We start from the raw sequence: 72,089 nt of genomic DNA on the forward strand, positions 1-72,089 counted from the left end.
AGGGTGAGTTCAGGGCCAACAAGGGTTTAGGCACGTGATGGCACACGGGGGGCAAGGACTTGTCTAGGGACAGTAGGGAGTGTAGGGATCATACTTAGGTGTTAGGTGGTGACCCCACTCCCCTCTCCATAGGGTCTTCTGTTGTATTGCTTCCCTGGTTTTCCCTTTTTGTGTTCCGTTGCTTGCCAGGAGTACTCTCACTCCCAGCATCACATTAGTCATCTATATTCATGAGCTCTGTATAACCCCACTTCCACTACTGATTAGCAGTTTTTGCCTATGCAAACTGTACAAATAAAACTGCCAATCAGTGGTGTGGGTGGAGTTATAAAGAAATCAGCATTAAGAGAACAGGTACTTCTGCCTCAGATGAAACAGGGATTTTATCACAACTACAGTAAGCAGCTCAGTAAATGATACATAACTGGAATCAGGGTCACTGTCCCTACATTATGCTGCTTTCAGATGTCATGCTGTACAAAGGGCTGGTGAGACGTAGTACAGCGTATTCCCCAAAGTGTCAAAGTAACACTGTAAAGAAAAGAGGCTGAAGCACAGCAGAGTAACTTCAGCAGGCAGTTCACAGGTGATCCACCAGGGGGCAATAGAGTACTCAAGCAGTCAGGGTCTAGCCGGGAAGTAAAGTCAGTGCAGAGGGAGGATCAAGATCAGTTCAGAAAACAGAACCGAGGTCGGATGCTGGGAGATCAGGTATGGAGAGGGGAACACAAAGGGTAAAGGGAACAGGAAACAAGACTGGAGGGTGAGGAGACACAAACATGGGAAGAGGATGAACCAGGATGGGTAAACAACTGACAGGAGCGGGAAGTGAGGGATTGGGACAGACGGACGAATGGAGGAGGGTACAGGTCAGGGCATGGTAACAATGAGTCAGATCAGATAGGAAATCTCACCAGAGCCAGTCATAGGCTGCAGAGCAAAACTATAACCAGCACTGGAATGCCCAGATATAGTGTCTCCTGAAACCAGAACAAGGCCTATGGGAGTTAACCCCTGACATGACCAGGCTGGGTTTGGGAAACTCTGAAGTGAGGAATACCGGTCCTGGACCATGACAAAAATCCTTTTTTTTTCCAAGTAAATCATATATTCATTCAAGGAATACATCACATTCCTCAGTTAGCCATATTGACATTCCATTAAAAAAAATTACATTACACTTCAGATTAACAGCAATAGCCGGGATCAGATGGCGAATATGGAAAGAAATGACGCAAGATGAAATTCTGAGCGTACAAGACAGATCCCATGTCATATTCATTAGCGACATATGAACACCAGAGAGAGAAATATATCAGTTTCCAATACCTAGGCATTCATCTTACAGACCGCAATCATTCATTACATGAGGCAGAAAACCATTTTGCCAATCTTTTCCTCTGCAAATGTATGAGGGTATTCCAAGACGTGGAAATAATGAACCTGCGAATGTTCTCCATTGTACATTTGTAGTAAAATGTGTATTAAATTACATGCATGTTCGTGCTGCGGAGAAAAGCTCTCCATATATCTAATATATAAAGCTGAATGTGTGTGTATGTGTGTATGTCCGGCATTGGCATCCACACCGTCGCAGCTACAGCCACAAAATTTTGCACACTCACACTTCTGGACCCCGAGAGCGTCATAGGCTATGTTTTGAGGGGAAATTTTAACCCCGCTCTTTACAGTTATTCAACAAAAAACCTGCGTCCATTAAAGCGAATGGAGCTGGGAGCCACAGTGCAGCCAGAACTTCAGAAGAATGCGCGGCCACGCCCTTATATGGAATGTTGGCGTGTCACAATGCAGCCAGGGAAAGAGGCAGACACAGAGCCACGCCCTTATATGTAATGTTGGCGTTTCACAATGCAGCCAGGGAAAGAGACAGACACAGACAGGGAAAGAATAAAAAAGAGCTGTGGAAATAAAAGCGCAGATAGGGTATTACCCCAATAACGTGGGGTGAGGAGGGGGGAGTAAATACTCACCAGATGCAGTTGTGCAAGTCACAACTCCTTTACTCGCGTGTAAATTTTGATCCAGGCTGCAGCCACCCGATGGCAGATAACAGAGAAGAATAGAGAGGGGTGATAATGCCGCGCCAAATGATCACTTGTTAAATGTCAGATTAACGTGTCTTTATTATTGGCATAGGTCAAATCATTTGATGTTTCTTTGGTGCTTGACGGTCCTGAGGAAGGGAGCAGAGCTCATGAAACGCGTAGACCTATGCCAATAATAAAGACACGTTAATCTGACATTTAACAAGTGATCATTTGGCACGGCATTATCACCCCTCTCTATTCTTCTCTGTTAACAGACAGGGAAAGAGGCAGACACAGACAGGGTAAGAAACAGACATAGACAGGGTAAGAGACAGACACAAAGAGACAGACACAGACAAAGAAACAGACTGACAGGGAAAGAGACAGACAGGGAAAGAGAGGGAAAGAGACAGACAGGGAAAGTGACAGAGATAGACAGACAGGGAAAGAGATAGATAAACAGACAGGGAAAGAGATTGAGACAAAAGGAGAAAGAGACAGACAGTCAGGGAAAGAGACAGACAAAGAGAGAGACAGAGAGATATATACAGAGGGGGAGACAGACAGAGAATGGGAGAGAATCAGACTGTTACTATCCCGGGCAGCGCCGGGTGCTATGTTGTGAGGCGAAATTTTAACCCCGCGCGTTCCAATTTACCAATCAATTTTGCCCCTATCTACATAATGGGGAAAAAGTGAAACGAAAAGTATTGGGGGCAAATTGACAGCTGCCAGATGTGAACAAGGAGGACTTAAAGAATGAGAGCGATGGCGCCAAAGAGTATATACCGTACAGTTGCTAAGGTGGGGCCCCGACATGGGATACTCGCGACACTCGGGGATATGAACACACACACAAAATGCGCCACACACTACCACGTGCTTGAACACATATACCGCCCTCAGCACACATCTCACCACACATACACCAACCTCACCACATAATCACGCTAAAACACACACAAGTCTGGGATTATCCTTCAAAAATAAAAATCTGATTAATAAGCAGCCAAACTACAAGAGCAACAAATGTACCACATAGGAAATACGGCAGCTGTCAGACACATGACCTGTCTATATGTGTATGTGTGAGCTAATATATACTGTCAGGGGGAGGGCTTTCTGTTGCCTGGAGATTTATCAGGCTGCCAATAGCAACCAATCACAGCTTAGCTTCTATTTTGCTACAGTTGATTAACCTGAGCTCTGATTGGTTAATATAGGCAACAATTTAATAATTACATTTCTATCTATTTGTTTTGTGGTTTTTGTGTGCAGAATACATTTTTGTTAATACATTCTATTTTGTTAACAGCAGTTATTAACCCGGGCGAAGCCGGGTAGTACAGCTAATATATATATATATATATATATATATATATATATATATATATATATTTATATATATATATATCATCAATGGTGCACATGTGTTCTTATGACATTGCACCATGCAGCGTCTCGGGGGAATTGTGGTCTTCTAACATAGCTATAATGAAATCATATGGGGAACAGGTGCAAATTTTATGAGTTTAACAAAATTTTTTCCAGGAATTATTCTCTTCATCCATCTTCATAGAAATGCAAGCATCTCGCTGATGGTGATAAATGCAGTACGGAATTTGCAATTAATAAAACCAGCAATCTTTCTCAGATAGAGTAAGAGTAATTGCATGAGATCAAAAACTGCGCATGATGGAAAGCGTGGAGAATGTTAATATTGTATTAGGTGAACACATCCAGACATGAGCACTCAACTATCCGATACTGTCCTTTCTTGTCTCCATCAAAAACGTTCCTCGAGAGTTCAAGTCAACAACCTCGGCCGGCATAGTGGAGACTTCACTGGCCTTGGCGGTCGCTACCGGTGACTATCTACCCTGCCATGTTTTGGAGGTAGTTCAACATAAGTGTCATCAGCATTTTATTTCCAATCTCTAGATTCAAATGATGAGGCTGAAGGCGCAAAACTGGCATCTTATCCTGGTTGGATCGATCCAGTATAAAGGGGGTGCAGGGAATCACTCACATGGGAGAGTTGTGCAAGTCCCAACTCCTACGAGAGGTAAGTCTTTGGCTTTACCCAGAAAGAAACGAGATAGGATGAAACATTACATTTATTTCACATACTCTCCACTGATGTCAACACACTTCTTACATTGGTATTCCAAGTTCTGTAAGCCTAACAAAAAGAAGGATTTCGGTTGTGCCTCAAACCAGGCATCCGTAGCAGCCATGGCATCAGAAATGGTGTGAAATTTGGTACCTTTGAGGTGTTAATTCAGGTTTGGAAACAGATGATAGTCGGAGGGAGCTAGATCTGGTGAATAAAGTGGGTGGTCAACCAGCTTTAAGCCCAGCTCTGCCAGTTTTGCCGTGGTCACTTGTGCAGTGTGAGCTGAGGCATTGTCTTGCAGGAACAAGATTCCTTTGGACAGCTTGCCGCGCCTTTTGACCTTCAGAGTGGCCTTCAATTGGTCCAAAAGTTCAATGTAATACCTTGCATTGATGTTAGAACCCTTTTGAAGGTAGTCCACTAGCAGCACGCCCTCCTTATCCCATAACAGAGACGCCATCACCTAAGTGGCTGATTTTTGATCCCTGAACTTCTTTGGACGAGGAGAACCACTGCGCCTCCACTGTTTTGACTGCTTCTTGTTTTCAGGGCCATACAAATAAATCCAGGTCTCATCCATAGTGACCAGTCAATCCAGAAAGTTATTATCAGTCCGGAAACGCTGACAAATGGGCCGGGAAGTTTTCACTTGCATGCTTGTCTGATCTATTGTCAAACATTTGGGGCCCACTTTTCAGATCACTTCCTCATGTCCAAATGTTCATGGATAATGACACAAATACGTTCACGGGAAATCTCCATGATGTGTGCTATTGCTTTCGCTGAAATTCGTCTACTCTCCAGTATGAGGTAGTGCACAGCGATCTCCGGAACAACAACCACTCTCGGTCGTCCAGGACATTCCTCAACATTGGTGGTGAATTGGCCCGTCCTAAATTTGGCAACCCAGTTCTTAACTGGAGAATATAAAGGGCATTGATCCACCAATGTCTGCGATATATCGCCATAGCATCAAAATTGAGGAGAAAGAATTGCTGTACAAACGGGATCAACCAGTGGACAGAATAATATATAAATACATTTTATTGGTACAAAAAGTTCATGTGTGCCACCCCCGTGCCAGCAGCTGGGCTGCTGCTCGGATCCGGATCAGCGGTGGCTGGAGGGGTCTCCGGACCCGGGGGTCGTGCGGCCCCTCAATGAAAGTGGGGGATATTTACAGGGGGAAATGGAAAGTTAGTGACGCCACCTACGGTGTGTGGTAATGTGAGAGACCACTGATGCCGTCGGGGAGCCTGGTGACGATGGTGTGGCAGCCTGATGTTTAACCCCTCTGTGGGTAGGGGGTTTGTGTCCCGGGGCCCGTTGGATGGTGTGGTGCTTGGGTGCTGTAAGGAGTAGGAACAGGGGTTTTCAGTGTACTCACTCAGTCCAGGAAATAACAACAACGATAGCTTGTAAACCAGAGTTCTGAGTGTGGCGCCCTGGACAAGCCAGGGGCCACAGAGAACAACACCAACACACCCCGCACTCCCGGTCAGGCACACCAAAGTCAGATACAAAACCCTTGTTGCCTTCCTCCAGGGGCTGATGATCACACCAGGGGGTGGGCCAGGTGGTTGGCCTCGCCCACCGAGGAGTTCACAGTCCTGGAGGCGGGAAAAGCAGTCAGAGGAGTTGAGGAGTGGAGTTGAGAGAGGAGTGAAGTGGCAGCTAAGCAGCCTGAAGTTGGTCCGGGTGTGTGGCCCGGACGGATCAGCAAGGTTGGCAGATGGTGGTGACCGTCTGCAGGAGTGGCCTATCTGAGTTGACCGTAAGGACCGTGGATGGGCGGTGGCCCGGCGGTACCGGACCGGTACGCAAAGAGAAGTCAGCACCATCTGGCAGGGGCTTGCGGACCCCGGCAAGGCTAGGAGTCGCCGTGAATTTGCCAAATCCGTTAGCGAAGGGAACCTCCTGGGTTTCCCAGCAGCCAAGTCCCGAAAGAAGGCAACCGTCCAACCGAGAGAGGGAAATACAGTCACCGCCAAGGCTAAAGTTCCCAGGGCCAGAGCCTGCAGGCAAAAGGGGCTCCTCCAGCCCATATCCAAGCTGGGGAGCGGGTTACCGGTGGGAACCCATCGGAACCGTTTAAACTACAAAGGTGCAGGGAAAGGCAGTCACCATCAACCTGCCGGGAGAATCAACACCGCAGCCGTCTGTGGGACCCGTCCATCCAGCCGTGTGTTTTACCGAGAACTGTGTCCTCATCATTGGCTGAGTGAGCACCACCGTGCCGTGCAGCACAGCGCTGCCCCCGCGACCCTGCACCTCACCAGGCCCCGTAACCCGCCTGCCATCCATCCCTACCCCATCACCGGGCCCCGGGACAACCAACCCCCTACCCACGGAGGGGAGAACTAACATCAAAGCTGCTCCCTGTCACCGCTCCCGGGATCCCCGTCCAGAGCAGCGGTGGTGTCACCAATATCACCACAACCGTGGGTGGCATCACGGACAATAACCAAATCCCCACAATCAATCCCCACCCTTTTCACTCACGGGCGAGGAGCGCCGCTCGAGTCCCCGGGATCCGGCCCACCGCTCGAGCCACCACCGAGCAGCAGCAGCCGGACCCGAGCAGTGGGAGAGCGCAGCATCCCCTCCTCCGCCCGCGACACTGAGCACCACTCAGCTTGTAGGGAGAATGCTTGGGTGCGTGCCCTTGGTGTTGCTGTTAGCCTATGGCCCTGTCCTTGGCACCTCTGTCTCTGTTGGACCCGTGGGTATAAAACTCTTCAGGTCCCGCTCACCCATATGGCTAATGGAGTGAGCTTGCTCTCAGGGTTCACGCTTAGGATTTCTTTGGACTGTATTTGGGAAAGTCCTATCGCATCGGTGCACTAGTACCCCGATTTTGGAGCGGGTTGGGGATGAATCTTTAATTCTTCACCACCGTCGGCTAAATTACCAGAACGCGTGAATCTACTTTCCACGTCGTGCCCTGGCCCCTGCCCAGTGATAGCTCAAGGCCGCCGGCTGCCTTCCTCGGCTGTCCATGCCCCCTGACACAATCCCCTGCGACCGGGGTTCTAGCTCCTACCAGGCCCAGACCAACATCTGCCACCTAGTACACAGGAGCTCTCCTCCGTGACCTCTCCCTCTCAGAGAGTCACTTCTCCTCCACCTCTCCTTTCAACTTCCCAAGCTCAACTTCAGCTCAACTTCAGCTCAACTGTCACTTTCTTCACTTTCCCCTCACCAACTCCCCATGTGGGTGGCCATATTCCCTTCAGGCCCCCCCAATGGTGTGTCTGGTGGGTAAAGTGTGAAGTGCTCCTAGGATTTTGATTGGCTAAGCTGTTAGCAACATCAAAGAACCAGGACCCGTAATCAAGGAGAGCGGATACTGTGCAGAAGGGAAGATTACACAATACCCTGTGATGACCTGATAGGCCATGGCGTCACATTTGCATACACAAAATTAACACACAAGAAAGTGATTAAAAACAATTAAAAAGTCAAATGGAGTATCACAAAACACCCCATGTCTGAACCCATGATGGAGTACTACTAGTACACAGATCCTTATTCACAATACAAAGAAATGCACCAAAAGTAATATGTTGTAAAACATAGCTATTGATGTAAAAGCTGTGCACAATGGATCCTTCAAATAGAAGCTACAGTTAGGTCCAGAAATATTTGGACAGTGACACAAGTTTTGTTATTTTAGCTGTTTACAAAAACATGTTCAGAAATACAATTATATATATATAATATGGGCTGAAAGTGCACACTCCCAGCTGCAATATGAGAGTTTTCACATCCAAATCGGAGAAAGGGTTTAGGAATCATAGCTCTGTAATGCATAGCCTCCTCTTTTTCAAGGGACCAAAAGTAATTGGACAAGGGACTCTAAGGGCTGCAATTAACTCTGAAGGCGTCTCCCTCGTTAACCTGTAATCAATGAAGTAGTTAAAAGGTCTGGGGTTGATTACAGGTGTGTGGTTTTGCATTTGGAAGCTGTTGCTGTGACCAGACAACATGCGGTCTAAGGAACTCTCAATTGAGGTGAAGCAGACCATCCTGAGGCTGAAAAAAAAGAAAAAATCCATCAGAGAGATAGCAGACATGCTTGGAGTAGCAAAATCAACAGTCGGGTACATTCTGAGAAAAAAGGAATTGACTGGTGAGCTTGGGAACTCAAAAAGGCCTGGGCGTCCACGGATGACAACAGTGGTGGATGATCTCCGCATACTTTCTTTGGTGAAGAAGAACCCATTCACAACATCAACTGAAGTCCAGAACACTCTCAGTGAAGTAGGTGTATCTGTCTCTAAGTCAACAGTAAAGATAAGACTCTTAGATAAGAATTCTGAAGTGTACCGGGATATACTTTCAGCCCAGATTCAGCCAAATGCCGCAAAGTTGATTGGACGGCGCTTCATTGTACAGATGCACAATGACCCCAAGCATACAGCCAAAGCTACCCAGGAGTTCATGAGTGCAAAAAAGTGGAACATTCTGCAATGGCCAAGTCAATCACCAGATCTTAACCCAATTGAGCATGCATTTCACTTGCTCAAATCCAGACTTAAGACGGAAAGACCCACAAACAAGCAAGACCTGAAGGCTGCGGCTGTAAAGGCCTGGCAAAGCATTAAGAAGGAGGAAACCCAGCGTATGGTGATGTCCATGGGTTCCAGACTTAAGGCAGTGATTGCCTCCAAAGGATTCGCAACAAAATATTGAAAATAAAAATATTTTGTTTGGGTTTGGTTTATTTGTCCAATTACTTTTGACCTCCTAAAATGTGGAGTGTTTGTAAAGAAATGTGACAATTCCTACAATTTCTATCAGATATTTTTGTTCAAACCTTCAAATTAAACGTTACAATCTGCACTTGAATTCTGTTGTAGAGATTTCATTTCAAATCCAATGTGGTGGCATGCAGAGCCCAACTCGCGAAAATTGTGTCACTGTCCAAATATTTCTGGACCTAACTGTATATGGTGCTAATAAAATAACATTGCCATATCTGGCACCACCATCTAGACCCCAATTCCTAAGCTCAGCTAAATGATAGCAAAAAAGACCCTATAATAAGGGAAAATATAGCAAAACCAGTACTGTTGTACAACATGCGGTCTAAGGAACTCTCAATTGAGGTGAAGCAGAACATCCTGAGGCTGAAAAAAAAGAAAAAATCCATCAGAGAGATAGCAGACATGCTTGGAGTAGCAAAATCAACAGTCGGGTACATTCTGAGAAAAAAGGAATTGACTGGTGAGCTTGGGAACTCAAAAATACATATGGATCACATCCAAATCAGAGATATCCAAAAAAGGTATATAAACATGCTACCTAAGATCGTATAATACAACCTGCTGGGAGACAAAGAGGGCTAGAATGTGTAAAAGCCAAGGATCAATACATACATGGGGTGTTTCCCCACGCGTATCGTCACTGGATGGGGCTTCCTCAAGGGCCAGAAGAAGAATGAGCTCATTCTTCCACCACATAGAGCCATTGATAGACTATATGTTATGCTGATACCGGTTCTCTACCCCCTGTTTCCACTCTCCGTTCCCCTCTTCTCCGGGTAATAATAATATATGTATATATCTATTTTGCAAAAAATTTGCCATATTTTGGTGATTAATACTAATATTTCATTTGTCATCCCTTGACATGATGTACCTATTGTTAGAATTATCTGCTATTTTTTCTTGACAACACTTATTTCTGTATTCACCATTATTCCTTCATTATTGTGATAAAACTTTGTGAAAACAAACTTTGTAACACTTCGTTTTATGTTCTGTACTTTATTTTTGTAGTAAACTCTGTGAACAAGGCCGTTGGCCGAAACGTCAGAGAATACATATCTGTCTAAATGAGTTCACTTCCTTTGCTTGGCTTTTTTGAATAAATCAAAGTTATATATGTTACTTTAAGTGTGCAGTGTAACTACTATTTATATTGGTGGGCTATTCCCAACCACTAGCACCTCACCCCCAATTCAGTGTGCACGCCATTTCTTTTACTAGTTTCTGGAAGACAACTTCGTCAAGCAGTGGTACAGGAAGATGTCAGTATCGTTCAGGAAAAACATGATTTTCATGCAGGACAATGCTCCATCACATGCATCCAACTACTCCACAGCGTGGCTGGCCAGTAAAGGTCTAAAAGATGAAAAAATAATGACATGGCCCCCTTGTTTACCTGATCTGAACCCCATAGAGAACCTGTGGCCCCTCATAAAATGTGAGATCTACAGGGAGGGAAAACAGTCACCTCACAGAGCAGTGTCTGGAGGCTGTGGTGGCTGCTGCACGCAACGTAAACAGATCAAGCAACTGACAGAATCTATGGATGGTCGGCTGCTGAGTGTCATCAGAAAGAAAGGTGGCTATATTGGTCACTCATTTTTGGGGGGTTTGTTTTTGCATGTCAGAAATGTTTTTTTCTAAATTTTGTGCAGTTATATTGGTTTACCCGGTGAAAATAAACAAGTGAGATGGGAATATATTTGGTTTGTATTAAGTTGCCTAATAATTCAGCACAGTAATAGTTACCTGCACAAACAGATATCCTCCTATTAGCCAAATCTAAAAAAAAAACCCACTCCAACTGCCAAAAATATTAAGCTTTGATATTTAGGAGTCTTTTGGGTTGATTGAGAACATAGTTGTTGATCAATAATAAAAAAAATTCCTCTAAAATACAACTTGCCTAATAATTCTGCACACGGTGTAGATTTTAACAGCTCATATACAAATTAGGAAAACCGTGGATTTCTCTGGAAATACATTGGATCTCAGATATCAAGGTATCATTTTATTCAACTCTCTATGACCTACATTCCCATATAGACGGCTTAAGAGGATTGATTTTACTATAAGTGTCTCATTTAAATTACGCAAAAGTATTTTTAATAGGTTCCCTATGGCCTTAAAAAACAAATTAGTTGTGCTCCTTTCTTGCAAACATCTCTACTACTATTTATTTCTATCACAACTGTTTTTTTAACTACCGTATTTTTTGTTTTATAAGACGCACTGGATTATAAGACTAAGGGGTGCTTTACACGCTGCGACATCGCTGCCGATATATCATTGGGGTCACGTCGTTAGTGACGCACATCCGGCGCCGGTAGCACCATCGCAGCGTGTGACACAAATGAGCGACGATCAACGAGCGCAAAAACGTGCAAAATCGTTGCTCGTTGACATGTCGTTCATTTCCATAATATCGGTGCTGCTGCAGGTACGATGTTGTTTGTCGTTCCTGCGGCAGGACACATCGCTATGTGTGACACTGCTGGAGCGACAAACATCTCCTTACCTACATCCACCGGAAAAGGAGTAAGGAAGGAGGTGGGCGGCATGTTCCGGCCGCTCATCTCCTCCCCTCCTTTTCTATTGGGCGGCAGTTCAGTGACGCTGCTGTGATGTCGCTTAGAAAGGAGGCGGTTCGCCGGCCAGAGTGACGTCGCAGAGCAGATATGTGCGTGTGACGCTGTCGTAGCGATAATGTTTGCTACGGCAGCGATCACACAAAATCAGCCGTACGACGGGGGCGGGTGCTATCGCGCTCGACATCGCTAGCCGATGCTAGCGATGTCGCAGAGTGTGAAGCCCACTTTACCCCAAATTTGAAGGAGGAAATTTGGAAAAAAATATTTTTTACAGGAAAATGAGGGGTCCGTCTTCTAATCCTAGTGCCTCCAGGGGGGAGCGGCAGTGGTGGACCGGCTCAGGAAGGTCACCGGAGGCAGGGTCAGTGATGCTGTGGGCTCAGAGGAATGGGTATCGCGGCTCAAGAGGGTCAGTGTGCGGAAGGTCCGTGATTCTGTGGGCTCATGGCATGTAAAGGTGGCAGGCACCATTGATCTGTTGATGGGCTTGGAGGAGGGGGTGTTGAGGCTCAAGAGGGTCAGTGTGCGCAGGGTCATCAATACTGCAGGCTCGTGGGATGTAAAGGCGACAGGCACCATTGATCTGTTGGTGGGTTCGGAGGAGGTGGTGTCACGGCTCAAGAGGGTCAGTGTGCAGCAGCGTAGGGTCGGCGATACTGCAGGCTCATGGGGTGTCGCGGCTAGCGCCATTATCTGCCGGCGGACTGCGGGCTTCATTGAATCGAATCATCAGCCGTTGACGCGATGGACTTCAAGAAAATGGCTGCTGAGGCAGCGTGTGCGCAGATTGACCTCTGTGGCCATTTTCTTGAAGTCCATCACGTCAACCACCGGCGATTCAAAGCAGCTTGCAGATCAATGGCGCCTGCCGCTGCAACACTTCACAAGCCCGCAGTATCACTGACTCTTCACTGCCGCACACTGACCCTCTTTAGCCGCAACCCCCATCCTCCAAGTCCACCGGCAGATCATTGGCGCCCCCTGCCATGACATCCCACGAACCCGCAGTATCGCCAACCCTCCACTGCTGCACACTGACCCTTCTCAGCTGCTCCACTGCAGTGACACCCCCTCCGAGCCTCCCGTATCGCCGACCCTGCACCACCACTGCCGCCCCGGTAAGCCACATGCGGTTTGCAAGATGCACCCACATTTTTCTTCAGTTTTTGGGGGAAAAAAAGTGCATGTTACAAACCGGAAAATACAATATTTCCGGTGTCTGTTATGTGGTTGTTTATCTTCCTATACAGTATGGGTTATTTATCCTAGTATTTCTCTGCAACTGGCATCCTATGGATAATCATATACATTTCTTATCTTTTTACTTAATGAAGAAAAACTAATGACTAAGAGAACAAAATGCAGGGAATGAGAAATAAATATAAAATGTAAAATGTAATAAATATATATTAAAAAAGGCATTTAATGAAGACTGATGAAATGATGCACTTTCCTGATTTTAATACATTGTTTATTCTCTGCATATGTCTCTTAATATTATTTCTATGATGTAATTATCTTATTTATCCTCTTCCTTAATCTTTTCATCACAATCTTGTTTCTCTCTTTAATGTTATTAATATAATCACAATCTATTTCCATCCCATCAGCATTCATTGTTTATTGTTCCCGTTCTCGGCAGTTGGTGAACGGGTTCGCTCTGCTCCCACGCTTCCCTTTCTTTTACACGGTGTTCAGCTCTAAATTCACCAACTGTCATGGTGACTTCTGACCCTGTTCACACTGCAGATTCGGACATCACACTATGATTTCCCTGGTGCTTTGAAGTTCCCCCATCAGACTCTGGCGTCGACCAGTTCTGTGCTTGTTAGTGATCAGTCTAGCAGGAGTTAATTTCTGCTAGCCTGTGGTTTGCTGCTGGGGTCACATGTTATAGGAGACCTATCACAGTCACCTCTGCCCTTTAAAAGATGGTGGAGTCTGTTCCCCCATGCCGATTATAGCTTGATGTGCTGTTGTGATCTTGTTCTGGTGATCTCCTGTGCGTTTTTTGGTGTGCTGTGGAAACATTCTCATTGACTGTTTATTTCATCCCTGTTCTTTATTTCCTCTTGCGCACATATTTTCTTACCTCTGTGTGTGTGCAGTGAGTTTGAGTTTTGGTTTTTCCCTGTCTGTCTATTTGTGTGGTATAAACCACTCCTATCCCGACCCCCCCCCCCCCGGGGGTGGGGGAGAGGGAATATAGACCAGGGCTACTCAGGAGCTAGGATTAGGAAGGCGGCCCAAACATTGTCACCATTAGACGTATCTTTGGGAGCAGGGACACCTACGGCCACCCTAGCCCTATTGTCAATGTAGGTGCTAGGGTGGTGGTGAGTAGTTCTGGATAGAAGAAGTAGTGATGGTGGTCTGAGCTGGATGGGAAAGAAAAGGGAAAGTGAACGAGAATATAATCAGTGAGTCACTGGGTTTATCTGTGCAGTATATATAAATACACAGAGTGGTCCAAAAGTAGGTGGACCGTATGTGTAATAGGGTTATGACTTATCAACCATGGTGTAAAGTGAAACTGACTCAGTTGCCCTTAGCAACCAATCAGATTCCACCTTTCATTTTCCAAAGAGTCTGTGAGGAATGAAAAGTGGAATCTGATTGGTTGCTAAGGGCAAGTGAGTCAGTTTCACTTTACACCATGGTTGATAAGTCATAACCCTATTACACATACGGTCCACCTACTTTTGGACCACCCTGTATATATATATATATATATATATATATATATATATATATATATATACTGCTCAAAAATATAAAGGGAACACTTAAACAACAATTACTGTTTCCTTTATTTTTTTGAGCAGTATATATATATATATATATATATATATATATATATATATATATATATATATATGATATGCAGATCACTGATATATACTTTTCTTTGTTCACTGTATGGTGGATCATTCTGAAGAACAGAAATTGTGGATGATGATGAGTATTGCGGTATAATCGCCGCTTTACACTTGTAATATGTTGTTATCTGGCGGTATTATTTGTCTCTCTTATTGCAGTATTAATGGTAATAACGGTCTTGGTACTTTCGTGTAATTATGGCATTATTTTGTTACTAAGTGGTGATATTACGTGGTCATAGCGTAGCAGTATTATTTACCCTTACATGGCGGAATTATTGGTAAAATTGGTCTTGTAGTACATCCTGATTTCCTGTAATGTCAGTCAAGGTCATATAATATTTATAATGGAAACCTCATTTGGGGAAGTGGATGTGTGGTGGGGTAGGGCAGCATGGGCTTTTGTTCTTTTATATACTAGGTCTGTGTAATGGTTGTCTTCCTTTGATAGGCTCAGAGTCTCATAATACCATCTGAGACTAAAGGCCGCTTTACACGCTGCGACATCGGTAGCAATTGGTAACGATGTCGAGCGCGATAGCACCCGCCCCCGTCGTTGGTGTGATATGTGGTGATCGCTGCCATAGCGAACATTATCGCTACAGCAGCGTCACACGCACATACCTTGTCAGCGACGTCGCTGGAGACACCGAACAATCCCTCCCTCAGGCGGGAGGTGGGTTGGGCGTCATAGCGACGTCACCCGCGGCGTCACTAAGTGGCCGCCCAATAGAAGCGGAGGGGCGGAGATGAGCGGGACGTAACATGCCGCCCACCTCCTTCCTTCCGCATTGCGGGCGGTCGCAGGTAAGGAGATGTTCGTCGTTCCTGCGGTCTCACACATAGTGATGTGCGATGCTGCAGGAGGATGCCGGTTATTCAGAATTAATTTTGGAGCTTGGTCTTGAGCTGGAAGGAGGTGTTTGCTGCAACTGCTGCTGTCATCATCACCTTCAGTTCTTTTAGTGTGGATGTACGCTGTTGTTTAGTTACCTTCCCCTTATCTTTTTTATCCCCTTTACACCTCCCTGTAGTTTCCCTGGTGTTTGTTTTTGGGGTGTGTGAGTTTTGTTGCTCCCCCTACCTGTGTTTTGTCAGTGGGATTTGTGACTGCTGTCCTGGCCCGACCCTTGGATGGTGGGTGTGCAGGGTGTTTCATCAGGAGATAGGAACACGCTGGTGGCTCAGACCTCACTACAATCTACTGTACCTCTGGGTTGAAGGTCAGCTCAGGGTCCTATCTAGTCTGAGGGCCAGCTCAGGCATCCCTATTTCGTCACATCATAGTCACCACCCTGCTTGTACTACATATTAGAAACACTGCAAAATGGGGATCCAATTACTATTTTACATGTCTAATCATCACATTATATTTTATTATTATTTTTGCCATCATGATGATTATAATTAGAAATTAGTTTTCAGTCTCTTATTATAATAAACCCTTTTCACAAATAATTAGCTCAGCGCTCACACGTTTATGCCACTCACATCAGAGTCACTGCTAACACTGCCAGTAGCATTTCTGTCCATTATAATTAGTATTATTTTTTTTTTCGGGAGCTTTGACAGACAATGGCCATTTATTTAACATGTGTTTTACTTTATCACTAAACCTTCTCATCATAGAAAATTAGTGGGAAAAACATGTCATTGCAGATGTCTTGCTAATATTGTGCTGCTTGTACTTTGTGCTTTACATTTTTTTTTAATCATTTAGACAAGATTCCCAAGAAAAGGCTTAACACAATTTACATTTTTTTTTTAGTTTTTAACACCAAAGGCTCTGACTCATTAAGAATGGTGTCACTCTTCATTGCAAGTCTATGAGAGCCTCCCTCAGACCTCATTCTGGCTCTCATAGACTTTTATTGAAAGCTTGTGATGTAACTTCTGACTCATTAAGAAAGGCATTTTGTATGTTAGTAAAAAGCGAGTTGGAGTGAGATGCACTACGTTCATTAAGGCACCACTGCAGGATTTTAGGATTTTTTTTCAGCACTGGAGTGGTGCTTTTAATATAAGTTCCCTGCCCCAGGTCTCATACTCCCTCTTCGATATTTTCACCTTTTATTGCCACCGCTCCGGTCGGTCTTATGCGGGCGTCACACGGTACGATCTATCGTGCGATCGCACGAGCGATCGTACCCGCCACCGTCGTTTGTGCGTCACGGGCAAATCGCTGCCCGTGTTGCACAAAGTCGTTAAACCGCCGTCACACGTACTTACCTGCTGAGCGACCTCGCTGTGGGCGGCGAACATCCACTTCCTGAAGGGGGAGGGGCGTTCGGTGTCACAGCGACGTCACACAGCGGCCGGCCAATAGAAGCGGAGGGGCGGAGATGAGCGGGACATAACATCCCGCCCACCTCCTTCCTTCCGCATAGCCGGCGGAAGCTGCGGGACGCAGGTAAGCTGTGTTCATCGTTCCCGGAGTGTCACACTGAGCGATGTGTGCTGCCCCGGGTACGATGAACAACCGGCGCCATGAAAAATAAACGATTTTTTAAAAATAAGCGACGTGTACACGACTCACGATTTGTGACCGATTCAGCATCGCTCGGAGGTGTCACACAAAACGACGTCGCAAACGATGCCGGATGTGCGTCACCAAAACCGTGACCCTGACGATGCATTGCACAATAGATCGTCTAGCGTGACGCCTGCATTAGACATTGTTTGTGACCTACCGACAGCTTCGGTGTTTCATGAAGTCTATGAGAGCCTCGCTCAGGCCTCATTCAGGCTCTCATAGACTTGCAGTGAGAGCTTGTGATAAAACTTCTGACTCATTAAGAAAGGCGTTTTGTATTTCAATAACAAACTTGCTAGAGTGAGCTGCCCTGCGTACATTAAGGCACCACTCCAGCATTTTGGGATTTTTTGTCAGCACTGGAGTGGTGCTTTTAATCTAAGTTCCCGGCCCCAGGTCCTATTCTCACCTTTCTACGTTTTGACCTTTTATTGCTGGTGCACTGATTGGTCTTAGGCAGTTTGTGACTTTGGTGTTTCATGGAGCGTGCCGGAGGGTCACTCTTCAATGCAAGTCTATGAGAGTCTTTGTCACGCTCCCTGGGTCCCCTGCCTCGCTCCCCGGCTCACCTGCCACGCTCCCCGGCTCCTCTGTTAGGCGTCCCCCGCTCCACAGCCTCCAGCCCCCATCACCTGCGGTCCCCAGGCGGCCCGGTCCCCGCTCCCGGCGCCCGTTGGCAGCTCTGCTCCAGGCCGGCTCCCCTGCTTCCTATTCACCGCTCCCTGCCCTGGCTTCTGGCACCCGGGCCTCGCGCATGCGCATTAGGGCGCGCGCGCGGTCATTGACCCTCTCTTAAAGGGCCAGCGTCCACTGACAGGATATTGAACACACAGGTACAGGGTATAAAGGGGTTTAGTGTCCAAGTGGGCAGGGCCTGTTCTTCGTGTTTTCCTAAGCTAGGAGTCAGGTCTCCTTGCGTCTGCTGGTATACTTACCTATCTCTCTTCTAGAGCCGCTCCTGCCTCGCCATCCGGTCCTGACGATTCTCGAACCCCGAACGCTGACTGTCTGCCGTCAGTCCGTACCATCTCTGATCCCTGTGGTGACCCGTCCTCTCGCTCCATCGGTTCCGGAATCTGCCTGACAACATCTCGGCCTCCGAACCTGAGCTCCGTCACCCGGACTACCATCAGTGACTCCGTGGTCCCAGGGACTTCTCCACTCCACTCTTTTGAACGGACTGTCCTGCTACCTGTAGTGCTCCGGCTACCGGACCCCTTGCCTTCAGTAAGGTGTTCGGCCCAGTGGATCCACCTCCTGGGTCTGCCCGTCCACCTGGCCCTAACAGTCTTGTTCAGGCCTCATTGTGGCTTTCATAGACTTGTATTGAAAGCTTTTGATGTAACTTCTGAGTCATTAAGAAAGGTGTTTTGTATTTTAATAACAAGATCGCTGGAGTGAAATGCATTGCATTCATTAAGGCTCCACTCCAGCATTTGGGATTTTTTTCTGCACTGAAGTGGTACATTTAATCTACGTTCACTGCTCCTGGTCTTATATTCACCCTCCAACGTTTTCACCTTTTATTGCCCCTTCTCTGATTAGTCTTAGGCAGTTTTTGAACTGCTGGCAGCTTCAGTGTTTCATGGAGGTCACTCTTCAATGCAAGTTACTTGGGCCACTTATGGCTCTCATAGACTTGTAATGAAAGCTTGTGACGTACCGTCTGACTGACTTCCGGCCAGTGAAAAGCTGCAGCATAAGACCAAAGCAGCAATGATATAAGGTGAAAAGGCTGTAGGGTGAGTATGAGACTCGAGGCAGGAAAGTTAGAGTAAAGCACCACTCCGCGTGGATCAGTGCTTTAAGTGGCATGCACCTCTTAATGAAATTGGCACATCTTTTAACTGCTACCAGAAATACACACCGGCTTGTCGTAATTTACTGCACTTTGTGAAGCCAATTATGATGAATTTATCTGGTGCTCTTACCCATGCCCGTCTGAGCCACAGTCACTCCCCAAAACGTTAGCAGAACTGGCTGGGACTTTAAAAAAAAAGTTGTTTACAGTACAATTCTGGCAAAAACTGACTGATTAATTGAGTCTTAAGTCCTTATATTGTCCACCAATATGGATATATATATATATATATATATATACAGTACAGAGCAAAAGTTTGGACACACCTTCTCATCTCTAGAACAACTGTTAAGAGGAGACTTTGTGCAGCAGCCTTCATGGTAAAATAGCTGCTAGGAAGCCACTGCTAAGGACAGGCAACAAGCAGAAGAGACTTGTTTGGGCTAAAGAACACAAGGAGTGGACATTAGACCAGTGGAAATCTGTGCTTTGGTCTGATGAGTCCGAATTTGAGATCTTTGGCTCCAACCACCGTGTCTTTGTAGAAAAGGTGAACGGATGGACTCTACATGGCTGGTTCCCACCGTGAAGCATGGAGGAGGAGGTGTGATGGTGTGGGGGGGCTTTGCTGGTGACACTGTTGGGGATTTATTCAAAATTGAAGGCATACAGAACCAGCATGGCTACCACAGCATCTTGCAGCGGCATGCTATTCCATCCGGTTTGCGATTAGTTGGACCATCATTTATTTTTCATCAGGACAATGACCCCAAACACACCTCCAGGATGTGTAAGGGCTATTTGACTAAGAAGGAGAGTGATGGGGTGCTACGCCAGATGACCTGGCCTCCACAGTCACCAGACCTGAACCCAATCGAGATGGTTTGGGGTGAGCTGGACCGCAGAGTGAAGGCAAAAGGGCCAACAAGTGCTAAGCATCTCTGGGAACTCCTTCAAGACTGTTGGAAGACCATTTCCGGTGACTACCTCTTGAAGCTCATCAAGAGAATGTCAAGAGTGTGCAAAGCAGTAATCAAAGCAAAAGGGGGCTACTTTGAAGAACCTAGAATATAAGACATATTTTCAGTTGTTTCACACTTTTTTGTTAAGTATTTCATTCCACATGTGTTAATTCATAGTTTTGATGCCTTCAATGTGAATCTACAATTTTCAGAGTCATGAAAATAAAGAAAACTCTTTGAATGAGAAGGTGTGTCCAAACTTTAGGTCTGTACTGTATATATATATATATATATATATATATATATATATACAGTTAGGTCCAGAAATATTTGGACAGTGACACAAGTTTTGTTATTTTAACTGTTTACAAAAACATGTTCAGAAATACAATTATATATATAATATGGGCTGAAAGTGCACACTCCCATCTGCAATATGAGAGTTTTCACATCCAAATCGGAGAAAGGGTTTAGGAATCATGGCTCTGTAATGCATAGCCTCCTCTTTTTAAAGGGACCAAATGTAATTGGTCAAGGGACTCTAAGGGCTGCAATTAACTCTGAAGGCGTCTCCCTCGTTAACCTGTAATCAATGAAGTAGTTAAAAGGTCTGGGGTTGATTACAGGTGTGTGGTTTTGCATTTGGAAGCTGTTGCTGTGACCAGACAACATGCGGTCTAAGGAACTCTCAATTGAGGTGAAGCAGAACATCCTGAGGCTGAAAAAAAAGAAAAAATCCATCAGAGAGATAGCAGACATGCTTGGAGTAGCAAAATCAACAGTCGGGTACATTCTGAGAAAAAAGGAATTGACTGGTGAGCTTGGGAACTCAAAAAGGCCTGGGCGTCCACGGATGACAACAGTGGTGGATGACCGCCGCATACTTTCTTTGGTGAAGAAGAACCCGTTCACAACATCAACTGAAGTCCAGAACACTCTCAGTGAAGTAGGTGTATCTGTCTCTAAGTCAACAGTAAAGAGAAGACTCCATGAAAGTAAATACAAAGGGTTCACATCTAGATGCAAACCATTCATCAATTCCAAAAATAGACAGGCCAGAGTTAAATTTGCTGAAAAACACCTCATGAAGCCAGCTCAGTTCTGGAAAAGTATTCTATGGACAGATGAGACAAAGATCAACCTGTACCAGAATGATGGGAAGAAAAAAGTTTGGAGAAGAAAGGGAACGGCACATGATCCAAGGCACACCACATCCTCTGTAAAACATGGTGGAGGCAACGTGATGGCATGGGCATGCATGGCTTTCAATGGCACTGGGTCACTTGTGTTTATTGATGACATAACAGCAGACAAGAGTAGCCGGATGAATTCTGAAGTGTACCGGGATATACTTTCAGCCCAGATTCAGCCAAATGCCGCAAAGTTGATCGGACGGCGCTTCATAGTACAGATGGACAATGACCCCAAGCATACAGCCAAAGCTACCCAGGAGTTCATGAGTGCAAAAAAGTGGAACATTCTGCAATGGCCAAGTCAATCACCAGATCTTAACCCAATTGAGCATGCATTTCACTTGCTCAAATCCAGACTTAAGATGGAAAGACCCACAAACAAGCAAGATCTGAAGGCTGCGGCTGTAAAGGCCTGGCAAAGCATTAAGAAGGAGGAAACCCAGCGTTTGGTGATGTCCATGGGTTCCAGACTTAAGGCAGTGATTGCCTCCAAAGGATTCGCAACAAAATATTGAACATAAAAATATTTTGTTTGGGTTTGGTTTATTTGTCCAATTACTTTTGACCTCCTAAAATGTGGAGTGTTTGTAAAGAAATGTGACAATTCCTACAATTTCTATCAGATATTTTTGTTCAAAGCTTCAAATTAAACGCTACAATCTGCACTTGAATTCTGTTGTAGAGATTTCATTTCAAATCCAATGTAGTGGCATGCAGAGCCCAACTCGCGAAAATTGTGTCACTGTCCAAATATTTCTGGACCTAACTGTATATATTATAGAGGCCGCTTTTTCCATTTTATTTCTTTTGCTTTTCAACATAAATATTGGAACTCAATCATGAAAAAGAAGATCTTAAGATCTTTCCAATATGAATGTTTTATCTATTCTCTGTTACAATCTTATTTCTCCTTAAAAAGTAACTTTAAGCAATATACCCACAATGCAAAACTGTATAAACAAATTGGCACACACAGCATGGGGCTCGCCAACTAGCACAGTAAGCTCTTTATTGCAGACAGCCCTTATGGAAAATTGACATATGCATACTCAAGGATTTGCACTTTGTTGGGGGGGGGGGGGGTTGCCTTGGCCCCCAGATAAAGGTGCCAGTTATGTTTTCATTGTTATTTTACTCAGTCAGTAACTATACATTTTCTTTTCACTCTGTTATCCTCCAGGCAGTGGAAAATGATGATTTTTTTTCTCTTCCAAACACTGTCACAGCGCTATTTTACTGCCCATTTCTTGCTCTTTTAGAAGTTATTTTTAACTGCTTCTCAGCAAGATAACTACAATATATTTGAACAGTCTGTGTATGGGACATTCCCTATCTGAACCTCTTTGCTCTCTATGATCTACCCAGACAGGAGAATTTAAGTACCATTTGTTTGAATATAGTGTATAGCTATTGCCAAGCAGCAGTTGAAAGGAGCTTCTAAAAGAGCATGAACTGGACACTGAAACAGAACAGCATAAAGTTTGGGTGATAAGGAAGCAAAATAGGGTATTGGAGTATATTCTAAAAATTTCCAACTTTGCACTGCTGGGATGATGATACATATATAGCAGGTGAAATATATTTTTTTTTCATGCTACATGTAGCATTAACCAATATCTGAGCTCTCCCACACCATGACACAGCCTTTTAACAAACTTTATTAACATATGAACAGTACATGAATACTGAAATCGGACACAGACTTATTTTCTGGCCTGAGTTAGGAAGTGTTGTGTGTGATTGTACCTGACATGAAGATTTCCCCGCTGCTTCCAGGCATAGCATTGCCCCCCAGTGAGGAAAACAACACCACTGTGGCTCCCATGACCACTGGGGTGCCACAGAATGTTGTCGTGTCACAATACAGCCAGGGAAAGAGACAGACAACAGAAACAGAGAGACAGGGAAAGAGACAGACAGGGAAAGAGACAGACAGACACAGGGAAAGAGACAGACAAAGAGACAGACAGAAAGAGACAGACAGGGAAAGAGACAGACAGACACAGGGAAAGAAACAGAAATGGAAAGAGACAGACAGACACAGGGAAAGAGTCAGACACACACAAAGAGACAGACAGGCAATGAGACAGACAGGCAAAGAGACAGACAGGGAAAGAGACTGACAGGGAAATACTTAGAGACAAATACAGAGAAAAATATAGAAACAGACGGGGAAAGAGACAGAGAGACAGACAGGGAAAGAAACAGAGAGGCAGACAGGAAAAGAAACAGAGATGCAGACAGGGAAAAAGACAGACAGACAAGGAAAGAGACAGAGACAGACAGGGAAAGATATAGACAGACAGGGAAAAGACAGAGAGACAGACAAGGAAAAAGACAGACAGAGAGACAGACAGAGACTGGGAGAGAAACAGAGGGACAGTTACTATCCCGGGCAACGCCGGGTGCTACAGCTAGTTATATATATTATTAAAAAACACAATATGTGGATGTATAGAAAAACACTCCAATATTCATGGGCACCAAAGAGGTGAGATGAGCAAGGATATAGGTAAACCTGAAGGGCACTACTGTTGCCCCTAAGGTCTCACCCTGCCTTTTGAGCGGTGGTTTGCACCCTAATAATGCTCAAATGGCGCCCCCGCTCACCGATGAGTCACCCTTGAAGACCCTAATGAGTCCCTAAGTTGGATCCTATCAACAAAATTATTCACACATGAAAAGTCTGACCAAATTAGGTTAAATAACCAAGCTCAAAAGTGATAACAGATATATCCACTAACAACATACCACGCTGAATCCTGATAGATCCAGCATGAAAAAAAACCATCAAACCGCTAGCGTTACTGGTGTGCACCACAGCACCCAGCAGGAATGAAATAGGGAATCCACAAATAAAGGGTTGCAACACAAGAGCTATAGCTCAGACAATAGAAGAAGAGAAAGACATAAAAAACTTGCCTTATTGATGTCCTCATCCAAAAAATGGCCTCAACGCGTTTCTCCTGTGTTTCAGGTTCATCAGGGTATAGATGTCCCTAGATGGTGTGGATACACCCAGTGTCTGGTTCGAACCCCAAACTTTACCATTGGTGTTCACTCATCCCTATTAAAGATCGAGTAAAAGACATGTAGTTTGAAAGGAATGTAATGCTAATATAGGAACTACATGACTTTTAATCGATCTTTAATAAAGAACCTTGGATTTTAATGTTTCATACAAAAACCTTTGTTGTTGCTGACAGCTTCAAGACGCCTCCTGTATGGAGAAACTAGTTACCTGCATTGCTCAGGTGGATTTTGGCCCACTCTTCCACACAATCTCTCGTCACATCCTGCAGGTCCCGGCTCCTTCTATGAAATCTGATCTTTATTCCCTTCCATACATTTTCTATTGGATTCAGCTCTGGTGATCGGCTCGGCCATTCTAGCAGCTTTATTTTCTTTCTTGCTGTGTGTCTGGAATCATTGTCTTGCTGAAATGTCCACCCCCGTTTCATCTTCATCATCCTGGTAGATGGCAGCAGATTTTTATCAAGAATGTCTCGGTACATATGTCCATTCATTTTTCCTTCAATTACATAAAGTTTGCCAGTGCCGTATGCTGAAAACAGCCCCACACCATGATGTTGCTACTTCTAATCTTCACTGTTGGTGTTTTGGGGGATTTGCCTTTTGGCCTCCAAAGATGGTGTTTATTATGGCATCCAATGAGTTCAATGTTGGTTTCATCTGACCAGACTTTATTCTCCGGTATTTCACAGGCTTGTCTAAATATTGTTGAGCAAACATTATGGGCGGCTTTGCACGTTGCGACATCGCAAGCCGATGCTGCGATGTCGCACGCGATAGTCCCCGCCCCCGTCACAGGTACAATGTCGTGTGATAGCTGGCGTACCGAAAATTATCGCTACGCCAGCTTCACATGCACTCACCTGTCCTGCGACCGTCGCTCTGGCCGGCGACCCGCCTCCTTCCTAAGGGGGCGGGTTGTGCGGCGTCATAGCGACGTCACACGGCAGGCGGCCAATAGCGGCGGAGGGGCGGAGATGAGCAGGATGTAAACATCCCTCCCACCTCCTTCCTTCCGCATATCCTACGGAAGCTGCGGTGACGCCGGTAGGAGATGTTCCTCGCTCCTGCGACTTCACACACAGCGATGTGCGCTGCCGCAGGAGCGAGGAACAACATCGGACCGTCGCATCAGCGTAATTATGGATTACGCCGACGCTGCACCGATGATATGATTACGACGATTTTGCGCTCGTTAATCGTATCATCTAGGCTTAACACACTACGATGTCGCATGCGATGCCGGATGTGCGTCACTTTCAATTTGACCCCACCGACATCGCACCTGCGATGTCGTAGTGTGCAAAGCCCACCTAAGTGCACTTTAACATGGTTTTTTATCAACAATGGAACCTTGTGTGGTGAGCGTGCCTAGAGGCCATTGAAAGGGAGTGCATTACTTATTGTTTTCTTTCAAAATAATTTTTCTGATTCCAGGTCTTTCTGTCACTCTCCACAGGTGGTCCTTGGCTCTTGGACATCTCTTCTGAAAATTATTTTATCTCCTTTGTCTAAAAACTTGCGGGGAACACCTGTTCGTGGCCAGTTTATGGTGAAATTATGTTCTTTCCACTTCCGGATTATGACCCCAATTGTGCTCACTGGAACCCTTAGTAGTTTAGAAAATTTTCTGTAACCAATGCCATCAGTATGTTTTGCAACAATAAGGTTGTGAGAATATTGAGACAGCTCACTGGTTCTACCTATCATGAGATGTTTCTTGTGTGGAACATTGGTAATGACACTTTTTATATGATATGCCATCAATTGATCCAGCTGATATTATTTTTGACTAAGTGGCAAAATTGCTTTCTAATAACTGATAGATTTCAGCTGGTGCCATGGCCACTGAAGATGAATGAAAGTTTGGGTGTATGTGGTCATGCCCTTTGGAAGTCTCTTAAATAACCAATTATTTAGCTTTTGAGAAAATACCCAACACTTTAGTGACATTTTGTTCCCATAAGTGGCCCAACTTCTGTTCTGGAACCATTTCTCAATTCCCAAGTTGCACAAAATGTTGTGTATTGATCAATTCTCACATCTCTAACCTTAAGGGGTACTTTGCACGCTGCGACATCGCTAGCATCGGCTAGCGATGCCGAGCGCGATAGTACCCGCCCCCGTCGCATATGCGATATCTTGTGATAGCTGCCGTAGCAAACATTATCGCTACGTTAGTTTCACATGCACTTACCTGCCCTGCAACGTCGCTCTGGCCGGCAACCTGCCTCCTTCCTAAGGGGGCGGGTCATGCGGCGTCACAGCAACGTCACACGGCAGGCGGCCAATAGAAGCAGAGGGGCGGAGATGAGCGGGACGTAAACATCCCGCCCACCCACCTCCTTTCTTCCGCATAGCCAGTGGAGGCAGGTAAGGAGATGTTCCTCGCTCCTGAGGCTTCACACACATGATGTGTGCTGCCGCAGGAACAAGGACCAACATCGTATCTCCTATTGGTGCGACATTATGAAAATGACCGACGCTACACAGATCACCAATTTTCGACGCTTTTGCGATCGTTTATCGGCGCATCTAGGCTTTACACGTTGCAACGTCGTTACCGGCGCCGGATGTGCGTCACTTTCGACTTGACCCCGACGAGATTGCAGTAGCGATGTCGCAGCGTGCAAAGTACCCCTAAGAATTCTTTTTTAACAACCTCCTAAAAAACAAAACTTAGGAATTTTTCTAATTCAGCTTCTAGGATGTAGATTCATCATCCCAGATATCAGGTTGTTGACCATGCTGTAGCAAACTCCTCTTAGGTCTGCATCAAGGACTTGATGACAATCGCTGCTGAAGTCTCATAAATTTAAGAGAAATTTGTTGGGTCATCAAGATGGGTAATTTTTATACTTCAACTACGGGGGGTATCATCTGCTTTACAAGTGGCCTGTGCTGCCACCTTCTTCATCTTCTCTTGACCTTATAGCTTCCTTTTACTCTTCATCTTAAATATGCATCGATCCATATACAGAACATGTGACCATATTTCCTTTGGTCTGTGCTTGTTTTTGATAATCTCTGTGTTGGGTTTTTCTGAGGAAACGGGATGGTCTTTAGAAAAGGGGATGTATGAAGCCCTGAGTTCTGAGATTGACAAATGTATTCAAGTGTAATTGAATTCTACTCGAATTTTACAAAAAAAATCCATATTTTCCGGAAGTCCTCTTCTAGAGTGGAGACACCAAGCTTCAGAGATCACGGCATGTTGTAATGCCGAGATATTACGAGACGTTGTGACCTCCAAGACCTTGTCATGGTTGGAAGTCCTGTTGTAGAGCTAAGACATCTGCCTGAGATTGCCAAAAGAAGAGGCCCCGAGGACCAGACGGGCAGATAGCAGGCAAGAGGTGATTTGAGCAGTGAGGTGAGTTGTGTTTCCCAGCATGGTTTTTGATTAGCCGGGGTTGTGTCACGGCTGTCTCTCTGCATTATGAGACTAGTAACAGATTCAGGGCTAGAGAGTAATTTCCATGCAAGACTCTCAATATTAAATTGATTAAATGGATTTAATTTCTTTTGGCACTCCCAGACCCTATATATACCCTCCACTCCCCATAGAGGGTGCAGGTGATACTTAATCCTCAGTTTGAGACTTGGCCTGGAGGTGGAAGGAGCTGTTGGAATCCTTTCTGTCTGTTGTGGTGTAGGCTGCAGTCCTGCTGCCTGACTGTAGCAAAGAAGTTGGAGTTTATCCTTTGTTGATTCCCCTGTTTGTTTTCCTTCTCCGATGTGTTGTTTTAGTGCAGTAGTGTGACTAGTGATCCTTACCTTCCCATTCACTAGCCAGGACTATTGTAGGGTCTCTCAGGGATTTAGGTGAGGAACCTGTATATGGACTAGCTAGGAGTGCAGTGTACAGTTGCAGGTACTGTAAGTGGAGGAGGTGTCCATCTTCCCACTCACTAGCCAGGGACTATAGTAGGGTCTCTCAGGGCTTCAGGTTCCTGCTCGGTGACAGGTGAGGACCCTGTATAGGGACTGGGTAGGAATGCAGTGTACAATTGCAGGTAAGTGGAGGAGGTGTCCATCTTCCCTTTCACCAGCGCTAGGGCCCACCATTTTTAAAGTGCCCATGTTTTACCCCTTGTTTGTAGTGGTGAAGCCTCTATGTGTCTAGTGTTGTGCCCCACACTGGACCTTCCCGAAGTCCATGTATGACAGGCTGGAGCAATGTCATCTTTGAGTCATGTCGCACCAATGAAGTCAAACCAATCCGCAAAATTCAAATGCCTTGTTGGGAACACTGGAAGCTAAGAAATTCTCAGGCCTCTCGTGTAGCCACCAGGTGCCACCAAATTGGACGTTGGACCAGAGTTTCGCAAATCGGTTCCCTCATCTGTAACAGTAAGTAGACCATATAATGTATTACATCCTATACAATTCTGATGTGCTGTAGATATTCGAGCATAACCAAGGAGGAAAAAAACGCCTATCTTGCTCAATAATTATTTCCCTTCCCAATAATGGTATGGGCAGTATAACTTCTCAGCGTGAAGTTATTATTAGTGAAGGAGACAAAAGATTCCGGAGAATAACAAGACTCCATTGTTAGTGCTACAATAGTTCACTGCATGGATGGCATACATAATACTATAGTAAAAATAGCCGGAGATCGTAATTAAGACATCAAGGTCATCTCTATTGTACGATGGCAAGTTAACCGGTGCCCATGGAGGTAAAGCGCTAAAAATCACTTGTGAGAAAAGTGCCATCGAAATAGAGAAATAATAAAGAATATGTACTATATAATAAAACTTACTTGTCTAGATTCACTAACAAAAGTATGAACATTATCAGTGGTAGGTCAAGCTTTGTAAATGTTGTAATTGGCAGATATACCTTGGCTATAATGAAGGCATTCCCTGCGGTGGTGTTACCACTGACTTTGTGTCTCTGCTGTTTTATGTATCCCTTTCTGATAGCTTTAAGCTTCGGAGCTTGTATCACACCAGGGGCAGGAAAGGTCCACAGCAGCCGAAATCAAGGACACTTCGTTATTCTCATGTGTACCGCCGCAGTACCGATACATAATATAATGTGGCATGGACTGATTTCTAGTGTTCTTGATGTATTAATAAAATATCATCCATGTTGTTTATCTGTAAGACAGACTGACATATGCATTGCCGTATGTGACAAACACTAGAATTGGGGGGATGAGACATCAAAAACGAGGCACCGCTTCTCAAAACAACTCCTGGCATGTATTACATAAAAGCAGTCAGGCAGCGGGAGGCTCTGCCCTCTCCCGCTATGTCCCACTCATTTTTGAGCAAATCAGGAAGAAGAGTGTAAAAACTTTTTTTAAAAAAAAGTAAAATTTTGTAACTTATTTTCACCAATATTCAAGGCTAAAGTCAATAATACATTTTACATCCAATTTTTGTAAAAATTAAAAAGTACTTGTAACTAGTGATGAGCGGGCACTACTAGGCTCAGGGGCTCAGTGCTTGTAACTCAATGATGAACTCAGTGATGAGCGATCACTACCATGCTCGGGTGCACGGTACTCGTAACTAGTGATGAGCGGGCACTACCATGCTCAAGTGCTCGGTACTTGTAACCAGTGATGAACGGGCATTACCATGCTGCCGTGCTCGGTACTTGTAACCAGTGATGAGCGGGCACTACCATGCTCGGGTGCTCAGTACTCGTAACTAGTGATGAACGGGCACTACCATGCTCGGGTGCTCAGTACTTGTAACCAGTGATGAACGGGCACTACCATGCTCGGGTGCTCAGTACTCGTAACTAGTGATGAACGGGCACTACCATGCTTGGGTGCTCAGTACTCGTAACTAGTGATGAACGGGCACTACCATGCTCATGTGCTCGGTACTTGTAACCAGTGATGAGCGGGCACTACCATGCTCAGGTGCTCGGTACTTGTAACCAGTGATGAACGGGCACTACCGTGCTCGGGTGCTCAGTACTCGTAACTAGTGATGAGCGGGCACTACTATGCTCAGGTGCTCAGTACTTGTAACCAGTGATGAGCGGGCACTATCTTGCTCATGTGCTCAGTACTCGTAACTAGTGATGAGCGGGCACTACCATGCTCGGGTGCTCGGTACTTGTAACCAGTGATGAGCGGACACTACCGTGCTCGGGTGCTCGGTGCTCGTAACTAGTGATGAGCGGGCATTACCATGCTCAGGTGCTCAGTATTCGTAACTAGTGATGAGTGGGCACTACCATGCTCAGGTGCTCAATACTGGTGGTAGTTTTGGTTGATACATGAAAAATCTGGTAACAGGTTCCCTTAACATAGGTTTGTAGATCCTCACCCAATACCAATGCTGTTTTTGCCACTTCCATGTTGAGTGTGAGTGTAAGAGCTGGAGCGGTGTATTTGTAAGTGTAGTGCCCCTGAAGCCATCAGGAGCTACAGGGAACTGCATCCCAAACAGGATGCAGGGCCTACCCCCAGGGACCCAGAAGACCAGTGCCAGTAACAGCAAAACATTCAATTTAATACCTGTTTTTCCCCATTCCCAAAGACTGGTGACAGGCTAGGGTTGGACCCAATGGATGTCCACCTAGGGGTGGAGCCGATCCAGTCCACTAGACGACAACCAGGGGGGAGGGATCAGACAGTCAGTAAGTGGAAGTGAGAGGAGACGGACGTAATTGCACTGACAGGAGAGTGTAACGGTGACCTGAGGGCCCAGGCGTGTGGTTGCCGGTGGAGTACTCCTGGGACCATAGCACCAACGAGGTACAGAGCCCTAGGTCAGGCAAACGCTCCAGGCAGACCTGATAAAATCTGCACAGTGTGGGGACCATCCAGGACCTCACTGACCGTAAAGTTTGGGACACAGTAGCAACGGAGAACTGGGGAACAGGACCAGAGGAACCGACCCCACAGGGTTCAAGCTTCCTGTTATACAGACAGACTGAAAGACAACCAGGAGGGGACCCCCAGACGCTGCTAGCCACGGGGACCCACCAACTAGAGACAGGTGCAGGGGAAAGAAGCCACCAGGTCATCACACCGGCACTGGGACTAAGGGGACTAGTGGTGAGGACCAGCCTTCATCGGGATGCCAACCTTTACAACACCGTGAGTAAACAGACCAGTTGCACTGCAATCCCTTGTGTGGCCTACCCTTTTTCCGCGCCCAACAACATCATCTATCCCCTGGGGCCTGGCCCTACTTGCGGAGGGCCCAACATCCAGGCTGCCACTAAAGGCTGCTTTACACCAGGCAATCTATCGTGCGATAGATCGTCGGGGTCACGGTTTTTGTGACGCACATCCGGCATCGCTGGCGATGCCGGCCTGTGTGACACCTCCTAGCGACGCAGTATCGCTCACAAATCGTGAGTCGTGTACTGCTCGCTAGGTTCCATAATATCGTTTAATTTAGTTGTTCATCATTTCCGGGGTAGCACACGCCGCTCCGTGTGACACCCCGGGAACGATGAACAGCAGCTCACCTGCGTCACGCGGCCGCCGCCGGCTATGTGAAGGAAGGAGGTGGGCGGGATGTTTACGTCCCGCTCATCTCTGCCCCTCCGCTTCCATTGGCCGGCGGCCGTGTGACGTCGCTGTGACGCCGAACGTCCCTCCCACTCCAGGAAGTGGACGTTCGCCGCCCACAGCGAGGTCGCACGAGAGGTAAGTATGTGTGACGCGGGTTACTGACTTTGTGCGACACGGGCAGCGATTTGCCCGTGACGCAAAAAGGACAGGGGTGGGTACGATCGATTGTGAAATTGCACAATCGGTCGTACCGTGTTAAGCAGCCTTAACACCCGCCCCAGTGAGAAACTGCGCAGTGGCAGCTCCACCAAAATAGCCACAACCCGCAAGTGGCGTCACGACAAAAACTTTATCGATCCCCTGTAAACAACCCCATTTTAAAAGCGACCCCAGGGTCACGGAATGTGTCAACGGCCACCCAGTGAACTGTCCCAATAAGTACACCGCCCGGGACCAAGTACCCCATAGCCCACATAAGCACTAGGAAGAATTTGGTAATTCCCGGTACAGTATGTGCAGCAAATTCTCCGGCTTTCTGCTATCCGGCAGTTGATAGAAATTCAGTATTTGATACAACTATCTGATTTTCTAAATTCCCTTAATCTCAGGGTCAAAGACGGATCCTTGAGAGACCAAAAAACAGCTTTATTCAGCATTTGACAGCTCTATTACCGCAATACCGGGAAGCGTATGACCAGAACACCACCTTTTCTAATGATCCCAATGTTCTTATTGTTTTAAATTAATCGGCTAAAGAGAATGCATGGTACTTGTCTTTTATAATCTATCGGCCAATATTTCTCAATTAGTACTACCGAAGAAATTGATATGTTCTATTGTATAGAGGAAGAGTAAAAGATCATTTTAATTTCGGAGTTCTTCATTTTTTTTTTTGTTATTAAATCTAGCTATTACCGAAGCTCAAAGTGGATTTTCCTCCATAACATTTTACAACTCAACTGTCTGAGTCTGACTGATGATATCAAGATTAGGACGGTTTTCTTCCCATTAACCGGTTAAGGACCTTTCCTTCCCCCGTTACCAGGATGTCGCTTAGATGCATGGGCTCCAGGAGCATTAATAGGCTCCGTAAAAAAATACTGATAAAATATATAAATCTCGCAGAAAACAGTGTTTTCTAAGTAATGCATCTAAATAATATAGCCATAAAGTTACCAAATAACAAATATTATCGCCATTCAGTCACTATCTCAAGACCAATAATATCACAATATTATTGCCGTTACACTGTGGGCTTATGTAACACTCGTCGCCGGTGTAGGGGCAGTGAGCGGGGTTAGTGGATCAACTGGACCACAGGGGGGACCCGGGCTTTCCCTTTAGTGGAAGGGGCTAAACTAAGCACATACCGCGAGGTGGACGCCAGGTACCACTCTCAGGGCAATGACCGGGAATATGGCAGCTGACTCCCAGGACAGGAGACAGACTCAGGAGGGATGGCTGAGGCAGATAGGCAAGTGGGTATGGATAGGTATGGTGGGCACGGCAGGGACCCATTGGTATGGGAAGACAGGTACAAGTGATGAACACAGGGATAACGGGAAAGGCGCTCGGCACCTAACAAGTAGCTAGCAGAATGGTAGCCAAACTAAAGGGTACTTTACACACTGCGTTATCTGTACCGATATCGCTAGCGAGCGTATCCACCCTTGTCGGTTGTGCGACACAGGCAAATCGCTGCCCGTGGCGTACAACCTCGCTTAACCCCGTCACACGGACTTACCTGCCCTGTGACGTCGCTGTGGCCGGCGAACCGCCTCCTTTCTAAGGGTGCGGTTTGTGCGGCATCACAGCGACGTCACACGGCAGGCGTCCAATAGAAGCGGAGGGGCAGAGATGAGCAGGACCTAACATCCCGCCCACCTCCTTCCTTCCGCATTGCCGGCGGAGGCAGGTAAGGAGATGTTCGTCGCTCCTGCGGTGTCACACATAGAGATGTGTGATGCCGCAGGAACGACGAACAACATCGTACCTGCAGCAACAACGATATTAAGGAAATGAGCGACGTGTCAACAAGCAACGATTTTTCACGTTTTTGTGCTTGTTCATCGTCGCTCATTGGTGTCACACGCTGCGATGTCGGTAACGGCGCCGGATGTGCGTCACTACCGACGTGACCCCGACGATATATCGTTACCGATATCGCAGCGTGTAAAGTACCCTTAAGAATGTTGCCAAGGCACCTCCCCTAATTGGAGGGTGCCTTAAATACATAGTACCTTTGGCTGAGAGGCATTTCCTGGAAATAGCGTGCCTGCCCTAAGCACACTCCTGGGAGATCTGAGCTGCCTGCACAGGCCCCGAGAGAAGGAGGAAGCAGGAGCACACGTGGACGGCCGTAGGGCAGCGGGAGAGGAAGTAACCCGGCCGGAGCAGCGAATAAGTCAGCATCCGCCAGAGCTACAGCCTTTGTGACCAATACAAAGAATATAACCTTTATCCTATTACTGTACAAAACCCACAATACCAAAACCAATAATACATCATACAAGGATGCATCATGGCCACATATTACCCACATATACAGTCGTGACCAAATGCCACCATGCCAATCGTCGGCAAAGGCCATTGTACAATGCCGAAAACCTCCCAAATTTTTCCTCAAACTCTACACTATGCTGGAAGGAAAGTGTCACCTTTGTGTCCTACACAGTCAGCTCTCTTTTGTTTCTCCCACACTAACAGTATGCCAAAAAATAAAATATACTCTTAAAAATTGAAGAGCAACACCAATTAGGTAACTATTGAAAACATCTGGATTTATTCATTATGGAATATGTTTCACATGAGCAGAAAGCCCGGCACTTACAGCCTTGTTGGCTTCTAATGAGGTTATTAATGGTTTTCTGAGGAATGTTCTCCAGCACTGAATGCACTTTGACTAATCATCAAGTTCCACTGCTGGCAGCATCCATGTAATCATCGGCCAATGACTTTCCAGATGTGGAGGATGGGAGGCAGTTTCAGAAATGTTGCTAGGTATGGTAGCACGTTTAGGCCAAGTAGGCTTGTGGTGGAGGGCACGGGGCAGGCAGTGATTGTGGTTGTGCGTGCGAGGTGGAACAACAGGTCACAGCACAGCTTGTCATTAACCCCTCGCCTCACCGTCGCCAGACCACACACAGGAGGACTCCGTAACAGTTTCAGGAGACACCACATTTACATTCTCAGGAAATAAAGTCCTGTCAAAGTTCTTCTCGCTCTGCGCTTCGCCGGCACCGGTATTCCTCCCAAAGGGATTCCTCACATCTTTTCCTCTCATACATAATTTAGCAGCAGTCCGTATCTCTGGCACCTGGGTACTTTATGTCACCTCTAGGCCTCTCCTTCCTTCACTACACTTCACACTGGCACAAACTGGGTCATGGAGTCCATTGGGCCACTTCACCCCACCCACAAGGGACACTAACATGTGAGAAGGACCGCAACCGACAGCGCTCTCCACACGTGCCCAGGCCATCCAGCCATATCCTTCTACCTGAGGGTGCACTGACCTTTCAGTGAGTGAGGAACTCATTGAGTATAAGCAGCCAAATTAAATGGTTGCCAGACTCCCGACCGTAGGACTAAACCCCTCTCCTTGGGGGACGTGGTTGACAGTTGGACCGGATCCCAAGTGTCACAGCCGCAGGGGCGACCCATAGGATCAGAATATTCATGGTGGGGTTATTACTTGAACATCTTTCCAGGGACTCTCCTGCTGTCTACTTCCTATCTCGCCCTTTTATACATGCTGCTCTCCTCCTCTTCCTTAACTCTTTCTCTGCTCCCCCAGGAGCCAGGACAACTGTGTTCCTACAGTGCCAACTGGTGGCGATTCTATACAATGCATTTACATTTTACAATTGTTACACAAACCATCAGTGTGCCGGCTACAAATGCAGGGGTGGGCCTAAACCTAACCCCCTACAGGCTGCCCTTTGGATCCATTAATAAGGGGTTATCCACTAGTGGTAGTAGCCTGGAACCTGTTACTCAGTTCATGATGGCCAAAACATGGGCAGCCTGAATCAAAGCCTGTCTTCTCCTTTTCAGCCAGGTATGTATTTCTCTGAAATTCACCAGTGTTTCAAAGCAAATATAAATTGAAGAGCCAGGAACAATGGGTAAAGACCGACAGATGCATGCAAAAGTTTTGGCACCCTGATCAAAATAACTTTTATTGTGAACAATTAAGCAAGTTGAAGATGAAATGATCTCTAAAAGGCATAACGTTAAAGATGGTAATGGAGGAGCACAAGGTCTCTAACATTCACCAGCTCCGTAATGTCGTCATGGAGGATGTAAGAGGATCCAGCAGCTCCTGGGAAGCTCTAGTGGCCAGCATGCCAAAGAGAGTTATGGCAGTGCTGGAAAATAATAGTGGCCACACAAAATATTCACAGGTTGGGCCCAATTTGGCCATTTGTCACTTAGGGGTGTACTCACTTTTGTTGCCAGTGGTTTAGACATGGATGGCCCTATGTTGAGTTAATTAGTGGACACCCCAAACCAAATTTACACTGTCATACAAGCTGCACACTGACTACTGTACATTGGGAGGGGTGTATTCACCTTTGTAATATACGGTGTGTGTGTGTGTGTGTGTGTATATATATATATATATATATATATATATATATATATATATATATATACACACACATACATACATGAAAAGATATAATAGAATATGTACAAAAAGTGAAGGGTCTACTCACTTTTGTGATATACTGAATATCTACAGTTAGGTCCAGAAATATTTGGACAGTGACACAAGTTTTGTTATTTTAGCTGTTTACAAAAACATGTTCAGAAATACAATTATATATATAATATGGGCTGAAAGTGCACACTCCCAGCTGCAATATGAGAGTTTTCACATCCAAATCGGAGAAAGGGTTTAGGAATCATAGCTCTGTAATGCATAGCCTCCTCTTTTTAAAGGGACCAAAAGTAATTGGACAAGGGACTCTAAGGGCTGCAATTAACTCTGAAGGCGTCTCCCTCGTTAACCTGTAATCAATGAAGTAGTTAAAAGGTCTGGGGTTGATTACAGGTGTGTGGTTTTGCATTTGGAAGCTGTTGCTGTGACCAGACAACATGCGGTCTAAGGAACTCTCAATTGAGGTGAAGCAGAACATCCTGAGGCTGAAAAAAAAGAAAAAATCCATCAGAGAGATAGCAGACATGCTTGGAGTAGCAAAATCAACAGTCGGGTACATTCTGAGAAAAAAGGAATTGACTGGTGAGCTTGGGAACTCAAAAAGGCCTGGGCGTCCACGGATGACAACAGTGGTGGATGATCGCCGCATACTTTCTTTGGTGAAGAAGAACCCGTTCACAACATCAACTGAAGTCCAGAACACTCTCAGTGAAGTAGGTGTATCTGTCTCTAAGTCAACAGTAAAGAGAAGACTCCATGAAAGTAAATACAAAGGGTTCACATCTAGATGCAAACCATTCATCAATTCCAAAAATAGACAGGCCAGAGTTAAATTTGCTGAAAAACACCTCATGAAGCCAGCTCAGTTCTGGAAAAGTATTCTATGGACAGATGAGACAAAGATCAACCTGTACCAGAATGATGGGAAGAAAAAAGTTTGGAAAAGAAAGGGAACGGCACATGATCCAAGGCACACCACATCCTCTGTAAAACATGGTGGAGGCAACGTGATGGCATGGGCATGCATGGCTTTCAATGGCACTGGGTCACTTGTGTTTATTGATGACATAACAGCAGACAAGAGAAGCCGGATGAATTCTGAAGTGTACCGGGATATACTTTCAGCCCAGATTCAGCCAAATGCCGCAAAGTTGATCGGACGGCGCTTCATAGTACAGATGGACAATGACCCCAAGCATACAGCCAAAGCTACCCAGGAGTTCATGAGTGCAAAAAAGTGGAACATTCTGCAATGGCCAAGTCAATCACCAGATCTTAACCCAATTGAGCATGCATTTCACTTGCTCAAATCCAGACTTAAGACGGAAAGACCCACAAACAAGCAAGACCTGAAGGCTGCGGCTGTAAAGGCCTGGAAAAGCATTAAGAAGGAGGAAACCCAGCGTTTGGTGATGTCCATGGGTTCCAGACTTAAGGCAGTGATTGCCTCCAAAGGATTCGCAACAAAATATTGAAAATAAAAATATTTTGTTTGGGTTTGGTTTATTTGTCCAATTACTTTTGACCTCCTAAAATGTGGAGTGTTTGTAAAGAAATGTGACAATTCCTACAATTTCTATCAGATATTTTTGTTCAAACCTTCAAATTAAACGTTACAATCTGCACTTGAATTCTGTTGTAGAGGTTTCATTTCAAATCCAATGTGGTGGCATGCAGAGCCCAACTCGCCAAAATTGTGTCACTGTCCAAATATTTCTGGACCTAACTGTATATATATATATATATATATATATATGCTGTGTGTGTGTGTGTGTGTGTATATATATCTAATATATAAAGCTCAGTGTATGTGTGTGTGTGTGTGTGTGTATGCTAAAGGAATCCGCACCGTCGCATTTACAATCACGAAATTTTGCACAGACACTCCATGTGACTCAGGGAATGTCATAGACTATGTTTTGGCTGAAAAATTTAACTCCGTGCTTTCCAGTTACTGTACAAAAATCCTGCAGCCATTAAACTGAATGGAGCTGGGAGCTGCAGGCTATAAATAGCAACTGTCACTGGTTGCTATAGGAACAAAATGAACTGTTAGTATAAGAAGCTTATGTGTGAGGTAAAAAGATGTCGGTGGTGAGACAGATAGAGAGAGACACAGACACAGACAGAGACAGCCGGGCAAAGAGACAGCCCTGGAAAGACACAGACGGGGAAAGAGACAGACCTGGAAAGAGACAGCCGGGCAAAGAGACAGCCGGGCAAAGAGACAGCCGGGCAAAGAGACAGCCGGGCAAAGAGACAGACCTGGAAAGAGACAGACTAGGAAAGAGACAGAGCGGGAAAAGAGACAGAGCGGGAAAAGAGACAGAGCGGGAAAGAGACAGAGCGGGAAAGAGACAGAGCGGGAAAGAGACAGAGCGAGAAAGAGACAGCCGAGCAAAGAGACAGCTGGGCAAAGAGACAGACGGGCAAAGAGACAGCCGGGCAAAGAGACAGCCGGGCAAAGAGACAGACTGGGCAAAGAAATAGCCCTGGAGAGAGACAGCCCTAGAAAGAGACAGCCCTAAAAAGAGACAACCCTAGAAAGAAACAGCCCCGGAAAGAGACAGCCCCGGAAAGAGACAGCCCCGGAAAGAGACAGCCCCGGAAAGAGACAGCCCCGGAAAGAGACAGCCCCGGAAAGAGACAGACCCGGAAAGAGACAGACCCAGAAACAGACAGCCGGGCAAAGAGACAGCCGGGCAAAGAGACAGCCGGGCAAAGAGACAGCCGGGCAAAAAGACAGCCGGGCAAAAAGACAGCTGGACAAAGAGATAGAAGGGCAAAGAGACAGAGAGAGAGAGACAGACAGATACAGAGATTGAGACAGATAGACTGATGCAAATACAGACAGAGAGATAGAAACAGACAGACAAGGAAAGAGACAGACAGCGAGACAGACAGCGACACACAGACAGAGACTGGGAGAGAGACAGAGAGACAGTTACTATCCCGGGCAATGCCCGGGTACTACAGCTAGTATATATATATATATATATATATATATATATATATATATATATATGTACACATAAATACATGTATATTATTTTGAGTGTAACCACAATATACTGTAGAATGGCTGAATAAAATTGCATATTTTCCTGCGGATTTACCTAACAACATCAAATAACGATACTGACTTTTATTAAATTGCAATTTTTTATAGTGACAGATTCTATTTCAAGGAAAATAAAAAAAATGTACATTAACTTGGAAAGCTGCAATAAAAAACAAATTTACAATAAATATTTGCTGCAGCAATCAAACACGTCAAATAAATACTAGAAGCATCATAAAATGATTACAAACTCTTGTTGGCAAAACTATGAAATTTGTTGCACGGCCAAGATCATATTAGAAAACTTTTCTTTTCCCCATAAACTATGTCTACCAACTCTCGAAATTTACATGTGCAGAAGATAAAAAAAATTAGATTAGTGAATTTGCCAAATCTAGTAGCAAAAAAATTGGAAATAATATTGGTTTTGGTATTTTTTTTTCCTATTCAACATTTTCAAATGGGTGTTGACCATCACTCCAGTATGAACTTTCTTTACATCACATGCTAAAGATTGTGAGCCCCAATGTGCGGCTAGAAAATGTTCTCCATGTGGATTTTTTTGCATTATAAAAGGTGAAGGGTAAGAATCTTCTGTCCTCACAGAAAGAAGTCCAATGGGGTCAGGTCAGGTGAGCGGAGGCCACTCCACACAGCCACCATACCCAATGACTTGTAGGAAGGTCTCCATGAGGTATCGCGTCACGTCCGCAGCCTTGTGAGTTTTACATGCTCTAATCATAGCATTTCTGTATGTAAGGTGTCGATTCGTATTGAATTGATGATGCCCTACAACTTTGTAATTCCCTTTTTTTCTCTATCTCGTTCCGTTTTCGAGATAAAAATGCTAACTCCGTTGTTTTCCACCAGGTGGCGCTATAGGTGGTTTCATTGCGCAGCGCATGGCTACTTTACTATACCTAGACACCACTTCTATGCCTATAGCTGCCACCATTCTCAAGTGAATGGCGGTGGACAGGATATGAGTGGACACGTATATTTATACACAGTACAGACCAAAAGTTTGGACACACCTTCTCATCTCTAGAACAACTGTTAAGAGGAGACTTTGTGCAGCAGGCCTTCATGGTAAAATAGCTGCTAGGAAACCACTGCTAAGGACAGGCAACAAGCAGAAGAGACTTGATTGGGCTAAAGAACACAAGGAATGGACATTAGACCAGTGGAAATCTGTGCTTTGGTCTGATGAGTCCAAATTTGAGATCTTTGGATCTAACCACCGTGTCTTTGTAGAAAAGGTGAACGGATGGACTCTACATGCCTGGTTCCCACCGTGAAGCATGGAGGAGGAGGTGTGATGGTGTGGGGGGGCTTTGCTGGTGACACTGTTGGGGATTTATTCAAAATTGAAGGCATTCAGATCCAGCATGGCTACCACAGCATCCTGCAGCGGCGTGCTATTCCATCCGGTTTGCGATTAGTTGGACCATCATTTATTTTTCAACAGGACATTGACCCCAAACACCCCTCCAGGCTGTGTAAGGGCTATTTGACTAAGAAGGAGAGTGATGGGGTGCTACGCCAGATGACCTGGCCTCCACAGTCACCAGACCTGAACCCAATCGAGATGGTTTGGGGTGAGCTGGACCACAGAGTGAAGGCAAAAGGGCCAACAAGTGCTAAGCATCTCTGGGAACTCCTTGAAGACTGTTGGAAAACCATTTCCGGTGACTACCTCTTGAAGCTCATCAAGAGAACGCCAAGAGTGTGCAAAGCAGTAATCAAAGCAAAAGGGGGCTACTTTGAAGAACCTAGAATATAAGACATAGTTTCAGTTGTTTCACACTTTTCTGTTAAGTATTTCATTCCACATGTGTTAATTCATAGTTTTGATGTCTTCAATGTCAATCTACAATTTTTAGAGTCATGAACATAAAGAAAACTCTTTGAATGAGAAGGTGTGTCCAAACTTTTGGTCGGTACTATATATATATATATATATATATATATATTGTGATATAATCACTGGTACTATTCTGAGAGGGTTAAGGTGTGTTACCTGGGCCGGCTCTGTTGTGGACAGCTAATGAGATAGGTGGGACGGCTGTTCACCATATCTCCACCTCGGGGTGTGGTCCCAGGAATGAAAGTCAGGCCTCTGGACACACTCAGGGCCCTGCACTGAAGTTCCTGTGCTGGAGGAAGTAGCTGGGTGTATTGATGGGTGGAGGTAAGGAAACCGCATCTGAGAAGGCTCTGCAGCGACTTGTGGACTGAACATAACCTGAAGGGCTGAGGTTTGGGAATGTACCTGTTTTCCTGCCTGTACATGCCATGTGATGTCCGTACCAGCGCGGTGCTTTATGAAGTGGAATAAAGCAGGCTGTGATCTTAAGAAACTGTGCCTCCTATGTCTACCTGAAGCCCTCATGCTGAGCGAGTAACCCCCTATGTTTCAAGGTGCAACGTCACATATGGTGTCTCGAATGCGGGCATGCGGTCTGGTTGCTAGGGGCAACGCAGCCTGGTTGCTAGGGGCAACGGCCTAGGACATATTTCTGTGGATACGGACTGCTTGCGGTGGATCGGCGGGTCCACGAAAAATTTTTGACGCGGTTTGCGGTGGATCGGCGGGTCCACGAACAGGGACAGCGCTCTCAAGCACCTGGTGGTGAATCAGCAGGTCGTTGGGGACCCGTGCTGCAGTGGCGAGAGTCCAGCGACTGGAGGTTCCAGGCCAGCCGGAATTGCAAGGCCCTGCTTGGTGAGCAGTGATACACCACAGGCTGGAGATCCTGGTTGTACGGGCAGTACAACCCGGAAAGGTTAGTGGTTCTCTAACCCCCCCCCCTGTCTTTGACCACCGGGTATTACCCATTGGAGCGCCCCTCCTGTTCCTCTTTTCGTTGCAGCATGGAGGAGCTCCTGAACCAGCTGCTGCAGAGCCAGCAGCACCAACAGCATGTGCCTGGAGGTCCAGTGACAGCAGTGGGGGCTAAAAGCCAAAAAGAGGGAATGGTCCCTACAGACGTTGTGGAGGAGCTGTACCAGTTCCTGGTGCAGGGACAGCAGGAGCTGTCAGTGTGCAGCGATGTGGCAGCCATGGACCAGTTTGAGCGTTCCCTTCGGGGGCCGGTATGGACACTGGGTGCCCAGGGAGATAAGGGCGAACGGTGTGAACTGGGGGCTAAGGACGTTGCATGGAAACCCCAAAAGGGGGCGGAGTCCCAAAAAGGGGTGGTTGCCCAAAAGGGGGCGGAGTCCCAAAAAGGGGTGGTTGCCCAAAAGGGGGCGGAGTCCCAAAAAGGGGTGGTTGCCCAAAAGGGGGCGGAGTCCCAGAACGAGGTGGTTGCCCAAAAGGGGGCGGAGTCCCAAAAAGGGGTGGTTTCCCAAAAGGGGGCGGAGTCCCAAAAAGGGGTGGTTTCCCAAAAGGGGGCGGAGTCCCGGAACGGGGTAGTTACCCAACAGGGGGCGGAGCCTCAGAAAGCGATGGTGACCCACAAGGGGGTGGAGCATTTACAAGCCAAACAGGTAGACTATAGCAAGGGGCAATGGGGTTCGCCTTACATATGTCCTACCTGCGGTATAGGCTATCCATCCAGTATGAGGCCACAGAAGTGCTCCGTGGACTTGAATGGGCTACGTGTGTCTGGTCTGTTAGACCCGGGGAGCCGGTTGACCTTAGTTAGACCCATGCCTGATCTCCATGTGATGGTGGGTAGGACGATAGAAGGAAGTTGTGTGCATGGGACCACTAAAGTATATCCTCTGGCCAGGGTGATGATTCAAACGGCCAAACGTTTGGGACGCCCTGATGTGGGTGTAGCGCCAGATCTGTTATATCCAGTTATCATAGGACGGGACTTTGAGCTCTTTCAGGATTTATGGAAGACAGAGGCCGGGACCGATTGCACAGGAATGAGTCGGCCCTCGCCTAAGAAAGCCTCTTTTCCGTATGAGGTTATACAGATTCCCTGTGGGATATTGGGGTGCAATGAGGAGATGGTACCTCCACATAAGGACTGTCAAGAGTTAGGGGTGACCATGACGTCTCCAAAAGGAAGTGACAGTGTGACCACTACAGTTATAGTAGCTCCAGAAAAGGGGGCCGACATCTGGTTAAGTGGGGACGTGTTAGTCCAGGACACCAGGGGGAGTGACGATGACTCCAGTAAAGACACTGACTCCAGAAAGGTGACAAGCAAGTACAGTGAGGTACAGAAGTGTGAGAAGGGGAAAACTTCCTCCCGACGCCGAAGACGTAATAAGCGCCGAGAGGTGGCACAGTGTATGTCGCCTGAGGGTGCAGAGAAAGTGAAATACCTGGGAAATGAAAACACGTTGCCAGTAGCAACTGCTACGGTAGAGTCAGACAGTGATATCCTACAAAAGAAAGAGGAATCAAAGACTGAACTGACACATTGTCACGACAAAAATCAGCAGGGTGAAATTGCAGGGAAGGAACCGACCAAAGAAGTAATGGCGGTGTCTCCTATAATTTCCATGCATGAAGCTGGAGGTCTGTTGGATGATAGCGCTGTACGAGATGACATCCTACAGAATAATATAGGAGAAGGAATCCAGGGCAGTGTTGGTGGAGTACAAATCCCCAAAGGTCATGGTGAGCAGACCGGTAAGCTACCCAGTGGTGAAGTGATGAATGTTGAAAATGGGGCCAAGGTTCTAAGAAGAACAGAGTGCCGTGCTGAAGGGCGTAACACCCTGGTAGAAGGCGATGCTGTAAACTCCCAAGAGAAGGCAGAGGGTGACACTGCAGAGACCCAAGTGGAAGTTGGAGGGAATGCAGTGAAGTCCCAAGACACAGCAGGTGCTGTAAAAGCGGAAAGAGCCTCTGAGGAAGAGGTGAAGTCTGGACGTGAGGTCTCATCAGAAGCTGAGAGCCTGACTGACTCAGTGGGTAAGACCAAGATCGCAGACAAGAAGATTGGCTCAGCTAAGAGCCTGAAACCCGAAGGCTCTGAGGCCGGGGCGGAACCTGAGGCGTGTGTAACTCAACAGGTGAAGCCTTTGGCGGAGAATATGGAGGAAGGCAAGAGACCTGAGAAACAGTCTAGTGTCCTTGACACTGAAGGAAGCAGACCAGTCTTCAAGTACCGGATAGACGTGCCGGAAGACTTAAGAGAAGCCTGTGCCAGTGAGAAGGTGCATGAGAGATTCCAGAAGGCAGTAGGGGCCTGTAAAGTGTACTTTGCCGCAGAGACTAATCAGTTGGTGGTGTGCTCTTTCAGTGATGCCACAAAGAAGCGAGTGGCAATCCTGAGTGACATGCACCTACGGTGTCTTCGTACGAAGTGGCTCATCACTGCAAAGAAGGATGAAGACACCAGACGCTTGGCGCAGCTGACCGCAGGCTTTCAAGAAGTGGTGGTTGTGAAGAAAGCGTTAATTGGACTGGCATTGAGAGCACTAAGAAATAATATTAAGCAAGCCAGGAAGGTTCCAGGTGTCACAGCTGTGCATTTAGATAAAGACAGTGGAACATTTCGTATCTATGGGACAACTGCAGAAGCGGTGAAGACAGCTCGCCGGTTATTGGAGTTTGTGGAAGAGATCATTCAAGTGCCCAAAGAGATGGTTATGAGGCTTATTGGACGACATGGAAGAGCCATGCAGGAGATGGTTGATAAGACCGGTGTGACGACATTAAGAATTGATATTCATAACGAAGCCAGGAGGCCCTGTGAAGTCGGTATGGTTCCATGTACCATTGTGGGCACAACTGGATGTGTTGAAGATCTACGAGCCCTCCTAGAATACCGTTTGGGATACCTGGAAGAGTTAAAACAATTGAATCGAGAAAGACGGAAGATTGCAAACCAACTTCGCCAAGTTGGTGTAGTTTGGCGACCATATAGGGGCTATGGCCCCGAAGAGAAAGGTGGCCCGCTCGATGAACGTGTTGCTTCAGAGGGCAAAAGCAAGTCCAATGGTAAAAGGAGCCAGGGTCATAGAGGACCCAGGTATTCATCGGGCTATAGCACAGACTCTGAACGGTCTCAGTCCTGTGAGACACAATCCAAAGGACTGAATGAAAGTAGCGATGGGTCGTTAGCCAATGTCGTTGACAAGAGAGTGCACAATCCGAGAAACAGACGACGATGCCCGGGTAGGAGAGCCCACGATAGATTTATACACAGACCCTGCGGAGGGCCTGGATATGGCGCCTCTTCTGGCAGTTCACCGCTGAGGCCCCTCGATAGTGACCCCTCTAGTGGTCGGGATAGCTCAGGGTTAGACAGAACGGTAGTATCGACTGGGAGAGAGACTCTCTCCTACACTGACCGTGGGTGGCAGCCTTGGAGAGCTGGGACTGACCAGGGGGCGTATGAGAGAGTTCGCTGGGGAGGGTCCGGTGACTGTGACGGACGGTACGTCAATGGCTGTAGTCCGGGGCGGACGGAGCGGGTGCTCTTGTCCGCTATGTCAAGGTGCCAAAACCCTCCGGCTTTGGGCAGAGGGGGAGGATATGTGATATAATCACTGGTACTATTCTGAGAGGGTTAAGGTGTGTTACCTGGGCCGGCTCTGTTGTGGACAGCTAATGAGATAGGTGGGACGGCTGTTCACCATATCTCCACCTCGGGGTGTGGTCCCAGGAATGAAAGTCAGGCCTCTGGACACACTCAGGGCCCTGCACTGAAGTTCCTGTGCTGGAGGAAGTAGCTGGGTGTATTGATGGGTGGAGGTAAGGAAACCGCATCTGAGAAGGCTCTGCAGCGACTTGTGGACTGAACATAACCTGAAGGGCTGAGGTTTGGGAATGTACCTGTTTTCCTGCCTGTACATGCCATGTGATGTCCGTACCAGCGCGGTGCTTTATGAAGTGGAATAAAGCAGGCTGTGATCTTAAGAAACTGTGCCTCCTATGTCTACCTGAAGCCCTCATGCTGAGCGAGTAACCCCCTATGTTTCAAGGTGCAACGTCACAATATATATATATACAGTACAGACCAAAAGTTTGGACACACATTTTTTATTTATATATATATATATATATATATATATATATATATATATATATATATATACAGTTAGGTCCAGAAATATTTGGACAGTGACACAATTTTCGCGAGTTGGGCTCTGCATGCCACCACATTGGATTTGAAATGAAATCTCTAAAACAGAATTCAAGTGCAGATTGTAACGTTTAATTTGAAGGTTTGAACAAAAATATCTGATAGAAATTGTAGGAATTGTACACATTTCTTTACAAACACTCCACATTTTAGGAGGTCAAAAGTAATTGGACAAATAAACCAAACCCAAACAAAATATTTTTATTTTCAATATTTTGTTGCGAATCCTTTGGAGGCAATCACTGCCTTAAGTCTGGAACCCATGGACATCACCAAACGCTGGGTTTCCTCCTTCTTAATGCTTTTCTAGGCCTTTACAGCCGCAGCCTTCAGGTCTTGCTTGTTTGTGGGTCTTTCCGTCTTAAGTCTGGATTTGAGCAAGTGAAATGCATGCTCAATTGGGTTAAGATCTGGTGATTGGCTTGGCCATTGCAGAATGTTCCACTTTTTTGCACTCATGAACTCCTGGGTAGCTTTGGCTGTATGCTTGGGGTCATTGTCCATCTGTACTATGAAGCGCCGTCCGATCAACTTTGCGGCATTTGGCTGAATCTGGGCTGAAAGTATATCCCGGTACACTTCAGAATTCATCCGGCTACTCTTGTCTGCTGTTATGTCATCAATAAACACAAGTGACCCAGTGCCATTGAAAGCCATACATGCCCAAGCCATCACGTTGCCTCCACCATGTTTTACAGAGGATGTGGTGTGCCTTGGATCATGTGCCGTTCCCTTTCTTCTCCAAACTTTTTTCTTTCCATCATTCTGGTACAGGTTGATCTTTGTCTCATCTGTCCATAGAATACTTTTCCAGAACTGAGCTGGCTTCATGAGGTGTTTTTCAGCAAATTTAACTCTGGCCTGTCTATTTTTGGAATTGATGAATGGTTTGCATCTAGATGTGAACCCTTTGTATTTACTTTCATGGAGTCTTCTCTTTACTGTTGACTTAGAGACAGATACACCTACTTCACTGAGAGTGTTCTGGACTTCAGTTGATGTTGTGAACGGGTTCTTCTTCACCAAAGAAAGTATGCGGCGATCATCCACCACTGTTGTCATCCATGGACGCCCAGGCCTTTTTGAGTTCCCAAGCTCACCAGTCAATTCTTTTTTTCTCAGAATGTACCCGACTGTTGATTTTGCTACTCCAAGCATGTCTGCTATCTCTCTGATGGATTTTTTCTTTTTTTTCAGCCTCAGGATGTTCTGCTTCACCTCAATTGAGAGTTCCTTAGACCGCATGTTGTCTGGTCACAGCAACAGCTTCCAAATGCAAAACCACACACCTGTAATCAACCCCAGACCTTTTAACTACTTCATTGATTACAGGTTAACGAGGGAGACGCCTTCAGAGTTAATTGCAGCCCTTAGAGTCCCTTGTCCAATTACTTTTGGTCCCTTGAAAAAGAGGAGGCTATGCATTACAGAGCTATGATTCCTAAACCCTTTCTCTGATTTGGATGTGAAAACTCTCATATTGCAGCTGGGAGTGTGCACTTTCAGCCCATATTATATATATAATTGTATTTCTGAACATGTTTTTGTAAACAGCTAAAATAACAAAACTTGTGTCACTGTCCAAATATTTCTGGCCCTGACTGTATATATATATATATATATATATACAGTACAGACCAAAAGTTTGGACACACCTTTTTATATATCTTACTGTTGATGTTCCATTTCGCTCTGCAGTCATTGTCTACTAAATCTAATTTATGAGTATTAACCAGAAAGTATAATACATTGTAAGGTATTCATATATTGGTAGCTCAAAAGCTCCAAGATTTGACTAAAACCTTTTTACGGAAAGTATAAATTATTACTTTCTTTCACTTTGGCCTAAAAATCTCACTGTTATTATACTCAGAATGCCACTTTCCTGGTTTGTCTGTGACATTTAAACTTCTTATTCTAACGATGCTCTTATTAGTAGAAATCTTTTTTCGCCTTATTACATATTTTATTATATCTACTATTCTGTGAAATATTTATATTTTATGATTTGTGGCTATGGATAGCTTTAACATGGGAAAAAAATATTACTACTTATGCTGATGCTTGTCTATAGTTTATTACATTTCAGTCTCAGCCTGCAATCTTCATTCATTTTTATATCCTCTGATATGTAGTTTATACCTTCATCCACGTTTCTACTTTTTATTTTGTTCTCTCCCAGTAATATAGGCTGGATGGGAGGTCTGTATCTTCATGAGCACAAATTTCCTTTTCATGTGCATCCCTCACCTGTAGTCTGTTTTCTCTGCCCTCCCTGAGACTGTAAATGCTTTCACCTTTCTACACTGAGGAGAGCTGTGTACAACCTCCTCTGCATCACTGCTGAAATCCCTAACACAGAGAGGAGGGAGGGTGAGAGCAGAGAAAGCCATCAGAACAGAGCAGAAGCTCTAACAAATCTGTATCGGTTCAGATAAAAGACTTACAGACTCTCTTCAGGAGAAAAATGTTAGAAAAATGTTTCTGAAGATTATTTAGAAAGTTTCTTATTTTAGCATTTGGTAAGCAAAATAACGGAGATATAAGACAATACATGATAAGGAGGAAATAAAGAGCAGGGAGGAAATAACCACACCAAGCAGCGAGCAATAAATCATCAGCAACTGGAACACAACAGCACACGGACCAGATAGCAAAAGCTATAGTCGGCATGAGAAGACTACTAAAGGTGAAGAGGTCTGGGCCACCTTCCTTGTCCTAGAATCACATTGTTAATAGAATCCAGTAAGAAGCAGTTATCACCTATAGGATAGTTGATAACTTTTATATTGATGGATGTCCAACCGCTGAGAATCCCATTGACCGAAAAATTAGCTGACTTCTGTTCCCCCTTTAAATTTAGCTGAGCTAACGCCCCCTCGCCTCTACCCCAGGGGACGGCCGGGACAGGAGTAGTTGAATCCACAGATATAAACTAACGGGGAAAGCAAAATTCTATATATAATATATAAAAACTGCAATATATCAAAACTTTATATCAGATATAAGACAATATATATATGTTCATGTTCAATATATACATGTTCAATATATATATGTTCAACATATATATATGTTCATACTGTATATACACAGTATTATATATACTGTGTATATACAGTACAGACCAAAAGTTTGACACACCTTCTCATTCAAAGAGTTTTCTTTATTTTCATGACTCTAAATAAAAATTGTAGATTCACATTGAAGACATCAAAACTATGAATTAACCCATGTGGAATGAAATATTTAACAAAAAAGTGTGAAACAACTGAAAATGTGTCTTATATTCTAGGTTCTTCAAAGTAGCCACCTTTTGCTTTCATTACTGCTTTGCACACTCTTGGCATTCTCTTGATGAGCTTCAAGAGGTAGTCACCGGAAATGGTCTTCCAACAGTCTTGAAGGAGTTCCCAGAGATGCTTAGCACTTGTTGGCCCTTTTGCCTTCACTCTGCGGTCCAGCTCACCCCAAACCATCTCGATTGGGTTCAGGTCTGGTGACTGTGGAGGCCAGGTCATCTGGCGTAGCTCCCCATCACTCTCCTTCTTAGTCAAATAGCCCTTACACAGCCTGGAGGTGTGTTTGGGGTCATTGTCCTGTTGAAAAATAAATGATGGTCCAACTAAACGCAAACCGGATGGAATAGCACGCCGCTGCAAGATGCTGTGGTAGGCATGCTGGTTCTGTATGCCTTCAATTTTGAATAAATCCCCAACAGTGTCACCAGCAAAGCACCCCCACACCATCACACCTCCTCCTCCATGCTTCACAGTGGGAACCAGCCATGTAGAGTCCATCCATTCACCTTTTCTACAAAGACACGGTGGTTGGATCCAAAGATCTCAAATTTGGACTCATCAGACCAAAGCACAGATTTCCACTGGTCTAATGTCCATTCCTTGTGTTCTTTAGCCCAAACAAGTCTCTTCTGCTTGTTGCCTGTCCTTAGCAGTGGTTTCCTAGCAGCTATTTTATCATGAAGGCCTTCTGCACAAAGTCTCCTCTTAATAGTTGTTCTAGAGATGAGAAGGTGTGTCCAAACTTTTGGTCTGTACTATATATATATATATATATATATATATATATGTGTATATATATATATATATATATATATATATATATATATATATATACACATATAAGACAATACGTGATAAGGAGGAAATAAAGAGCAGGGAGGAAATAACCAGACGATACGAGGATTTCTACAGCATACCCAGCAGCGCAATGTAAAGCATCAGCAACTGGAACACAACACCACATGAACCATATTAGCAAAAGCTATAGTTGGCTTGGGAAGACAGATTCCTCCATCTTAAAAAGATGGAGAGTAACTGTGATAGGTCTCCCACAATATGTGATCCTAAAGGAAACCAGGAAGCTAGCAAAGATTTTCTCCTGCTAGCTTGATCATTAATGAGCACACAGCTGGTCGATGCCCGAGCCTACCTGTGCAACTCAAAAGCACCAGAAAAAGCATAGTGTGGAGAAATAGAGTCTAAAGTGTGAACAGAGTCTGATGCCGCTATGACACCATGTGACAATAATGCAGACAGCAGCAACCAATCTACGGCATGCTGACTTTTACACTAACATGGTAGTCCAATTTCCATAAACACTTCCTATAATACAGTCATATGAAAAAGTTTGGGCACCCCTATTAATGTTAACCTTTTTTCTTTATAACAATTTGGGTTTTTGCAACAGCTATTTCAGTTTTATATATCTAATAACTGATGGACTGAGTAATATTTCTGGATTGAAATGAGGTTTATTGTACTAACAGAAAATGTGCAATCCACATTTAAATAAAATTTGACCGGTGCAAAAGTATGGGCACCTCAACATAAAAGTGACATTAATATTTTGTAGATCCTTCTTTTGCAAAAATCACAGCCTCTAGTCGCTTCCTGTAGTTTTTAATGAGTTCCTGAATCCTGGATGAAGGTATATTTGACCATTCCTGTTTACAAAACAATTCCAGTTCAGTTAAGTTTGATGGTCGCCGAGCATGGACAGCCGCTTCAAATCATCCCACAGATGTTCAATGATATTCAGGTCTGGGGACTGGGATGGCCATTCCAGAACATTGTAATTGTTCCTCTGCATGAATGCCTGAGTAGATTTGGAGCGGTGTTTTGGATCATTGTCTTGCTGAAATATCCATCCCCTGCGTAACTTCAACTTCATCACTGATTCTTGCACATTATTGTCAAGAATCTGCTGATACTGAGTTGAATCCATGCGACCCTCAACTTTAACAAGATTCCCGGTGCCGGCATTGGCCACATAGCCCCAAAGCATGATGGAACCTCCACCAAATTTTACTGTGGGTAGCAAGTGCTTTTCTTGGAGTGCCGTGTTTTTTGCCTCCATGCATAACGCCTTTTTGTATGACCAAACAACTCAATCTTTGTTTCATCAGTCCACAGGACCTTCTTCCAAAATGTAACTGGCTTGTCCAAATATGCTTTTGCATACCTCAGGCGACTCTGTTTGTGGCGTGCTTGCAGAAACGGCTTCTTTCGCATCACTCTCCCATACAGCTTCTCCTTGTGCAACGTGCGCTGTATTGTTGACCGATGCACATTGGCACCATCTGCAGCAAGATGATGCTGCAGGTCTTTGGAGGTGGTTTGTGGATTGTCCTTGACTGTTCTCACCATTCTTCTTCCCTGCCTTTCTGATATTTTTCTTGGCCTGTCACTTCTGGGCTTAACAAGAACTGTATCTGTGTTCTTCCATTTCCTTACTATGTTCCTCACAGTGGAAACTGACAGTTTAAATCTCTGAGACAACTTTTTGTACCTTCCCCTGAACAACTATGTTGAATAATCTTTGTTTTCAGATCATTTGAGAGTTGTTTTGAGGAGCCCATGATGCCACTCTTCATAGGAGATTCAAATAGGAGAACAACTTGCAAGTGGCCACCTTAAATACCTTTTCTCATGATTGGATACACCTGCCTGTGAAGTTCAAAGCTCAATGAGGTTACAAAACCAATTTAGTGCTTTAGTAAGTCAGTAGAAAGTAGTTAGGAGTGTTCAAATCAAGAAATTGATAAGGGTGCCCATACTTTTGCACCGGTCAAATTTTGTTTAAATGCGGATTGCACATTTTCTGTTAGTACAATAAACCTCATTTCAATCCAGAAATATTACTCAGTCCATCAGTTATTAGATATATGAAACTGAAATAGCTGCTGCAAAAACCCGAATTGTTATAAAGAAAAAAGATTAACATTAATAGGGGTGCCTAAACTTTTTCATATGACTGTATATATTATGCTCAGATAAAAAATGCATACAAGCAATGCTACATAGGATAAAACGTAATTATGTAAAAATCCTGGTTAACGGTCTGGATTACAGAAACCAGGACTGTGATACTGTCGTGATTGTGAAATTGTATTATCTTTTAACAGTAGTATCTTCTAATGAAAATTCCCTTTAAGCATTTAAGTAAGCCATTTAGTTTTAACTCTAAAATAAAAAAAAATAATAAAAAAATGAAAATGCAAATAGATTCATGTAGTTAGGAGTATTTTAATATGAAGGATTAGAAAAGAACTGGAAAATCCAGATGGTAATGCAGTTTTAATCACTGAATGAGATATTATATTTCAGCCTCATACCAGACCCTTTCGGTAGCACACATGGATAAATCCATTGTAAGGGAAGCATAAAGCAATTACCCATATGTTCCAAGCTTTCAATTCTGTATGACACCAATTAAAACCACTGATAATATAAAAGGCAATCGAGTGAGAGTTGTGCGCGGTGGAAAACTATAAAGTACACATAGCAAATGCATAAAAAATGCAGACAATATTACCTACCTATTGTACATCCAATAAAACCGCTACGAGACTGTGTTCACATGTTACAGATGAGATGCATTTCTTTACAAAATTGAGGCAAGAACATTGCGGTTTTAACGTAATTGCAACAAAAAACTGCAAAGTAGCCGCAGCGTGTCAGCATAACCATAGAGCTGAAAAGGAAGATTTCACGGTTTGGGGAAATCTCCTTCCAGTGAGAGTTTGCGGAAGGTCAAGTCGAAAGTTACTGAGCGCTAGCTGGTGGTATTCAGACCACACAAAGTTGATGGTATAAGCTCCCCTATCAGTAGGTGCACACCCAGTTGTGCTTTATTGTTATTTACAAGCCCTTTTATAGAGCAATAGTGGGTTTATCCCTTAGAGGAATTCCTAACAGTATGCCATTGGTTATATTAGAAGCATATGCAAAAAGCATATAATATTAATGTGCATATTTGGGATTTCCTCTTCAGCCATAGCTCGCAGGGTCCTTATCATGTAGGGTCCCTGTCACATAGCTCACCAGTCATGGATCTGAACTTGCGCAGATGCAGCCAGTCATCATCATCAACATCTTCATTCCATTCCATAGAATCATAGAATGGTGGCGTTGGAAGAGATCTCAAGGGTCATCAGGTCCAATTCCCTGCGACACAATTATTGTTCCCTTGTATTATACATTATTGTTCCCTTGTATTAGACATCAGCTGCAGACTTTGGTGTGCAGATACTTGCTTCCTGATACAAAGCAATAATCCGGAAACAGGCTCCATCTTGTTCCTCATACAAAAGAAAGCTTAGTTATAGAAAAGCATATAGAAAAGAAAAAAAAACGAGGTGTTTCTCAAAGAAAATGATTGCAATTACTGTATTTTTCGGTTTATAAGACGCACTGGATTATAAGACGCACCCCCTATGTAGAGAAAGAAAAAGGTAATAAAAAAAGGGGGTGTCGGTCTTACAATCCGGTTTGTGTCTTATCGGGGGCTGCAGCAATGGTGGAGCAGGGTCACAGGAGGCAGGGGCGGTGGTGAAGTGGGGCAATGGTGTAGACGATGCAGGTGTCCCAGATACTAAGATACCCAGATAAGCGGTGCGGGCTTCAACGAAATGGCGCCATGAGAGGGCACCTGCGCAGATTGAGCTATCGGCTCAATGTCGAGCTGAGATCTCATCTGTGCCCGCGCCACCTCAGGGCTCCATTTTCCTTAAGTCTGCTGCTGGGAGATCAATGGACCGGAGGCGGCACGTGCGCAGATAAGATCTTGAGCCGAGAGCTCCATCTGCGTATGTGTCAACACCAGAAGCCATTATGTGAAGCTCGCACTGCCGACATGCTCAGGAAGGCCCCTGCCTGTCCGTCTGCAGCACAGCAGCCCCCAGCACAGGCGCCCGCAGCCCCCAGCACAGGCGACCACAGCCCGCAGCATTGTCCATGACTCCTACTACTCCTCTCCACCACCTCCCTGTAAGCTACATTTGGATTATAAGACGCACCCCTCATTTTCCTTCCAATTTTGTGGGAGGAAAAGTGCTTCTTATAATCCGAAAAATAAGGTACATATGTTTTTTATACACATGTTTATTTCAGTCATGTGTATTTACTCTGTATACACCTTCTTGTAGTCCCACTGGTGTTTGCTTTTGGGGTGCGTGACTTTTGTTGTCACCCTCTGTCTGTGTTGTTTGTCAGTGAGGTTTTGTGACTACTGCTCCAGCCCTACTCTTGGGTGATGGGTGTGGAGGGTATTACATCAGGGTCTTGGACAAGAGACAGGGACATGCTGGTGGACCAGACCTCACTACCATTGAGTGTACCTCTGGGCTGAGGGTAAGCTCAGGGTCCTATCTAGTCTGAGGGCCAGCTTAGGGGTCCCTATCCAGTCATATAGTCACCAGCACAACACTAGCCAAAGGCGCACCTGTGCAATAATCATGCTGTCTAATCAGCATCTTGATATGTCACACCTGTGAGGTGGATGAATTATCTCGGCAAAGTGAGAAGTGCTCACAAACACATAGTTAAGGCCGCTTTACACGCTGTGATATCGTGACCGATATCGCTTGAGTGGGTACCCGCCCCCATCGGTTGTGCGACATGAGCAAATCGCTGCCCGTGGCGCACAACATCACCCAGACCCGTCACACTACTTACCTGCCCTGCGACGTCGCTGTGACCGGCAAAACGCCACCTTTCTAAGGGGGCAGTTCGTTCAGCGTCACAGCGACATCACAGCTGCGTCACTGAACCGCCGCCCAATAGAAGCGCAGGGGCGGAGATGAGCGGGACGAACATCCTGCCCACCTCCTTCCTTCCGCATTGCGGGCGGGAGACAGGTAAGGAGAGGTTCCTCGTTACTGCGGTGTCACACGCAGCGATGTGTGCTGCCGCAGGATTGAGGAACAACTTTGTTACTGCTGCAGCAACGATATTCGAGAATGGACCCCCATGTCACCGATGAGCGATTTTGCATGTTTTTGCAGCGATGCAAAATCGCTCAAAGGTGTCACACGCAACGGCATCGCTAAAGCGACCGGATGTGCGTCACAAATTCCGTGACCCCAACGAGATCACTTGAGCGATGTTGCAGCGTGCAAAGCGGCCTTTAGACAAATTAGTGAACAATATTTGAGAGGAAAAGGCCTTCTGTGTACATAGAAAAAGTCTTAGAGCAAAAACAAAGGTGTATATATTTATATCGGAATATATAACTTTTATACTTTTTTTTTGTATATAAAACACATCTCAGTGCCAAAACAATGTGAACAAGGTCCATATGTAAATGGTAATATTTTTTTTGCTCTAGGCGTTCCTCAATTATATGAAATTGCCTTGAAAATCTGAAATTCTCTTTGACATTTAAAATGTTCAGCTTTAGACCTGCAGCACCACAGATTTACCCTTCAGTGCCCCTTTTATTCTGCATGCCGTGGCATGTGATGTACATATATATTAGACAATTAAACATATTAACATTCACAGTGTCAGACAGGGCGACGCTCCAAGGGGATTCTGTCTCCTAATTAATTGTTTATCAGCTTGTTTCTTTCATTAGACTTTGCTGCTGTGACAAATACTGAGACTAATGAAAAATGTTTCTCACGTGATTTAATATTTCCAGATATTTCCCTTAAGCTGGGTTAACGCCAGATTATTAACACGGGGGGGCGACATGCGTTACCTTTTCCACCCTCCCCGTTTCCTTGTTTTCTCACCACGAGGTGTACAAATTTTAGAAGTTCAATCAATATTTGAAATTTTAAATTCAAATTTTCATACAACTTTTATATAGAGTTAACTCTTTATTTACTTATTATTGGAGAGGTTGACTACTGAAATTCGGGGGGGGGGGGTTGCACATCCGATCAATTCAGTTGGGAAATTTCGATTCACGATTAATTAATTGGATATAAATTGAATTGGATGATAACTTTTAGGGGTACTTTGCACACTACGACATCGCAAGCTGATACTTGCGATGGTGAGGTCGATAGTACCCGCCCCCGTCGCAGCAGCGATATCTTGTGATCGCTGCTGTAGCGAACATTATCACTACGGTAGCTTCACATGCACTCATCTGCCCTGCGACGTCTCTCTGGCCGGTGACCTGCTTCCTTCCTAAGGGGGCGGGTCGTGCGGCGTCACAGCGACGTCACACGGCAGGCGGCCAATAGAAGCGGAGGGGCGGAGATGAGCGGAACGTAAACATCCCGCCCACCTCCATCCTTCCGCATAGCCGGCATGAGCCGCGGTGATGCAGGTAAGCTGACGTTCCTCGCTCCTGCGGCGTCTCACACAGCGATGTGTGCTGCCGCAGGGGAATGAGGAACAACATCGTACCGTCGCTGCTGCGCAGTTATGAAAATGTCGGACACTACACCGATGATACGATTACGACACTTTTGCGCTAGTTAATCGTATCAAAAACGCTTTACACACTACGATATCGACAGCGACGCCGGATGTGGGTCACTTTCGATTTGACCCCACCGAAATCGCAGCTGCGATGTCGTAGTGTGCAAAGTACCCCTTACTCATCTCTAGAGATGAGAAAACTCAAGGTTCGGTGTTTATACCAAACTTTAAAAAAAACTCCGTTCGGGATTGGAGTTCGGGTGCTTTACATATACAAACAACTCTCGTAGGGATCGTTCTTTTCGGGTACGTTCAGTGCTCGGTCCAGTGTGAGCCAGTTGTAGTGTTTGAACGGCTCACACTGGGGCTAACAACAGAGTGATCGGATGTAGTGTGCTCCAAACAAAAAATGGAAAAACCCCTGATGTATTTATGGCTAGCTGCATGTGTTCGGACCCCAGAACTGCCCAATTAGTGACTTCCATTGGGGTTCAGGTCAAGTTCAGGTCCCAAACCAAACTTTATCTAAAGTCCAGCTTCACCAGCTGAACCAAACTTCTATGGGTCCACTCATCTCTACTCATCTCTCCCTCACCATACACTGTAATGGTCACTGGTTGCGGCGAGCTTCTGGGAGTGGATCCACTGTGAAACGCCTGCCTGGATCCACAGACTCAGTTGGGCTGTAATGGACAGGCTAGAGGGAAGCCACTCACCAAGCAGGACCCCCAGAACCCTGAAACCCTTTAACCCCTATACAGGGATTTGGAATTACACAGGTCCTTGGAGATCACTATCTGTGGAAGGCTGCAGTCTGATGAGAGTAGTAGTCAGGCAGGGTCAAACCAGGAATTGCAGAACAGGGACAGAATCAGCAGGCAAGGACGTAATCAGAAAACGTAGCAGAGGTCAAATCCGGATCGGGCAGCGAGGTACAAAAACAGCAGGCAGAAGGGTAGTCAGAAAACACGCAGAAGTCAGCACACAGGAATCACAAAACACAATAGGGCGGACCAGGAGCCAGGAAATCAGAACTATCTCTGGCAGTGGTAAGCAGACAGGAGGGGAATTAAGAAGGGTGTGGTGTCTTCCCATTGGCCGCAGCTGAATGATGGCAACTTCAGCTGGAAGATACACACCACCCACAGTCAGCCAGTGGTACTGCAGATCCCAAGATAACCCAGCCCAGTGGATGATCGGAGCCTGTGCCCACCGGCGCCGCTTGCATCGACTCCTCTCCCATCACCAGCACCATCCACGGCAGGAACACAGTGTCGCCTGGCGATCGGAGCAGAAGTCGCTGGAGCGGACTCCGGTGGTGACCTAACACATTGGGCCATACACCGGACTCCTCTAAAGGAGCTAACCTGGAGCTAACCCCTATACAGGGATTGTCAGGCCCAGCCTCAGGAGGCCTAAGTGCACGACAGCCAGGACCAGTGGAGTCGGCTCTGATGCACTGGTGAGTTTCTGATGTCTGGTACGGGCATGCTCAGACGTGGCAGCACCAATATGAAGACTCAGACGTGGCAGCACAGAGGTGGTAACTCGGACATAGCAGCACGAATCTGGTAGCTCGGACATGGCAGCACGGAGGTGGTGGCAGCAAGCAAGCTCTTAGAAGAGACACAGGTTAGCAAAACAAGACACTGGTATAAGGGCACGAAAACACCGAACTAGACACAGTAGCGAGTATGGAACATGAGAACTAGCAACGCAAGGAAAGGCAACGTTGCTCAGGCGCCTCACCTAAGGAGAAAGTCTTAAGTACCTTCAGGGTAATAACTGATCTCAAAGATCACTTCAGGGTATTGGGACGACAGCCCTTTAAGAAAGGGGGTGTGGCTATAAGCACTGCCTAAGGGCACTCCCAGAAGGCCTGCATGCGGGCGCATGAAACCGGCTGCCAGGGGAGGGGAACGGCATCCCTACTGTGGCCTGGAAGTGGGAGCATGCGGGGGGTGCCAGACCAGGACCGGGCACTACATACCCTTTCCTATCCTTAATCCATCGGCTCTTCTATTACTTTCCTTCGATCACCAATTTTGGCATCTGGCAACTTAAAACCAGATCTTTCGTTCCCTATGAAACACATTGTTCCATGGGACGTGATCCATACTGTTGACTTGGTCTACCTGTCGAATATCTTCCTCCTAAGCCTCCGGCAAATTCCGAACAAGTCTTCGGTTCACCGTACCCCATGCCATCAAGTGGGGCATAACAAACGTCAATGATGATGGTGATGGCGTGGGGCACAGTGATCAGAAGACTCGTCCGGATGTTGCCAGATGCCCAGAATGAAGACAGATGATATAAGATAGAATACAAAGTAGAAAATCCAGAGGACTGACACCTATAGGAAGGGGTAAAGAAGATTTTTTTTAACTCTTCACTATCTTCTATAATTCTGCAAAAATAAGGTCCAGTGGTCATTTTGCCGGATTTCCCAAGCCTATCACTACTCTGGAATTTTCTTTCAATCCTCGTTCTTCGTCAGGTCTATTTTTTTTTCTTTTTCAGTAATTGAGAAGATTTTTGTTTTTATCAGAAAGTTAAAACCCCGTAAACGTCTAGTGGAATACAACTGGCTGCTGAGAGTTTGCTATAATTGTATCCAGCCCCGACAATTTTCTGGTAGCTAAGTACATAAGTAACACAAATCTACCTCTCATCACCGTAGGTAAAACGCATTAGTCTGAAATCCACATTTCTTAAAGTCAGAAACAGAGGCGAAACATAAAGCTCCGAGACCTCAATGTGAAAATCTATTTTTCCTTGGAAGAGGATACTTAAGGCTACTTTACACACTGCGATATCGGTCCCGATATCGCTAGTGTGGGTACCCGCCCCCATCTGTTGCGCGACACGGGCAAATCGCTGCCCGTGTCGCACAACAGCCGTCACACATACATACCTGTCCGGCGACGTCGCTGTGACGGGCGAACCGCCTCCTTTCTAAGGGGGCGGTCCGTGCGGCGTCACAGCGACGTCACTGAACCGCCGCCCAATAGCAGCGGAGGGGCGGAGCTGAGCGGGACGTAACATCCCGCCCACCTCCTTCCTTCCTCATAGCGGCCGGGAGGCAGGTAAGGGGAGCTTCCTCGTTCCTGCGGCGTCACACGCAGCGATGTGTGCTGCCGCAGGAACAAGGAACAACCTCGTTACTGCTACAGTAACGAGATTTGAGAATGGACCCCCATGTCGCCGATTAGCGATTATGCACGTTTTTGCAACGATGCAAAATTGCTTATCGGTGTCACACGCAACGGCATCGCTAATGCGGCCGGATGTGCGTCAGGAATTCCGTGACCCCAACGACTCCGCATTAGCGATGTCGCAGCGTGTAAAGCCCGCTTTAGGCTCCCTCCAGCACCAGCACTTGGATGCACCAGCCTCTACCAGCGCACACGAATGGACCTGCACACAAAACATGATCTAGGCCCCTGATGGGGGATCGGATCACTAGGTAAGTCTTTATACATTGTCATTTTAGAAAAGGGGAAGGAGATGACCTGCAACACCACCTATGGTGAATGGTGCTTCCTGTGTTATCTGCAATAGATATAGTTGTCACCATCTTTGTAATCATGTCTGTGATGATAATGAGGCTGCTGAAAACTTTTCAGTGAAAAGTCATCTGGACAGAACAGGAAGTATACTCAGACTTCCTGTCCTGTCCAGATGACTTTTCAGTAGTGTGTGTCACGCTAGGTACCGGGATGTACCAAGTGCACAGCGAAAGGAAGGGAAACCCTGTGTCTAGGAAGAGTGAAAATGGTCACCCCTCACTGATCCAACTGCTGGTCTCCGGGGTCCCTCACTACCCTAGATAGGTTCCGCACCTATGCGCCGAGCCGGATAACTGACCCTAGATATCCCTAGTGCTGGGCCCCAAATAGGGAAAGTGTGGGATGAGCTCTATGTCAACTCCACTAAACAACTTTAGAAGACACACAGGGGACACACAGAGTCATTGCACAAAGAGGGATCTATTCCTATATATTACATAGTCATTACACACAGAGGGATCTATTTCTATATATTATATAGAGTCATTACACACAGAGGGATCTGTTCCTATATATTATATAGAGTCATTACACACAGAGTGATCTATTTATATATATTATATAGTCATTACACACAGAGGGATCTGTTTCTATATATTATACAGAGTCATTACACACAGAGTGATCTATTCCTATATACTATATAGAGTCATTACACACAGAGGGATCTATTTCTATATATTATATAGAGTCATTACACACAGAGGGATCTATTCCTATATATTATATAGTCATTACACACAGAGGGATCTATTCCTATATATTATATAGAGTCATTACACACAGAGGGATCTATTCACATATATTATATAGAGTCATTACACACAGAGGGATCTGTTTCTATATATTATATAGAGTCATTACACACAGAGGGATCTATTCCTATATACTATATAGAGTCATTACACACAGAGGGATCTATTCCTATATATTATATAGGGTCATTACACACAAAGGGATCAATTTCACGTGTTTATTTCTCTTAATGTTGATGATTATGGCTTACAGACAATGAAAACCCAAATCTCAGAAAATTAGAATATTATATATAAGACCAACTGAAAAAATGATTTTAAACTCAGAAATGTTGGCGCCTACTGAAAAGTCTGTACAGTAAATGCCGCAATACTTGGTCGGGGCTCCTTTTCCATGAATTACTGTATCAATGCGGCGTGGCATGGAGGCGATCAGCCTGTGGCGCTGCTGAGGTGTTATGGAAGCCCAGGTTGCTTTGATAGCAGCCTTCAGCTCATCTGCATTGTTGGATCTGGTGTCTCTCATAGATTCTCTATGGGGTTTAGGTCAAGTGAGTTTGCTGGCCAATCAAGCACAGTGATATTGTGGTTAGTAAACCAGGTATTGGTACTTTTGGCAGTGTGGACATGGGCCAAATCCTGCTGAAAAATGATATTTCCATCTCCAGAAAGCTTGTTGGCAAAGGGAAGCGTGAACTGCTCTAACATTTCCTGGTAGACGGCTGAGCTGACTTTGGTGTTGATAAAACACAGCGGACCTACACCAGCAGATGACATGGCTCCCCAAACCATCACTAATTGTGGATGTGACGGGGTATGTGACAGAGCAGTAAGGGATGCTAGGCCGAGGAACAATTTAAAGGGCTTTATTGGAACCACAAAGATTAAAGCACCAAACATGAATATAAATCCTTAAAGTCTGTAAGGAGTCCACAACAAAACAACAGATCCGGGGGGCTCCTCCCAGTATTCCGATGCAAGGGAAAATATGGCAATGGTCCTTATATGAGTTCCTTGAGCAACAGGGTGAACAACAAAACACAATCCCACGTGGCCACTGATCTCCAATCTGTAACGGTCCATACACAGGCACTAGGATCCAGCCTCAGCTACAGATCCTAGTCCTTCTCCAGCCGAGATCCAACTAACCTAACATGGGTCTCATTGTTCTCCTCTCCTGGGATCAGCCCCTTAGTTGGGCAGAAGGGCCCACCTCCCCTGGACATTTGATACGTGAAAGGATTCTAGATGTCTTGGCTCTGTTCTGTTTACCAAGTTGTGGATTGGAGGAGTCCCATGCTGAGAAGAACAAACAATCTCCCACCAGAAGCAGTACATACAGGACAGTCAAGAAGAGACAGACTATTGTAAGATGGTGGTCAAGTTCCTACCCCTGAAGACACCAAACGTGTTCTTAAATATATACATATGTAATGTTATGTAGTATATAATGTAGGATGCTTAACCCCTTCAGCCCCGGGGCACTTTCCGTTTTTGTTTTTTGCTCCCCTTCTTCCGAGAGCCGTAACTTTTTTATTTTTCCGTCAATCTTGCCATATGAGGGCTTGTTTTTTGCGGGACAAGTTGTACTTTTAAATGCAACTATAAGTTTTACCATATGGTGTACTGGAAAGCAGCAAAAAAATTCCAAGTGTGGAAAAATTGCAAAAAAAGTGTGATGGCACAATAGTTTTTGGGATGTTTTATTCACGGTGTTCACTATATGGTAAAACTGATGTGTGGGTATGATGCCTGAGGTCGGTGTGAGTTTGTAAACACCAAACATGTATAGGTTTACTTGTATCTAAGGGGTTAAAAAAAATTCACAAGCTTGTCCAATAAAAGTGGCGTACGTTTTGCGCCATTTTCCGAAACCCGTAGCGTTCTTATTTTTTGGGATCTATGGCTCAGTGACGGCTTATTTTTTGTGTCTTGAGCTGATGTTTCTAATGGTAGCATTTTTGCGCAGATGCTACGTTTTGATCGCCTGTTATTGCATTTTGCGTAAAACTTGCGGCGACCAAAAAACGTAATTTTGGCGTTTGGAATTTTTTTGCCACTACGCCGTTTACCAATCAGATTAATTGATTTTATATTTTGATAGATCGGGCATTTCTGAACGCGGCGATAGCAAATATGTGTATATTTATTTATTTTTTAACCCTTTAATTTTCAGTGGGGGGAAAGGGGGGTGATTTGAACTTTTAGGTTTTTTGGTTTTTTTTTTTAAATTTTTTAAAACTTTTTTTTATTTTATTTTACTAGTCCCCCTAGGGGGCTATAGCGATCAGCAATCCGATTGCTGATCGCTATCTGCTGATCACAGCTATACCGCTGTAAACAACAGAAATAGTCACTTTCTTTTTTGCTCTGCTCCGTGCCGAGGAAAAAGGAAAGTGAAACTTAGTAGCAGCAGGCGTCATCACATGACCCTGTGCTACGATGGCAACCACCGAACGTCACGTGATCACTCACGTGACGTCCGGAGGGGGCGGCGGTAAGTAAAAAACATGGCCGCGTGCATATAGATCTCGCTGCCAGACTTTGGCAGCGAGATCTAAGGGGTTAATGTTCCGAGTGGAATGCGATTCCACTCGGAACATGTAGGCACACATGTCAGCTGTTGAAAACAGCTGATATGTGTGCCGATCCACGCCGCCTGCCCGCGGCAGGGGGCGGGGCTTACTGGGACACGATCCATGACGGAAAGATCCGTCCATGGTCGTGAAGGGGTTAATAAGGTATTATTAGTGTTATAGGTATGCAGGGGAAAAGTTAAATCTGCCCGGTGACAGACAGGTGTCAGCTGGGATTCTAGGATTAGCCAATAGGGAAAGAGCTACTGCTGAGGGAGAAAAACGGTTGCTGTGAAAACGTCAGTTAGGGCCCAGCCTGTGACAGAGACAGACGTCAGGTCTGGGGAGCAGCAGGGCCGCATGATATGGGTGACCTGTAACAGGAGAGGAGACCAAGAGCCACGAAAGTGAGATTCTGAGCAGAGAAAAGAGCCATCTACAATACAGAGTGACTGGAATCCAGTCTGAATCCACTGAGTAAGTGAGTGACCGAGAGACTGATCCCTAAGGGAGACACTCAGCAGTACGGCCCTTAATGGCTTACAGCTCAAGAAGGGACAGGCCTAGAAGAAACAGTGTGTGAGTCAAATAGATAGTCTTGGGTGGCAGATCCAGAAGCGTCAGGAGGCGATTAGCCTGGTCCGGCCATATTGGCACAATCTCTATAGGAGAGAAATATAACGCAAAGCCGCAGAGAGGACGGAGCGACTCTAGAGGACAGTGATGTCAGGTGGAGCTGGGTGGTGGTGAATTGCTCAGACTTATGTGGAAGTGTAAGGACATATGAGAATGAACACGCTGCAGAAATATGTCTGGAGTAAATGTGTCGCCCTGGGCAAGCCAGGGGACACAGATAACAACACCACTACACCCCACACTCCAGGTAGGCACATCTGCTAACCAGAAATCCTTGTTGCCTCCCTCCAGGAGTCTGTGATGCACACCAGGGGGTGGGCCAGGCGGTTGGCTCCGCCCACCAAGGAGCTCACAACTCTGGAGGCAGGAAGTTACCAGGCAGAACTGTCAGGGACATGAAGGAGTGAACAGCAGAGTAGGCCAGGCAGGGGCTAGAGGAAACAACCAGAAGTGAAAGTGAAGGAAAGGAAAGTGGAAAAGGAGGAAAGCAAGAAGTGGTGACAGAGCAGAGAGAAGGAGAAGCCTGAGAGCCCAGCTGTGTGTAGGGCTAGAACAGCAAGGTCAGCGACGGCGGTGACTGTCCGGAGGGGGACCGTTTGGAAGTTCCTGGAAGGACCCCGTTGGCTGTGTGCCCGGTGGTCTGGAGCAGTGTTCCGAAGGACAGTCAGCACCAGGGCAGGGGCCTCTCGGACCCCGGCAAGGCTAGGAGTCGCCCAATTTGCCGAATCCGTCAGTGAAGGGGACGCAGATCCCCCAGCAACAAAGTCCCGATTGACGGCAACAGCCCGACCATTACCGGGGAGACACCGCCACCGCCAAGGCACCAGTTTCCCCAGGGCCAGCGCCTGCAGGCAAAGTGTAGAGCTCCTCCGGCCCAGATTGCAGTCGGGGAGCGGGTAACCGGAGGGAATCCACCGCTACCATCAGTCAAACAGGTGCAAGGAAGTGAGACGTCACCGTCACCTACCGGGAGTGCAGGTGCAACCGTCTGTGGGACCGTCCTACCAGCCGTTGGTTTACCGTACAAACTGTGTCCGTGTCTCAGGCTGAGTGAGTACCACAGTGCCGCAAGGCATAGCGCTGCCCCCGCGTCCCTGCGCCCTCCAGGCCCTACACTTCACATCTCTTCACCGGGCCCCGGGATCACCAACCCCTACCCACGGAGGGGCAACACAACACCTGGCTGCTCCCATCACCATCCCCGGGACCCTCACACTGAGCAGCGGTGGTGCCATCACCACAACCGTGGGTGGCGTCACGAACTATAATCCCAACAAACACCCCCCTTTTCACTCACGGGCGAGGAGTGTCGCTCGAGACACCCCGGGATCCGGCCCGCAGCTCGAGCCACCAGGAGCAACTGCCGGACCCGAGCAGAAGGGGTGAGCGCGGTGTGCTGGCACCCTCCTCCCCGCCCGCGACATAAAGGGGCCTTTACACGGTAGCGGTATCGCTAGCAATTTGTAGCGATAGCGAGCGTGTAAGTACCCGCCCTCGTCGCGCATGCGATTGTTTGTGATCGCTGCCGTAGCAAACATTATCGCTACGGCAGCGTCACACGCACTTACCTAGTCGGCGGCGGCGCTGTGACTGCTGAACAATCCCTCCTTCAAGGGAGAGGGACGTTCGGCATCACAGCGACGTCACCGCAACGTCACTAAGCGGCCGGCCAATCAAAGCTGAGGGGCGGAGATGAACAGGACGTAACATCCCGCCCACCTCCTTCCTTCCGCATGGCGGCAGGTAAGGAGACGTTCCTCGCTCCTGCGGTGTCACACATAGCGATGTGTGCTGCCGCATGAGCGATGAACCACTTGGATAAGCAACCCTTACCGATTGAGTTTGGGACGACCCCTCCATCGTGAACGATTTTCACCATTTTTGAGGTCGCTTAAGGTCGCTGGTCAGTGTCACACGCTGCGATATCGTTAATGGCGCCGGATGTGCGTCACTAACAACTTGACCCCGACGACAAAACATTAACGATATCGTAGCGTGTAAAGCCCCCTTTACTCTTTAATGCATATGAAATGTCCAAGAAGCAATGTGCCCACTTTCGTGTGTATAGTGTTATCATCATCAGTCATCTACTCAGTAAAGAATTTGTGTTTATAAAGAAGTTTTGGTTTCCTCTCTGGAACTGTGCACCATCTGGTCCTGGCCGGCCAAAGCTATCGGCAACATCCAGCCTGCAAATCTGAATCGCTCCTGTAGTACACAACACACCCAGCCAGGACCCCCATTTTCATGTAGCTTGTCGGGGTGCGGTAGACAATTACCTCACCCACGACTACCACCCCACGCCATGTTACACTATTACACCATGAGCACAGGCGGGGGTGGGACATGCTGTTACAGTGGAAGCTTCACACTAGACCTCAAGAAGCTTGGATTGTGGCCTCTCCACTCTTCCTCCAGACTCTGGGACCGCGATTTCCAAACGAAATGCAAAATTTACGTTCATCTGAAAACAACATATTGGACCATTGAGAACAGTTCAGTTCTTTTTCTCCTTGGCCCAGGTAAGACACTTCTGGCGTAGTCTATTGGTCATGAGTGGCTTGACACAAGGAATGTGACACTTGTAGCCCATGTCCTGGATACGTCTGTGTGTGGTGGCTCTTGAAGCACTGACTCCAGCAGCAGTCCACTCCTTGTGAATCTCCCACAAATTTTTAAATGGCCGTTTTTCAACAACCCTATCAAGGCTGCATTTATCCCAGTTGCTTGTGCACCTTTTTCTACCACTATTTTTCCTTCCACTCAACTTTCCATTAATAAACTTGCATACAGGACTCTGAACAGCTCGCTTCTTTAGCAATGACCTTTTGTGGCTTACCCTCCTTGTGGAGTGTGTCAATGATTGCCTTCCGGACATCTGTCAAGTCAGCAGTCTTCCTCATGATTGTGTAGCCTACAGAACCAAACTAAGGGACCATTTTAAATGCTTAAGAAGCCTTTGCAGGTGTTTTGGTAATTATTCTATCTTTATGAGACAATGACTTAGGGATTTTCATTGGTTGTAAGCCATAATCTTCAACATTAACAGAAATAAACACTAATAATAGATCCCTCTGTGTGTAATGACTCTATATAATATATAGGAATAGATCCCTCTGTGCGTAATGACTCTATATAATATATAGGAATAGATCCCTCTGTGTGTAATGACTCTATATAATATATAGGAATAGATCCCTCTGTGTGTAATGACTATATAATATATGTGTGCTGCTCTTTTTATATTGAATTACTGAATTAACTTTTTAATGATATTCTAACTTATTGAGATGCACTTGTAAATACCAAGTCATTTTCACATTGATTTATGGCTACATCAATGTTAATCGCTCACAGACCTTCTTGTGTCACGACAGTCTCATTTCTATTGTGCCTCTAGCCAAAACTAATGTTGCGGCACCCTTGAAGCCCACCTGTCTGTGCTTCCTCTATTCATAGCAGAACAAACTCACCTGCTCACAAACAAGAAACAAAACACACGAAATCCATTCGATGGAGCAATTTTAGCCGCGAAATGTATACTTCATCCACAGCGGTGACCCAATGTGAACTTGTGATGTGTTTAGCCATTAGAATCAGGCTTCAGCAAAGCTGGCATTTACGGAGTGACTTGCCCTTAGCCGGAGCCACTCTAAGCTACACTCCGATAGAGATTACAACATTTATGTTACTCTTGAGACTATAGATAGGTCAGCTCAGATTAAAACGTCTTCACTTTGCAGCAGTTGCTCAAACTTCTGTCACGATTGCTTTTTTCGGAAAAAAAAGAAAAGCCCATTTTGGTATTTTTTGCTAGCTATTTTATTTTTTGTAGCTATTTTAAATTAGACAAATGTTTTTCAAAAGTAGTATTATTTTTAGTATTATGGCAATTATTCTTTTTATTATTGTTACTATTATTATTATTATTAATAATAATAATATTTTCTAGAGATAATTAAATCAGCCAAAATTAAATTAGCCAGATTTGCACAAGTTTGGATGGCATATTTGGTTCACGTCTCATTTATGTGCCGTAAATCAGATTGCTGGTAAAACCGATTTATTATGCTTTGAAGTCTATCGAAACCGGGGAACATAATACGTGTGACGAACGTGTGAGCGAAATACACTCCTTCTATGCTAATAAGATTTGTTTTACAAGCGCTTAGAGAAATCAATACAGCACAGCCAAGTATGGTGTATTGAGGGTTTATGTTTTATTTCATCATGTGACCAGCTTATATAGTATCCCAAACAAAGAAATTACCATGCACCAATAAGAGCCACAGGGGTGTGTGTAGAAATGGGAAACTTCCTTGTCCATCAGGGTAAGCTGAACCCTATGACATCATTCAGTTATAAGACAAGATGGTTTCTATAGAATACAAAATGGCTTATATTCTCTCACAAACTGAAGGGTTCCTAAGTAAAAAATATTTTATGCACTTTGCCATTTACCTGTCGCAGCTCTGCAACTTCTAGCATAGTCCCGGATCCAGTCATCTCTTCTAACTTGCATTATTTTCCCTGTTTGATGCCTCCAGTGTTCTTTAGTAGTGATAAGCGAGCAAGCTTGGTACTGATTGTTACTCGATCGGGCATTGGGTTGCTCGTGTATTCGCGGAGCTTGGACGAGAATCGCAGTTGCTCGGATATTATGTCTTTGAAACAACGACCACAACACATAGGCATGCTTCACTGCATGATGTGTGCAGGCACCCCAGAGTGTCACGCTAGGTACAGGGAAGTACATAGTGAATGGCAAAAGGGACGGGAAGGGAGACCCTGTGTCTAGGGAAAGGGGAGATGGTGACCCTGACCCTGCCTACCACTGAGCCCTGGCTTCCCTCACCACTCTAAATAGGTTCCGCACCTATGCGCTAAGCTGGATACTTGACCCTAGGCTGATCCTGATCTTGGCCGTAGGTAGGGAGCGGATAGGATGAGCTCTTCGTCAACCCCACTGCTAAAGGACACACAGGGATAACAAACAAGGAAAAATAAAAAACAACTTATCTCCAAGAAGATACAGGGAGAGGGACTGCAAAATGCAATGAAGTTACTCCAGATGATTGCAAGCCGACTGCTTGCACTCACGATCTGTAGATAGCTAGAGCCATCAACGGCACAGACCAGAAGGAAATTAGGTAATTTAAGAACACAAATGGAAGTGCTGATGGAAACAGCTGAAAGGGTGAGGAACTCCACAGAGTCCTAAAGGGAAAGGGATAAACCCCAAGCAGAGGACATAAGATACCATATACATAAAACAGGAGAACTAGAAGGCCAGGGAGCAGATTGCGCAGCCAAACGCTGCAACCTTCTATAACTGGACACGACAGGACTACCTGTCCCCCGTGACACACCCGTGAGCCGTTCATAGTCTCTGAATGCCTCTCCTGGGGGATAACACAATGTTCTTGGACATAGTGTGACTAAAAAAAAAAAAATGCCCTCCTTCCCCCCTGGAAATACTCTCATTAAAGTTGGCTGTATGTCTCAAAGAGGCTAATCATTGACTTTTCATAATGCTCGAATCGAGTAACGAGCATTGGAGTATTTTAGAGCTCGCCCATCAGTAATTCTTTAGGCCTCAGCGCCATCATGACATGCGACACCCAGTGACAATACGATGACACTTGACAACTAGTTCATGTCTGAGGTACCAAATACTGGAGACAGATAAAAAGAGCTGGAGGGGAAAAGTGAGCCAGCCGAAGAGTGGGTGGGAAGCAGGAGCGCCAAATCAGATGACGGTCAAAGTGATTATGCTTTTTCTTATGTTTTAACACTCCCGTCCCTAAAAAGAATCAGGCCAGCAGGCCGCCATTTTGCTTGGTTTAAGCTAATCAAATCCTCCCAAAATTTGGAATGTGTCAAATCAAAAACTTTAAGCTCATCTATACTATCAGCATTATAATTCCAGATGTGAGAATCGATTTCCAGGACCTGGATCCAGCGGTCAGGTTGGTATTCCGCAGACACAGTATGGAACCGCCTTCTACCTGCCAAAATCCACAGCTCCTCTTTTGGTGAAGCGGCCTGGCGCAACATCATTATTGTGGTATAACGTATAAAAGGTTTTGTGCCAGGCTGACTAATCAAGGGAAAAGTCATGAATGTTGGTGTCTTGCTAGGTATGGGGAAGTACCAAGTGAACGTCGAAAGAGAAGGGAAACCCTGTGTCTAGAGAAGGGGGAGATGGTAACTAGTGATGAGCGAGTACTAAAAAGCTCGGGTGCTCGAAGCTCGGGCCGAGCCTCCCAAGATACTCGTGTACTCGGCCCGAGCAACGAGCCCAATGTTATCCTATGGGAGACCCGAGTATTTTTGTGAAATGACCTCCCGGCAGCATGGAGAAACCCTAAAAATGTCACAAAAGTCTCAGAAGAGTGCTCAAATGACATGGCAACAGCATGGGGAAGACCCCTTGAAGCATTTATCACTCAAAAGTCACAGCTGTGAACAATTTTGTCCGCGTTTTACGCCATTTTTACGGACTCACCAGAAAACCTTCCAAAATGACCCCAAAATGATTTTTCATGGCGGAAATGTTAAGGGCACATACCCAATAGTGAGATAGAGCTGGTGTATGTTACTTTTTGAGATCAATACATGAAAGATTTTACGTGAAAACATTGTGTGGCACTCCGATGTCCCTGAGAAGAGACGTACATGAAGGCCTCTTGAGTCTAATGTGCCCATTTTGAGGAAGTGAGTCTTTGTAGTATTTTCCTTTGCCAGGGCAGTCCTAAATTGTGAGGTTCACCAATGCCCCTGCATACAGACGTGCATGAGGGCCTGTAAACCTGAAGTGCCCATTGGAAGGAAGTGGGTGTATTATAGTATAGCCCTTAGGCAGGGAAGCCAAACATTGGGAGGCTCCACGTTGTCCCTGGATAGAGACGTGCATGAAGGCCTGTAAACCTGAAGTGCCCATTGGAAGGAAGTGGGTGTATTATAGTATAGCCCTTAGGCAGGGAAGCCAAACATTGGGAGGCTCCACGTTGTCCCTGGATAGAGACGTGCATGAAGGCCTGTAAACCTGAAGTGCCCATTGGAAGGAAGTGGGTGTATTATAGTATAGCCCTTAGGCAGGGAAGCCAAACATTGGGAGGCTCCACGTTGTCCCTGGATAGAGACGTGCATGAAGGCCTGTAAACCTGAAGTGCCCATTGGAAGGAAGTGGGTGTATTATAGTATAGCCCTTAGGCAGGGAAGCCAAACATTGGGAGGCTCCACGTTGTCCCTGGATAGAGACGTGCATGAAGGCCTGTAAACCTGAAGTGCCCATTGGAAGGAAGTGGGTGTATTATAGTATAGCCCTTAGGCAGGGAAGCCAAACATTGGGAGGCTCCACGTTGTCCCTGGATAGAGACGTGCATGAAGGCCTGTAAACCTGAAGTGCCCATTGGAAGGAAGTGGGTGTATTATAGTATAGCCCTTAGGCAGGGAAGCCAAACATTGGGAGGCTCCACGTTGTCCCTGGATAGAGACGTGCATGAAGGCCTGTAAACCTGAAGTGCCCATTGGAAGGAAGTGGGTGTATTATAGTATAGCCCTTAGGCAGGGAAGCCAAACATTGGGAGGCTCCACGTTGTCCCTGGATAGAGACGTGCATGAAGGCCTGTAAACCTGAAGTGCCCATTGGAAGGAAGTGGGT

This window comes from Anomaloglossus baeobatrachus, chromosome 10 (assembly GCF_048569485.1).
Source record: "Anomaloglossus baeobatrachus isolate aAnoBae1 chromosome 10, aAnoBae1.hap1, whole genome shotgun sequence".
NCBI lineage: Eukaryota > Metazoa > Chordata > Amphibia > Anura > Aromobatidae > Anomaloglossus > Anomaloglossus baeobatrachus.